At 40.3% G+C, this 72089-nt stretch overlaps 1 protein-coding gene across 15 annotated transcripts; it reads left to right on the top strand.

The window, feature by feature from the left end:
* Positions 1-52181: 52181 nt before the first annotated feature.
* Igsf1 (immunoglobulin superfamily, member 1) lies at positions 52182-67619 on the top strand. Of its 15 annotated transcripts, none has more exons than XM_063279962.1 (21): positions 52182-52256; positions 52385-52446; positions 54794-54931; positions 55080-55106; positions 55454-55735; positions 56043-56330; positions 58161-58445; positions 58680-58973; positions 59487-59738; positions 60027-60153; positions 61948-62018; positions 62116-62148; positions 62533-62823; positions 63036-63314; positions 63898-64185; positions 64942-65229; positions 65408-65695; positions 65892-66179; positions 66310-66588; positions 66935-67058; positions 67208-67619. In XM_063279962.1, the coding sequence occupies exons 3-21, from the start codon at positions 54892-54894 to the stop codon at positions 67341-67343; spliced, it is 3960 nt and encodes a 1319-aa protein (XP_063136032.1). In that variant the 5' UTR covers positions 52182-52256; positions 52385-52446; positions 54794-54891; the 3' UTR covers positions 67344-67619. The 15 variants fall into 15 exon arrangements, with proteins under 15 accessions (XP_063136032.1, XP_063136029.1, XP_063136030.1 ...); XM_063279959.1 differs by having other exon boundaries at positions 59460-59738; XM_063279960.1 differs by having other exon boundaries at positions 55451-55735.
* The last annotated feature ends 4470 nt before the right edge of the window (positions 67620-72089 follow it).

Raw genomic sequence — 72089 nt, 5'->3', positions numbered from 1 at the left:
AGGAAGAAGACGTGGTGAGAGAAAACATTACTGACCTTCATGGACATAGGACACTATAAGACAAATAACCTGTGTCCTTCTACAAGCAGGGAAAGAAAAGTGGGCAAATTATCCTTTGTAAAGGCCAGGAAGGAAAGCAGTGTGCTGACACTTTCATTTTCTCCCTTAAGATTCATACTGAAATTTTATCTACAGAGCTGTATGAAAATAAATGTGTTATTTTAAGGCACTAAGTTTATGGTAATTTATTATAACCACAGTAGAAAAACTAATCTATTCTTGTGTCTTACTTGTTAATTATTTCTCTGGTAGAGAAAGCTTTCTCTTACTACTTTTAATCCACTTATATTTTTCAACCCCAGCCAACACGTAATGAAGTTTCTGAATTGCTAAACTACCTTGTAAGGGTTTGTGTGGAATTCTGTTGTTCTTTATCTTTGAATTTTTATCGGGACACACCAAATAAACACAATTATCAAGCCAACAGTTTCCCTCTTCACTTCATTAAATAAATTGATATTATATTTATAAAAGTTAGATATATTTGTCATACTCTTCATTCCATCCCAGATTCTGATGACATACTAGATTATTTTGATGTTTATTCAGTAAGACGTTCTCTGTGATATATGGTACTATGGGTTTTGAAAGATATGTTTTCATATTTCTCTAGCATGGTGCTACATGAAACATTTCCATCACTTAAAAATATAAGTTTATAATCTGTTTGTAATCCTTTCCCTCCCTGGTCAAACTCCTAGAAACCAAAGATAAGTCTTCTTCATGTTGCTTTTGCTTTGCCAAAATGCATGTAAGACTAATCCCCATTGTTGTAAAAAGCAATTATCTCTTCTTTTTGACTAGAAAATAATACCCCACAATCTCTAGATCCATTTACCTGTTGAATGATATCTAGATTGCTTCCAGTTTGGAGAAGTAGAAAAACTGTTTTAACCCTTACTAGAGAGTTTATGTGTACATATAAGTTTTAAATTCACTTAAGTAGGGTATGTAGCAATGAGCAAGTTGAGTCATCTCACAATTCTATGCTCAATTTTATAAGAAGCAAGCAAACTGTTTTCTGAGTTGGCCGTGCAACTTCTCTATGCTTACATTTTTTTAGAGTTATATTATTGAAGTTGTATGAGATTCTTTGATATTCTGTGTAGCAGTCTTATCAGATATTAATTTTAAAAATATTTTCTCCTAGTATAAGGTTTTTGTATTTCAATAATGTCTCCTTGTGAGCAAGAGTGAGCAAGAGATTTAGTGTTTGATGGAATGTTTATCAGTTTTATATTGCGACTTTTTTTTTCTGTGCCTTGTACACAAACCTCTCATCTACAGGTTTATGAAAAATATTTTCACATGTTTTCCTTTAAACTGTATTGTTTAACCTTTATGTTTATATCTATAGCCCATCTTGAATCAAATCTATATATCTTATGATAAAAGGTTTGAGAATTATTACTTTTATAAGTGGAATTTTCATGTTTACTGTCGCAAAAAGGTTAAGATTCTTATTTATCCTCATGGTTATGCAATTATTCTAGAACCATCTGTAAAAGGAGATCAAAAAGCAAGCAAAACAAAATCAAAATATTTCTCTTTCCTTGTAGAATTGCTTTTGTTTTCTCAGGTTTATTTCTGAATTTCTATTTTTAATAGTATATGTCATTACTTGGGGGAATATAACAGTCTTGACCTTAATATTAATTTTTATATCAACTAAAGTACTTTCTTCAATGATGTTCTTTTTCAATATTGCTTTAATTTCTCCCATTCTTTTTGAATGTTCTGTGTTTTTCAGAAATCAGTTTGTCAAATTCTATAAAACAATATGCTTATATTTGACTGCAATTGTAAGATACATTTGAAACAACAAATAAATTTGGAAAAATATTTTTTCTTCTCCTTCCTAAACCATAAACATAGTGTATTTGCCTCATTTATTTATTGTTTTGTTAGATATTTTTCATGAGAATATATATACTGGCCTTGCTTATTCTTGTTAAATTTATTCTTGATTAACTATTTGAGGCTATTATATGTAGGATTCCTTTTGAAATTCATTTTTCAAACTCTGTATGTCATAGATTACAATGTGGTTTATATTGATAGGCTAAGAGTGTTGTCCTACAGCATTCATAAAACAAAATAGAGACTGCAGCATCAACCACATCCACATACATAAACTATTTTCCTCTTAATTAGCATATACCAATAATTGTTTGTGAAAGTTTTATATATGTATATTGTGTGCTTTGTATTAACCAATTTCTCTGTTTTGTACTCACTCCCCTTGCTTTTGTTCCATTCTGTCTCCCCAAAAAGTCTCACATCTACTTATTTTCAGCTTTATTATATTTATTTCTATTTTCTGGTTATTTATTTGCATTTCAAATGGTATCCCCCTTTCCAGTTTCTTCTGCACAAATCCCTTATCCCATCCTCCCTCCCCTTTGCCTCTATGACAGTGTTCCTCTACACACCCACCCACTCCCACCTCACCACCCTAGCTAGCATTCACCTTACGCTGGGGCATCAAGCCTTCACAGGACCAAGGGCCTTCCCTCTCATTGATGCCCTGTAAGGCAATCCACTGCTACATATGCAGCTCGAACCATGTGTCCCTCGAGCCATATGTACTCTTTGGTTGGTTATTTAGGCCTTGGGAGCTCTGGGGCTTCTCGTTGGTTGATATTACTGTTCTTCCTCTGGGTTTGCAAACCCTTTCAGCTCCTACAGTCCTTCTCCTAAATCTTCTATTGAGGTCCCTGAGTCCAGTCTGATGGTTGGATGTAAGCAGCCTCATCTGTATTGGTTAGGCTCTGGTAAGAGCCTCGCAGGGGTTAGCTATACCAGGCTCCTCTCAGCATGCACTTCTTTTTTTTTTTTTTCTTCCTTATTAACTTGAGTATTTCTTATATACATTTCGAGTGTTATTCCCTTTCCCGGTTTCCGGGCAAACATCCCCCTCCCCCCTCCCCTTCCTTATGGGTGTTCCCCTCCCAACCCTCCCCCCATTACTGCCCTCCCCCCAACAGTCTAGTTCACTGGGGGTTCAGTCTTAGCAGGACCCAGGGCTTCCCCTTCCACTGGTGCTCTTACTAGGCTATTCATTGCTACCTATGGGGTCAGAGTCCAGGGTCAGTCCATGTATAGTCTTTAGGTAGTGGCTTAGTCCCTGGAAGCTCTGGTTGCTTGGCATTGTTGTATTTTTGGGGTCTCGAGCCCCTTCAAGCTCTTCCAGTTCTTTCTCTGATTCCTTCAATAGGGGACCTATTCTCAGTTCAGTGGTTTGCTGCTGGCATTCGCCTCTGTATTTGCTGTATTCTGGCTGTGTCTCTCAGGAGCGATCTACATCCGGCTCCTGTCGGTCTGCACTTCTTTGCTTCATCCATCTTGTCTAATTGGGTGGCTGTATATGTATGGGCCACATGTGGGGCAGGCTCTGAATGGGTGTTCCTTCAGTCTCTGTTTTAATCTTTGACTCTCCCTTCCCTGCCAAGGGTATTCTTTTTCCTCATTTAAAGAAGGAGTGAAGCATTCACATTTTGATCATCCGTCTTGAGTTTCGTTTGTTCTAGGGATCTAGGGTAATTCAAGCATTTGGGCTAATAGCCACTTATCAATGAGTGCATACCATGTATGTCTTTCTGTGATTGGGTTAGCTCACTCAGGATGATATTTTCCAGTTCCAACCATTTGCCTACGAATTTCATAAACTCGTTGTTTTTGATAGCTGAGTAATATTCCATTTTGTAGATGTACCACATTTTCTGTATCCATTCCTCTGTTGAAGGGCATCTGGGTTCTTTCCATTTTCTGGCTATTATAAATAAGGCTGCGATGAACATTATTTACATTTCAGATGTTATCCCCTTTCCTAGTTTCCCTCCATAAACACCCTATGACAGCCTCCCTCCTCCTTCTTCTCTGAGGGTTTTCCTGGTCCCTGACCATCCAGCCCTTCTTGCCTCCCTGCCCTGACATTCCCATGCATTAGGGGCTCAAGCCTTGGCAGGACCAAGGGCATCTCTTCCCATTGGTGCCCAACAAGGACATCCAATGCTACATATGCAACTAGAACCATGGTTCTATCCATGTATACACTTTGGTTGATGGCTTAGTCCCTAGAAGCTCTGGTTGGTTGATACTGTTGTTCTTATGGGAAGCTACTTCAATCCATTCTCTAACTCCTCCATTGAGGACTCCATTCTCATTTCAATGGTTGGCTGCTAGCATTCACCTCTGTATTTGTCATGCTCTGGCAGAGCCTCTCTGGAGACAGCTATATTAGGCTCCTGTCAGCATGCACTTCTTGGCATCAGCAGTATTGTCAGGGTTTGATGTCTATGTATATGGGCTGAATTCTCAGGTAGATCAGGATCTGAATGGCCATTCCTTCAGTGTCTGCTCCAAACTTTGTCTCCACATCTCCTGCTATGAATATTTTTGTTCCCCCTTCTAAGAATGACTGAAGCATCTGCACTTTGGTCTTTCTTCTTGAGCTTCATGTGGTCTGTGGATAGTATCTTGGGTAATTTGAGCTTTTGGACTAATATCAATTGATAAATGGATTACCTCACCCAGGATGCTATTTTCTACTTCCACCAATTTGCCTATGAATTTCTTGAAGTCATTGTTTTTAACAGCTGAGTAGAACTCCATTGTGTAAATGTACCACATTTTCTGTATCCATTCCTCTGTTGAAGGACATCTGGGTACTTTCCAGCTTCTGGCTATTATAAATAAGGCTGCTATGTACATAGTGGAGCATGTATCCTTGTTATTTGTTGGAGCATATTTTGGGTATATGCCTAGGAGTGGTATAGCAGGGTCCTCAGGTAGTACTATGTTCAATTTTCTGAGGAACCCCCAGACTGATTTCCAGAAAGCTTGTACCAGTTTGCAATCCCACCAACATGGAGAAGTGTTCCTCTTTCTCCACATCCTCACCAGTATCTATTGCCACCTGAGGGGTTTTTGTTTATCTTAGTCATTCTGATTGGTGTGAAATGGAATCTCAGGGTTGTTTTGATTTGCATTTCCTTGATACTAAGGCTGTTGAACATTTCTTTAGGTGCTTCTCAGCCATTCGATATTCTTCAATTGAGAATTCCTACTTGATCATGGTGAATGATTGTTTTGATGTGCTCTTGGATTCGGTTTGCCAGAATTTTATTGAGTATTTTTGCGTCGATATTCATAAGGGAAATTGGTCTGAAGTTCTCTTTCTTTGTTGGGTCTTTGTGTGGTTTGGGTATAAGAGTAATTGTGGCTTCATAGAAGGAATTCGGTAGTGCTCCATCTGTTTCAATTTTGTGGAATAGTTTGGATAGTATTGGTATGAGGTCTTCTATGAAGGTCTGATAGAATTCTGCACTAAACCCATCTGGCCCTGGGCTCTTTTTGGTTGGGAGACCTTTAATGACTGCTTCTATTTCCTTAGGAGTCATGGGGTTGTTTAACTGAACCTGGTATCTGTCTAGGAAATTGTCCATTTCCTGCAGATTTTCAAGTTTTGTTGAATATAGGCTTTTATTGTTTAGCTCTGTCCTGCAGACAGGGTTATTTGGTTCTCTGGCGTCTAACTTCTTGAGCTCCTTGTATATATTGGTTATTAATCCTCGATCTGTTGTAGGATTGGTAAAGATCATTTTCCAATCTGTTGGTTGCCATTTTGTCCTAATAACAGTGACCTTTGCCTTATAAAAGTTTTGCAATTTTATGAAGTCCCATTTCTTGATTTTTGATCTTAGAGCATAAGCCATTTGTGTTCTTTTCATGAAAATTTTCCCAGTGCCCATGTGTTTGAGGCTCTTCCCCCCTTTTTCTTCTATTAGTTTGAATGTATCTTGTTTGATGTGGAGGTCCTTGATCCACTTGGTGTCGAGCTTTATACAAGGCAATAAGAATTGATTGATTTTCATTCTTCTACGTGATGACCTCCAGTTGAACAAGCAACATTTGTTGAAAATGCTGTCTTTTTTCCACTGGATGGTTTTCACTCATTTGTCAAAGATTAAGTGACCATAAGTGTGTGGGTTCATTTCTGGGTCTTCAATTCTATTCCGCTGATCAACCTGCCTGTCTCTGTACCAATAACATATAGTTTTTATCACTATTTCTCTGTAATACTGCTTGAGGTCAGGGATGGTGATTCCCCCAGAAGTTCTTTTACTGTTGAGGATAGTTTTCACTATGCTGTGTTTTTTTTTTCCAAATGAATTTGCAAATTGCTCTTTCTAGCTCTATAAAGAACTGAGTTAGAATTTTGATGGTGATTACATTGAATCTGTAGATTGCTTTTGGCAAATTAGCCATTTTTACTATATTAATCCTGCCAAACCATGAGTATGGGAGGCCTTTACATCTTCTGAGAACTTCTTCAATTTCTTTCTTCAAATACTTGAAGATCTTGTCATATAAATCTTTCACTTGCATGGTTAGAGGTATTTCATTTCATTTGTGACTATTGTGAAGGGTGTTGTTTCCATAATTTCTTTCTCAGCTTGCCCATTGTTTGAGTAGAGGAAGGCTACTGATTTGTTTGAGTTAATTTTATATCCATTCATTTTGCTGAAGTTATTTAGCAGGCTTAGGAGTTGTCTGGTAAAAAGAGAGAGAATTTCTAACATTAAAGACATAATAGAAGAAATGGATACCTTGGTCAAAGAAAGGGTTAATTTAGAAAAATCTGAAACAGAACATCCAGAAATCTGGGAAACCATAAAACGACTAAACTTAAGAACATGTATGAGTATAGCAGAGTATGAGTATAGCAGAATGTCTTTGGGAATCATTTCACTGACTTTTGGTGGCTAGAGGCAGGTGAGGGGGCAGTGTTGTTAGTTTCTAGACAGGTTATCTTCTGATTCTATACCTTGATGTTCTTGTGGAACTCCTAACTATAGAAGAAGGCATGTCTCTGATTCTTTTGCCTGCTCTTGGGACACATTTTTTCCTCCTTCTGAGTTGCCTTGGCCAGCTTTAATATGAGGATATGTTCCTAGTGTTATTCTAACCTTTTATGCACCATTTATTGACTATTCCTGGGAGGCATCTTCTTTTCTGAAGGAAAACATGAAAAGTGGATCTGGAGGAGACAGGACATAAGAGATGGACTGAAAACAGTAGATGGAAGAGAAACGGAAAACTGTGGTTGTGATGTAATATATGAGAGAATATATAAATAGATAAATAAGATAGAAAGAAAGGAAAAAAGAAAGAAAGAAAGAGAAGAATCCCAGCTCAGAGGCCCAGAAAATATTTTCAACAAAAACATAGAAGAAAAATTTTTTCTAACCAAAAGAAGGAGAAATATACAAAAAATTAGATTGGAGCATATGATCAAAAGTTATTATGTTCCAGTGGCACATAACTATCAAATATAGAAGTAAAGCAATTCCAATGACATTATGTTATACTTATTATTAGTGTCTTCATTAGCCACCATCAGTGAGGCTTCCTTCTGTAGCAGATGAGAACAAGACCTTGGAACACTCACCTACTAATGGGATGTCTCTATCAAATCCCTTCCCTCAGGACTCAAGTAACACTGAGGGATCGAAGGTACAAAGAGTATAAGGGCCAGAGGGGAAGGAAGACACTGAAGAAACAAGGCCCTCTAAATCAAATGCTCATGTGAACTTATAGAGACTGAAGCAGCATGGATATGGGTATGCATGAATCTGCACCAGATGGAGTCCTAGATATGAAAGGAGAAGTATACAAATGCCCCCATTCCTAACACAGAAGCTATCTGCAATTGATAGCTTGCAAAGGAAAAATATTTGGTTTCGTCAAAGGAGCCTCACTGAGAAAACAAACTACTCAAGTATAGGCTGAATGTCCAATAGTAGATGTAAGCAGAAAACAAATTCAACATCATTGGAGGTTCCTTGTCCTATGTCATGTTTGGGCTGTTAAAACATCTATCTTTTTTTAATTTCATTTTACTTTAATATATCTATACATATATATGAAATTATATATGCATATACATATATAATACTAATATATGCACACAAATAGACACTCTCTTTTTACTCAGATCCTTTGTGTGTATATTATGGCTTCCATATAAGTGTTACAGGATTCCTACATGAGTCTCTACATGTAGATCTGCTTCTTGTGTGCTTTCTTGGTCTGTTTTTCTTCTATTTGTTTTGTTTTATTCTGAGGAAATAGTGCTTGGTATATTTTATTCTATTTTTATTAGTATTCCTTAGAAGACTGTTTGTTTTCTAATGATAGAAAGTGTAAATGTGGATGAGAGGGGAGATAGGGATAAACTGAAAGAAATAGAGGGAAAACTGTAATCAGGATATATGGTGTTAGGGAAGAGAGCAATTTCAATAAAAGGAAAAATAAAAAGTGGCTCATTCAGCAGATGCTGGCGAGGATGTGGAGAAAGAGGAACACTCCTCCATTGTTGGTGGGATTGCAGACTGGTAAAACCATTCTGGAAATCAGTCTGGAGGTTCCTCAGAAAATTGGACATTGAACTGCCTGAGGATCCAGCTATACCTCTCTTGGGCATATACCCAAAAGATGCCTCAACATATAAAAGAGACACGTGCTCCACTATGTTCATCGCAGCCTTATTTATAATAGCCAGAAGCTGGAAAGAACCCAGATGCCCTTCAACAGAGGAATGGATACAGAAAATGTGGTACATCTACACAATGGAATATTACTCAGCTATCAAAAACAACGAGTTTATGAAATTCGTAGGCAAATGGTTGGAACTGGAAAATATCATCCTGAGTGAGCTAACCCAATCACAGAAAGACATACATGGTATGCACTCATTGATAAGTGGCTATTAGCCCAAATGCTTGAATTACCCTAGATCCCTAGAACAAACGAAACTCAAGACGGATGATCAAAATGTGAATGCTTCACTCCTTCTTTAAATGAGGAAAAAGAATACCCTTGGCAGGGAAGGGAGAGGCAAAGATTAAAACAGAGACTGAAGGAACACCCATTCAGAGCCTTCCCCACACGTGGCCCATACATATACAGCCACTCAATTGGACAAGATGGATGAAGCAAAGAAGTGCAGACCGACAGGAGCCGGATGTAATCGCTCCTGAGAGACACAGCCAGAATACAGCAAATACAGAGGCGAATGCCAGCAGCAAACCACTGAACTGAGAATAGGTCCCCTGTTGAAGGAATCAGAGAAAGAACTGGAAGAGCTTGAAGGGGCTCGAGACCCCAAAAGTACAACAATGCCAAGCAACCAGAGCTTCCAGGGACTAAGCCACTACCTAAAGACTATACATGGACTGACCCTGGACTCTGACCCCATAGGTAGCAATGAATATCCTAGTAAGAGCACCAGTGGAAGGGGAAGCCCTGGGTCCTGCTAAGACTGAACCCCCAGTGAACTAGTCTATGGGGGGAGGGCGGCAATGGGGGGAGGGTTGGGAGGGGAACACCCATAAGGAAGGGGAGGGGGGAGGGGGATGTTTGCCCGGAAACCGGGAAAGGGAATAACACTCGAAATGTATATAAGAAATACTCAAGTTAATAAAAAAAAAGAAAGAAAGAAACCAAAAAAAAAAAAAAAAAGAAAAAGAAAAAGAAAAGAAAAGCCCACCGAGTTCTGCGTCCGGGATGTCCCACTCAAAAAAAAAAAAAGTGGCTCATTGGGTAAAAGTGCTTGCCACCCAGCCTGATGCCAGGAGTTGATCCCTGAGACCCATAATGGGAAAGAAGAGAATTGACCCTTGTAAGTTGTCTTCTAAACTCTGCATGAACGTCATAGCAGAGATATGTCTTTACCCTTCCAAATAAATAAACAAATAAAATTTAAACTCATCAACACTAGCAATGGGAGATGAAAGTAAGTATGACAGATGGCAGGAAAAAGGAGCCGAATGGAAATGAAGCTGTTTTGAGTCAATGTTAGTATCTTGATCTTGATTCAGGAACTGTGTTTTGTTTTTTGCTTGTTTGTTGTTTTGTTTTGTTTTTTAGCATTGAAGCTTCAACAAAGTGTTCAACAGTATCTTATAATTATTTCAATTTTGTACCAATTTTCTTTCATCTCAGAATTTTAATAAAATGTTATTCTGTATAGTTATCTTGTATTCTCTGACAGTGTTAAGATTTCCTATCAGTTTCTTGTGGAATTTTATAGACTTGTTATAATTCTCTATGTAAACAATTCTATCATCCACAGATAGAAACAGTTGTGCATCTTGTTTTCCAATTTTTATGCCTTACATATTTTATCATGCCTTAGTGCAAGCTCAAGGACCCCCAGTAGACTGTTCAAGAGCACATATCTTTGTCTTATTCTCAGAACCAGTGGCAATGTGTGTGTTTTACCAGTGACAACTAGCAATATGTTCATTATAGGTGGCTTTTATTGACTAAAAAAGAGTTCCTTTCTCTTCCTAATTATAATTCATCTTGGCATTAACAATTATGTGCCAGCTTCATAAAGCTAGTTAAATATATGCCCTCAACTATAGGAAAGAAATAAGGACCATTCTTCAGTGTTTTCATATGATTTACAGTGAAACCACTGGGACATTGAATTTCTCTAAAAAAGGTTTTTGATAACTTGATATTTTAAAATAAAAGATGTAAAAGAAGAAGAAGGAGGATTGTGAAGAGGAAAGGAACAAGTAGGAGTGAGAGGGAGACAAGAGAGGAATGGGAAATAAACATGATAATAATAAATTTCATATGTATAAAATGCCATGACAAAACCCATTGTGGATAAGTAACATATGTCACTAAAAGTGTAAAATATACTGAGGCATTTAATTAATATTTAATTTCAAATTAAAGTACAATTACATAATTCCCTCCTCCCTCCTTTCTTCTTTCAACCCTTCCCATGCCTGTCCTTTCTTTTTGCTTTTTGATTTTTTATATAGATAAATGTTTTACTTTCATGTATGTATATGTGCCACATGTGTGCCTGGTACCTTGGATCCACTAGAGTTGGAGTTATGAATGGTTACGAGCTACCATTGGTGTGCTTGGAATCAAACCTGGATCCTCTCCAAAAGTAACAAGTTCTGGGAATCACTGAAACATCTCTCCTTAAGTCTCTATTCCTGGGTTTTATATATATATATATATATATATATATATATATATATATATATATATATATATATATAAAACCTGTTGGCTCTTCTGAATGTTATTTGTATGTATACAATTTCAACTCTGACTACTTGTCACTAGATAACCAATTAGGGGACATACACCTGGGGCATATGAGTATATGTATATTGGTCATTTGTTTATTTTCTTTAGTGAAAACGTCTATTTAAATCTTTGTCCAAAATTTTATTAATTGTATTCTTAATATTATTACAATAGTTCATATAATCTAGACTAAAATGTTTCAGTAAATACATGATTTGCATATATTTTCCTCCTGGCCACATTTGTCCTTGGATTTTATTAATGATGTTCAAATGTTGTTCATTTTGATGAACTACAACTTAAAATTTTCTTCAATTTTAGATCGTGCCTTTGGTGTTGTAGCTAAGGAATTATTTCCTTAACCAGATAATGTGAAGATTTTGTTTTATATTTTGCTAGGGAGAATTTTGTGTGTTTTACCTTTTAAATTTAAGTTTAGTGAGCACTTTAGAGTTACTATTGACATATAAACCATGGTATGGTGGATCAAGCTTGAATTTACAGCACTCAAAAGACTAAGGCAGGAGAATTGACTTGAGTTCAAGTCCAAAGTCACGTACATAGTAAATCCAAAAAAAAAAAAACCCTCTTTCTGATACTGTGTATAATATAAAAGAAGTGTAACGAGGAGAGTTTTAAAAATATTGTTTATATTTGATTTTTGTTTGCATTTGAATGTATAATTTTCCCAGAATCAATTTTGGAAAGGCCTGTAATTTTCCTCATCAAATTGTCTTGGATTCTGTTGAAACAATAAACAAGGATTGTTTTCTGAATATTCAACTTGTTTCCACTGAGTTGCAGGCCTCTCCTTATGACAATAACAAACCTTTGATGACTGGCTAAATAGTACATGATATCACATCGTGTAACTGGGCCAACCTTGCTCTTTAGCAAAATCCCATTGGATATCTTAGGTCCTTTTATTTTCTTACAAATTTTTTACTTATTTTTTCTTATTTTTACTGTCAATTGAACAAGTTTTACCAAAAAGCCTCTTGGAAATTTAATAAAAATTATTTTTAATATTTTTTACTTAGTGTGTGGGAGGGATGTTACATGTGTGAGTGCAGAGACCAACACAGGCCAGAAGAATTCTGTCCCCTGGAGATGGAGCTACAGGAGGTTGCGACCTTCCTGACATGGGTACTAGGAACTGAGAATTTGGTCTTGTGAACAAGCATTATGTTTTGTTACATTTTTATTTATCGCTCCAGATGTCATTTATAAAAATTCTATTAAAAACAAAAGTTCCCAATATTTCAAGAAAGTCATAAACATTATTACACATGATATGATTTTTACAGGGACATTTTCAGCACAAGTATATAATCTATTTTGACAGTGTTCTTACCAATATCCTGTATCCCCCTCTCTAGCCCTCATTAATAGCATTTGTTACTCTGAAAAGTTTTACAATGTATTTCTCTTTACACGCACGCACACACACACACACACACACACACACACAGTTTATTTATCTGTGTAAAATCTAGGATTCATAGATGACAGAAAACAATTAATATTTGTGTTAATTTGCTTGAAATTGTTATCCCTGGTTGCATCTAATCTACCTTCATTGTTTATGTCTGAAACACAGTTCACCAAGTTTATGTGCTGCCCTTTCTTTATCCATTCCTCTCGGACTGGTTCTGTAACTTGGCAGTTGTAAGGAGTGCTGCAGCAAGGCTTGAGTCACAAGTGCCACTGAGATATGCCATGATATGAAATGATCTGACTTGGAGTCTTACGGGTACATACACCAGAGTGGCTAAGTGATGTGTTACATCTATTTTTAGATTTCGTTTCTTGAAGCCCCACCATACTGATTTTCCATAGTGACTCTACCAGATGACTTTTCTACCTGCAGTATTTAAGGATCACCTTTTCTCCACAGTTTTTGTTGTTGTTCTTGTTTTATTTTGGGAGGCGGGTTTCTATACTGACTTCAGCTGTCATTCTATCAACTAGGCTGGCCCAGAACTCATAGAGATATGCATGCAAACCTCTGCATCCCAAGTCCTGGCTTCTTCTCTAAAGCTTTGCCATCATTTTATTTATTTATTTATTTATACTCTAAACCATTGCCAACATTTTCTGTTTGTCTGTCTGTCTATCTATCTATCTATTTATCTATCTATATATCACTAAGATGTTTTTCCCTGATAAGGAATTTTCAGTCCATTCACAGTATCTGAATTGTCTTATTCTCATAATAAGCATTAAGAAACATACTTTAGTGATTATGAAAGGAAGGATAAAAATAAGCACAATTATGCAGTAATATAAGAAAGAAAAAATACACATGACTTGAGTTCTCAAAAACGATGGAACAATGGGAATAAAATTATTCAGGTCTTATTGGTCAAGAACATGTTTTGCAATTAGTGACATATACTTTTAACTAGAGATCCAGGAATGCTTAGAGAATACCAAGCAAGTTAAATGCCAAGTGAACACTCACACAACCCCCAGAATATTGAGTTTGCAAAAATCAAACACAAAGAACAAATCAAGTGAGGACAGGAAGAAAGAACAAAAGTCCTCAAGGTGGCAAGACTGAATGTGGACTTGTCAGAAAACAGGAAAACAAGAGTGTGACATAAAAACTTTTAAATCTTCACAGAAACCGAACCAACATAGAATTTTGTATCCAGTGGGAAACTATTCCACTGATGTAAATGATGACAGTCAGGACTGGCTTTGATTGGAATTTCAAGATTCCAGATTGGTTTCCATATAAACAAGGGCAAACCCTCTATTCCTTAAGATGCTAAAATTCCAGAGAAAAGACTATGACTAGAGATGTTTTCAGTTTTCTGGATTCCTGTTTGAGTTTGATTCCTAGCATCTAAAAATCATTTACTCTTTTGTTCTTATTTCTTTGGGTGTTCAATTTTTATTCAAACAGGCCGCGTTCTGTTAAGTTCTGATATTCTGCCAAGAACTTTTACACTGAGGCTCTATATTAGTCTGTCCATGCTACCATAACAACAATAACACAGCTCTCAGGCTGGAAATTTCAAGATCAAGATACTAGTGTGTTTGGTGGGGCTCTTTCTGGAGCTTACAGGCAGCTGTCTTCTTGTGTGTTCTTCCCTAGTAGGCAGGGAATGAGATCTCCTGTAGCTCTTCTTATAAGGACACTAATCTTATTGGATCAGGGCCTGTCCATATGACCTCATTCAACCTTAATTGCTGCCAAGAAGTCCTATTTCCAAATACAGTTACAGGGAAGCTTAGAGATTCACCATACAAACTTCAGTGAGACACAGTCAGTCAACAGCAAATTTCAAGGTAAATATAGAAAAAGAATTGCTGTTAAATGTACAAATTTTATCCATCAGATAGAAAAGGGCATGTTGGCTTTTGTGGAAAGTGATATCCTGTGTTAATCTTTACTCTAAAGTTTTATCACATAGTTGGGAAGAGAGAGGACTTGAGCTGTACTTTGAAGACTTCACTTGGTTCCTACAGGTCATAGTTAATTCTGAGCTTGATGTCAGTAGTCATCTATCAATACGCATATGAAATTAGTATATGAGAAAATTTTTCTTACCCTATGTTGTATCTACAGAAATAGAATATCAAAATGAAGGAAGTGATAATCTTGCTTTTCTTTGTTCTTACTAGATCACACCTGGAATATTTTCCTTTTATTTTTTTGTGTATACATAAATACATGAAATTTATAAATATTCTAGGACCCACACCATACAAAGTAAAGATCTGTAGAGAATGCAAAATTATATTACATATTGAATGCAAAGAAACTGCTGAGAGTTGACCCAGACAATAAAAATAAATAAAAGTCCTATAATCTCTTACCTTAATCAGGTAATAATGATACACAGAATATTTCACTTTTGGAAGTATAATCAGATTAATTGTAAAGGAGAACAGTAGGTCAGAACTTTCTGAAGATGGGATTAGTTGTAATAAGATTTCTGTCAGACAAGAACAGAACACTTGCTAGGTAACATGGAGAGATGCTCTAGAAAGAATTCTGGCATTAGTTGGAGACCAGACTAGGAAAACTTACAGTGATCTGCCACTTTGTGGAGTCTTGCCTCATCCACAATATACTGTATTGACAGTTATTACATATATATTAAATATGTCTATTGTATTTCATGGGAAACTTTCTTCTAGTTAGATAAAATGAGGCAGGACTTTACACTTACATGACTTGTTTTTTGTTTGCACTGGAAATATTCTTTGTTACTGATCATCTTCAAAAGTGAGTCTAATTCATAGCAATACTCAACTGGCTAATAAGCAATTTTTGAGAAACTATTCTATGTTTAACACTAGATAAAACCTCTAGATTGCTAAAAAAAAAAGGGTACCAAAATGGAATCCTTCTCTCATCTTCCCTGTCGCATATAAAAGACACCATCTCACACCAGACCTGGTCCTCTGGTTCTCCAGCCCCCCATTTCAATGTTCTGTGAGCTTTAGATGTAGGAGTCACAAAAGTTGCACTACAGGTATATCAGCAGAAGTTGGGTACCTCATGGGTACTTTTGCATTTTGACCACCAAGTGGGAAATTTTTGCAAGGCCTAACACTAGTTGAAGAGCTCCAGGCAATTGATGGCTGAGAGAGAGAAGGAATGTTCTATAGGAATGGGTTCCAAACAGGTGATCCAATCCCAAGTGGTCAGTTCTAAACACACCAACAAAGCACCATTAAATAGACTGGTCAGATTGTATTTCTACATACATATATACATGTATACACACATAGATAGATAGATAGATAGATAGATAGATAGATAGATAGATAGATAGACAGATCGAAAGAAAGTGGACAGCTGAGTAGTATTCCATTGTGTATATGTATGACATTTTCATTATCCATTCATCAGTTGAAGGATGTTTGGGTAATCTCCATTCCTTAGCTATTATGAAAAGAATATGTGGCAAAATAAAAACATTTCAGACCAGCAGTCTATGGAATTGGATAGTAAATGTTCTGAGCTCTTGGGGAGGAAATGGGGAGTAAATATAATCAAAACAGAAACTATGAAACTGGGAAAAAGAGTAACATTTGAAATGTAAATAAGAAATACACAATTAAATAAAAGTGGAAAAAAGAAATTCTCAAAATAATAAAAATATATTATTAAAATAAATAAGATGTGAAAAAGAAGTATTTCTGTCCTCAAGGACTCCCATTTCTCTTAGGGAGCCTATACAAAAACTAAAGTTGGGGAACTTGACATAGCTATATTATTTCACATAAGGGAAGTTGATTGGACAAGTACAGTCAAGTGCCCAAAGGCTAAACCATTGTGTTTTGTTCCTAAACTTTATTCATCACCTTCCCTTTCTTGTGTCTCTATTTCAATGAACTATGCCTTAGATTCCTCAAGCAAAATCTTGAAAATCATCTGTGATAACACCTTATTCCTTCCACAAAAGGAATTTCCTTTAAAATTTCTTATACTCAAATCTATTTATTGGTGCTTTCTTGTCTTAAAAGTCAATTTCACATTCCTTGATATGGTTCTGAAAGCACTTGATAATCTGCCCAAAGCCTTTCTATCCCATATCATTCATTGACTGCTACTTTTATGCTTTATGTGTGTGACATTCTTAAAATGTTTTGAATCTCTCATTTTCTTCCAATATTTTTGTTCATCTGCATAGCCTTCCATATAATTGTTCGTTCAAGGTGATATTTTTTCCTTTTTCTGGAGTCATAACACACCTTACAAATTCATTTGTATTAATTCTTTAATCTCTTTTTGAAGTCGAGTCTTTATACCACTCTAGATCTACCTTCAGACTATTCTACATCCCATAACTGTTGCCCTCCCATCACCAGAAGTATGTTCCACCCTATCCCCACCACCACCACCCCACCAGACCTCTCCAGTCGCTGAGGCCTCCAGTCTCTTGAGAATTAGATGCATCTACTCTGGCTGAACCAGAACAGGCAGTCCTCTGCTGTATCTGTGTCAGGGACCTTATATCAACTTGTGTATGCGGCCTGGTTGGGGATCCAGTGTCCAACAGATCTTGGGGGTCTAGGTTAGTTGAAACTGCTGATCCTCCAAAAGGGTCACCCTCCTCCTCAGCTTCCTCCAGCTTTTCCCTAATTCAACCACAGGGGTCAACAGCTTCTATCCATTGGTTGGATGTACATATCTGATTCTGATTCTTTCCGCCGCTTGTTGGGCCTTTCTGAGGACAGACATGATCAGTACCTGTCTGTAAGCACACCATAGCATCAGTAATAGTTTCAGGCCTTGGAGCATCCCCCAGAACTAGATCCCTCTTTCTGTCAGTCACTGGACCTGTTTTTCCTCAGTCTCTTCTCCATTTTTGTTCCTGCAGTTCTTTCAGACAGGAACAATACTGAATTTTTAACTGTGGGTTGGCAACTACATCGCTCTACTTGATGCCCTGTCTTTTGACTGGAGGTGAACTCTAAAAGCTCTTTCTCCCCACTATAGGACATTTTATTTAAGGTGTCTCCCTTTGAGTCCTGAAAGTCACCTCTCAGGTCCCTGGTACATTCTAGACGGTCCCCCTCACCTCCTACCTGCTGAGGTTGCCTGTTTCCATTCTTTCTGCTGGCACTCAGGGCTGTCCTGTTATCCCCACCCAATACCTGATCATATTCCCCTCTTCTCCTCCCTGTCCCATTTCCCACCCAGATCCCTCATCCTTTCCCTCCTGTGATTGCTTTCTTTTCCTTTGCATATGGGATTGGGGCATCCAAATGCTTACTTCTGCTTGTTAGCTTTCTTCTATTTTTTTTCATCTTTATTAAATTGGGTATTTCTTATTTACATTTCTAATGTTACTCCCTTTCCCGGATTCCAGGCCAACATCCTCCTAGCCAATCCCCCTCCCCTTCTATATGGCTGTTCCCCTCCCCATCCTACCCCTATTACCTTTGTCCCCGCAAGAATCCCAATCACTGGGAGTACAGCCTTGGCAGGACCAAGGGCTTCCCCTTCCACTGGTCCCCTTACTAGGTTATTCATTGCTACCTATGGAGTTGGAGCCCAGGGTCAGTACATGTATAGTCTTTGGGTAGTGGCTTAGTCCCTGGAAGTTCTGGTTGGTTGGCATTGTTGTTCATATGGGGATCTCGAGCCCCTTCAGCTCTTTCAGTCTTTTCTTTGATTCCTTCAACGGGGGTACCATTCTCAGTTCAGTGGTTTGCTGCTGGCATTCGCCTCTGTATTTGCTGTATTCTGGCTGTGTCTCTCAGGAGAGATCTATATCCAGCTCCTGTCGGCCTGTTCTTCTTCGCTTCACCCATCTTACCTAGTTTGGTGGCTGTATATATATGGGCCACATGTGGGGCAGGCTCTGGATGGGCGATCCTTCAGCCTCTGTTCTAAACTTTGCCTCCCTATTCCCTCCTAAGGGTATTCTTGTTTCTATTTAAAGAAGGAGTGAAGCATCCGCATTTTGGTCATCCTTCTTGAGTTTCATGTGTTCTGTGCATCTACAGTAATTTGAGTATTTGGCCTAATATCCATTTATCAATGAGTGCATACCATGTGTGTTTTTCTGTAATTGGGTTACCTCACTCAGGATGATATTTTCCATTTCCATCCATTGGCCTATGAATTTCATAAAGTCATTGTTTTTGATAGCTGAATAATATTCCACTGTGTAGATGTACCACATTTTCTGTATCCATTCCTCTGTTGAAGGGCATCTGGGTTCTTTCCAGCTTCTGGCTATTATAAATAAGGCTGCGATGAACATAGTGGAGCACGTGTCTTTTTTATATGTTGCGGCATCTTTTGGGTATATGCCCAAGAGAGGTATAGCTGGATCCTCAGGCAGTTCAATGTCCAATTTTCTGAGGATCCTCCAGACTGATTTCCAGAATGGTTGTACCAGTCTGCAATCCCACCAACAATGGAGGAGTGTTCCTCTTTCTCCACATCCTCGCCAGCATTTGCTGTCACCTGAGTTTTTGATCTTAGCCATTCTCACTGGCGTGAGGTGAAATCTCAGGGTTGTTTTGATTTGCATTTCCCTTATGACTAAAGATGTTGAACATTTCTTTAGGTGTTTCTCAGCCATTCGGCATTCCTCAGCTGTGAATTCTTTGTTTAGCTCTGAACCCCATTTTTAATAGGGTTATTTGTCTCCCTGAGGTCTAACTTCTTGAGTTCTTTGTATATTTTGGATGTAAGGCCTCTATCTGTTGTAGGATTGGTAAAGATCTTTTACCAATCTGTTGGTTGCCGTTTTGTCCTAACCACAGTGCCCTTTGCCTTACAGAAGCTTTGCAGTTTTATGAGATCCCATTTGTCGATTCTTCATCTTAGAGCATAGGCCATTGGTGTTTTGTTCAGGAAATTTTTTCCAGTGCCCATGTGTTCAAGATGCTTCCCCACCTTTTCTTCTATTAGTTTGAGTGTATCTGGTTTGATGTGGAGGTCCTTGATCCACTTGGACTTAAGCTTTGTACAGGGTGTTAAGCATGGATCGATCTGCATTCTTCTATACGTTGACCTCCAGTTGAACCAGCACCATTTGCTGAAAATGCTACCTTTTTTCCATTGGATAGTCTCAGCTCCTTTGTCAAAAATCAAGTAACCATAGGTGTGTGGGTTCATTTCTGGGTCTTCAATTCTATTCCACTGGTCTATCATCCTGTCTCCGTACCAATACCACAGAGTTTTTATCACTATTGCTCTGTAATACTGCTTGAGTTCAAGGATAGTGATTCCCTGGAAGTCCTTTTATTGTTGAGGATAGTTTTAGCAATCCTGGGTTTTTTGTTACTCCAGATGAATTTGCAAAGTGTTCTGTGAAGAATTGGATTAGAATTTTGATGGGGATTGCATTGAATATGTAGATTGCTTTTGGTAAAATGGCCATTTTTACTATATTAATCCTGCCAATCCATGAGCATGGGAGATCTTTCCATCTTCTGAGAGATTCTTCAATTTCATTCTTCAGAGGCTTGAAGTTCTTATCATACAGATCTTTCATTTGCTTGGTTAAAGTCACACCGAGGTATTTTATGTTATTTGGAACTATTACAATGGATGTCATTTACTTAATTTCTGTCTCAGCTTGTTTCTCTTTTGCGTAGAGGAAGGCTACTGATTTATTTGTGTTAATTTTGTACACAGCCACTTTGCTGAAGGTGTTTATCATGTTTAGTAGTTCTTTTGAGATCACTTAAATATAAATTAATATCATCTGCAAATACTGATATTTTGACTTCTCCCTTCCCAATCTGTATCCCTTTGATCTCCATTTGTTGTCCCATTGCTCTGGATAGGACTTCGAGAACTATATCGAATAAGTAGGGAGAGAATGGTCAGCCTTGTCTAGTCCCTGATTTTAGTGGGATTGCTTCAAGTTTCTCTCCCTTTAGTTTAATGTTAGCTACTGGTTTGCTGTATACGGCTTTTACTATGCTTAGGTATGGGCCTTGAATTCCTGTTCTTTCCAGGACTTTTTATTATGAAGAGGTGTTGAATTTTGTCAAATTCTTTCTCAGCATCAAATGAAATGATCATATGGATTTTATCGTTCAGTTTGTTTATATAGCAGATTACATCGATGGTTTTCTGTATATTAAATCATCCCTGCATCCCTGGAGTGAAGCCTACATGATCATGATGGATGATTGTTTTGATGTGCTCTTAGATTCTGTTTGCAAGAATTTTATTGAGTATTTTTGCATCGATATTATTAAGGAAATTGGTCTGAAGTTCTCTTTTTTTGGTGGGTCTTGGTGTGGTTTAGATATAAGAGTAATGGTGGCTTCATAGAAAGACTTCGGTAGCCCTCCATCTCTTTCAATTTTGTGGAATAGTTTGGATAGTTTTGGTTTGAGGTCTTCTATGATTCTGCACTGAACTCATATGTCCCTGAGCTCCTTTTGGCTTAAGAGACCTTTAATGACTGCTTCTATTTCTTTAGGAGTTATGGGGTTGTTTAAATGGTTTATCTGTTCCTGGTTTAACTTCGGTACCTGATATCTGTCTAGGAAATTGTCCATTTCCTCCAGATTTTCAAGTTTTGTTGAATATAGACTTTTGTAGTAAGATCTAATGATTTTTTTATTAACTTGAGTATTTCTTATTTACATTTCAAGTGTTATTCCCTTTCCTGGTTTCCAGGCAAACATCCTCCTAATCCCTCCCCATCCTCCCCCCATTGCCGCCCTCCCCCCAACAATCTAGTTCACGGGGGTTCAGTCTTAGCAGGACCCAGGGCTTCCCCTTCCACTGGTGCTCTTACTAGGATATTCATTGCTACCTATGAGGTCAGAGTCCAGGGTCAGTCCATGTATAGTCTTTAGGTAGTGGCTTAGTCCCTGGAAGCTCTAGTTGCTTGGCATTGTTGTTCATAAGGGGTATCGAGCCCCTTCGAGCTCCTCCAGTTCTTTCTCTGATTCCTTCAACGGGGGTCCTATTCTCAGTTCAGTGGATTGCTGCTGGCATTCGCCTCTGTATTTGCTGTATTCTGGCTGTGTCTCTCAGGAGCGATCTACATACGGCTCCTGTCGGCCTGCACTTCTTTGCTTCATCCATCTTGTCTAATTGGATGGCTATATATGTATGGGCCACATGTGGGGCAGGCTCTGAATGGGTGTTCCTTCTGTGTCTGTTTTAATCTTTGCCTCCCTATTCCCTGCCAAGGGTATTCTTGTTCCCCTTTAAAAGAAGGAGTGAAGCATTCACATTTTGATCATCCGTCTTGAGTTTCATTTGTTCTAGGCATCTAGGGTAATTCAAGCATTTGGGCTAATAGCCACTTATCAATGAGTGCATACCATGTGTGTTTTTCTGTGATTGGGTTACTTCACTCAGGATGATATTTTCCAGTTCCAACGATTTGCCTATGAATTTCATAAGTCATTGTTTTTGATAGCTGAGTAACATTCCATTGTGTAGATGTACCACATTTTCTGTATCCATTCCTCTGTTGAAGGGCATCTGGGTTCTTTCCAGCTTCTGGCTATTATAAATAAGGCTGCTATGAACATAGTGGAGCACGTGTCTTTTTTATATGTTGCGGCATCTTTTGGGTATATGCCCAAGAGAGGTATAGCTGGATCCTCAGGCAGTTCAATGTCCAATTTTCTGAGGAACCTCCAGACTGATTTCCAGAATGGTTGTACCAGTCTGCAATCCCACCAACAATGGAGGAGTGTTACTCTTTCTCCACATCCTCGCCAGAATTTGCTGTCTCCTGAGTTTTTGATCTTAGCCATTCTCACTGGCGTGAAGTGAAATCTCAGGGTTGTTTTGATTTGCATTTCCCTTATGACTAAAGATGTTGAACATTTCTTTAGGTGTTTCTCAGCCATATGGCATTCCTCAGCTGTGAATTCTTTGTTTAGCTCTGAACCCCATTTTTTAATAGGTTATTTGTCTCCCTGCGGTCTAACTTCTTGAGTTCTTTGTATATTTTGGATGTAAGGCCTCTATCTGTTGTAGGATTGGTAAAGATCTTTTCCCAATCTGTTGGTTGCCGTTTTGTCCTAACCACAGTGCCCTTTGCCTTACAGAAGCTTTGCAGTTTTATGAGATCCCATTTGTCGATTCTTGATCTTAGAGCATAAGCCATTGGTGTTTTGTTCAGGAAATTTTTTCCAGTGCCCACGTGTTCCAGATGCTTCCCTAGTTTTTCTTCTATTAGTTTGAGTGTGTCTGGTTTGATGTGGAGGTCCTTGATCCACTTGGACTTAAGCTTTGTACAGGGTGTTAAGCATGGATCGATCTGCATTCTTCTATACGTTGACCTCCAGTTGAACAGCACCATTTGCTGAAAATGCTGTCTTTTTTCCATTTGATAGTTTTGGCTCCTTTGTCAAAAATCAAGTGCCCACAGGTGTGTGGGTTCATTTCTGGGTCTTCAATTCTGTTACATTCCTTTATCTGTCTGTCTGTGTTCCAATACCATGCAGTTTTTATCACTATTGCTCTGTAATACTGCTTGAGTTCAGGGATAGTGATTCCCCCTGAAGTCCTCTTATTGTTGAGGATAGTTTTAGCTATCCTGGGTTTTTTGTTATTCCAGATGAATTTGCAAAGTGTCCTGTCTAACTCTTTGAAGAATTGGATTGGTATTTTGATGGGGATTGCATTGAATCTGTAGATCGCTTTTGGTAAAATGGCCATTTTTAATAGATTAATCCTGCCAATCCATGAGCATGGGAGATCTTTCCATCTTCTGACGTCTTCTTCAATTTCTTTCTTCAGAGTCTTGAAGTTTTTATTGCACAGATCTTTTACTTGCTTGGTTAAAGTCACACCGAGGTACTTTATATTATTTGGGTCTATTATGAAGGGTGTCGTTTCCCTAATTTCTTTCTCGGCTTGTTTCTCTTTTGTGTAGAGGAAGGCTACTGATTTATTTGAGTTAATTTCATACCCAGCCACTTTGCTGAAGTTGTTTATCAGCTTTAGTAGTTCTCTGGTGGAACTTTTGGGATCACTGAAATAAACTATCATATCATCTGCAAATAGTGATATTTTGACTTCTTCTTTTCCGATCTGTATCCCCTTGACCTCCTTTGGTGTCTGATTGCTCTGGCTAGGACTTCAAGAATTATATTGAATAAGTAGGGAGAGAGTGGGCAACCTTGTCTAGTCCCTGATTTTAGTGGGATTGCTTCAAGTTTCTCTCCATTTAGTTTAATGTTAGCAACTGGTTTGCTGTATATGGCTTTTACTATGTTTAGGTATGGGCCTTGAATTCCTATTCTTTCCAGGACTTTTATCATGAAGGGGTGTTGAATTTTGTCAAATTCTTTCTCAGCATCTAATGAAATGATCATGTGGTTCTGTTCTTTCAGTTTGTTTATATAATGGATCACGTTGATGGTTTTCCATATATTAAACCATCCCTGCATGCCTGGGATGAAGCCTACTTGATCATGGTGGATGATTGTTTTGATGTGCTCTTGGATTCGGTTTGCCAGAATTCTATTGAGTATTTTTGCATCGATATTCATAAGGGAAATTGGTCTGAAGTTCTCTTTCTTTGTTGTGTCTTTGTGTGGTTTAGGTTTAAGAGTAATTGTGGCTTCATAGAAGGAATTCGGTAGTGCTCCATCTGTTTCAATTTTGTGGAATAGTTTGGATAATATTGGTATGAGGTCTTCTATGAAGGTCTGATAGAATTCTGCACTAAACCCGTCTGGACCTGGGCTCTTTTTGGTTCGGAGACCTTTAATGACTGCTTCTATTTCCTTAGTAGTTATGGGGTTGTTTAACTGGTTTATCTGTTCCTGATTTAACTTCGGTACCTGGTATCTGTCTAGGAAATGTCCATTTCCTGCAGATTTTCAAGCTCTGTTGAATATAGGCTTTTATAGTGAGATCTGATGATTTTTTGAATTTCCTCTGAATCTGTAGTTATGTCTCCCTTTTCATTTCTCATTTTGTTAATTTGGACACACTCTCTGTGTCCTCTCATTAGTCTGGCTAAGGGTTTATTCATCTTGTTGATTTTCTCAAAGAACCAACTTTTGGTTCTGTTGATTCTTTCTATGGTTCTTTTTGTTTCTACTTGGTTGATTTCAGCTCTGAGTTTGATTACTTCCTGCCTCCTACTCCTCCTGGGTGTATTTGCTTCTTTTTGTTCTAGAGCTTTTAGGTGTGCTGTCAAGCTTGTGACATATGCTCTTTCCTGTTTCTTTTTGCAGGCACTCAGAGCTATGAGTTTTCCTCTTAGCAGAGCTTTCATTGTGTCCCATAAGTTTGGGTATGTTGTACCTTCATTTTCATTAAATTCTAAAGAGTCTTTAATTTCTTTCTTTATTTCTTCCTTGACCAGGTTATCATTGAGTAGAGCATTGTTCAATTTCCACGTATATGTGGGCGTTCTTCCCTTATTGTTATTGAAGACCAGCTTTAGGCAATGGTGGTCTGATAGCACGCATGGGATTATTTCTATCTTTCTGTACCTGTTGTGGCCCGTTTTTTGACCAATTATATGGTCAATTTTGGAGAAAGTACCATGAGGAGCTGAGAAGAAGGTATATCCTTTTGCTTTAGGATAGAATGTTCTATAAATATCCGTTAAGTCCATTTGGCTCATGACTTCTCTTAGTCTGTCTACATCTCTGTTTAATTTCTGTTTCCATGATCTGTCCATTGATGAGAGTGGGGTGTTGAAATCTCCCACTATTATTGTGTGAGGTGCAATGTGTGTTTTGAGCTTTAGTAAGGTTTCTTTTACGTATGTAGGTGCCCTTGTATTTGGGGCATAGATATTTAGGATTGAGAGTTCATCTTGGTGGATTTTTCCTTTGATGAATATGTAGTGTCCTTCCTTATCTTTTTTGATGACATTTAGTTGAAAATTGATTTTATTTGATATTAGAATGTCTACTCCATCTTGCTTCTTCTGACCATTTGCTTGGAAAGTTGTTTTCCAGCCTTTCACTCTGAGGTAGTGTCTGTCTTTGTCTCTGAGGTGTGTTTCCTGTAGGCAGCAGAATGCAGGGTCCTCCTTGCGTATCCAGTTTGTTAATCTATGTCTTTGTATTGGGGAGTTGAGGCCATTGATGTTGATAGATATTAAGGAATAGTGATTATTGCTTCCTGTTATATTCATATTTGGATGTGAGGTTATGTTTGTGTGCTTTTCTTCTCTTTGTTTTGTTCCCAAGACGATTAGTTTCTTGCTTCTTCTAGGTTGTAGCTTGCCTGCTTATGTTGGGCTTTAACATTTATTATCCTTTGTACTGCTGGATTTGTAGAAAGATATTGTGTAAATTTGGTTTTGTCATGGAATATCTTGGTTTCTCCATCTATGTTAATTGAGAGTTTTGTAGGATACAGTAACCTGGGCTGGCATTTGTTTTCTCTTAGGGTCTGTATAACATCTGTCCAGGATCTTCTGCCTTTCATAGTCTCTGGGAAAAATCTGGTGTGATTCTGATAGGTCTGCCTTTATATGTTACTTAACCTTTTTCCCTTACTGCTTTTAATATTCTTTCTTTATTTTGTGCGTTTGGTGTTTTGACTATTATGTGACGGGAGGAGTTTCTTTTCTGGTCCAGTCTATTTGGGGTTCTGTAGGCTTCTTGTATGTTTATGGGCATCTCTGTCTTTAAGTTAGGGACGTTTTCTTCTGTGATTTTGTTGAAGATATTTACTGTTCCTTTGAATTGTGAGTCTTCACTCTCTTCTATACCTATTATCCTCAGGTTTCATCTTCTCATTGTGTCCTGGATTTTCTGTGTGTTTTGGGCCAATAGCTTTCTCCATTTTACATTATCTTTGACAGTTGCGTCGATGATCTCGATAGAATTTTCTGCTCCTGAGATTCTCTAGTCTATCTCTTGTATTCTGTTAGTGATGCTTTTATCTACAACTCCTTGTCTCTTCCTTTGGTTTTCTATACCCAGGGTTGTCTCCCTTTGAGCTTTCTTTTTTCTATTTCCATTTTCAATTCCTTTACCTGTTTGATTGTGTTTTTCTCTAATTCTTTCCAAGGGCTTCTTTCTAAGGGCTTCTACTTGTTTACTTGTGTTTTCCTACATTTCTCTAAGGGAGTTCTTTATGTCTTTCTTAAACTCCTCCATCATCATCATCAAATGTGATTTTAAATCTAGATCTTGCTTTTCTGGTATGTTTCAATATTCAGTGTTTGCTTTGGTAGGAGAATTGGGCTCTGATGATGCCAAGTAGTCTTGGTTTCTGTTGCTTGGGTTCCTGTGCTTGTCTCTGTTGTTCCCTTCTTCTGCTATTTCTGACAGTGACTTGACTGTCCTTTAGACCTGTGTGTCAGGAGTGCTGTAGACCTGTTTTCCTGTTTGCTTTCAGCCAGTTATTGGAACAGAGTGTTCTGCTTTCAGGCGTGTAGTCGTTCCTGTCCACTGACTTTCAGCTGTTCATGTGGGTGTATTTCCTGAGTCCACCAGGCAGGTCACTAGGCTTAGAAAAGTTGGTCGTACCTCTGGTCTGGGGCCTGAAGTCGCTCCTCAAGGTTAGGTTTCAGCTCTCCGTGAAGTCAACAACCACAAGGACCTGCTCCTACTTCTGGGTCCTTGTTCACAGAGGGCCCTGATGGCGCTGGGTGTTTTCCTCAAGAGTCAGAAATGTGGGCAGAGAGTAGTCTCCTCTGGTTTCCCAGGCATGTCTGCCCCTCTGAAGTCTAGCTCTCCTTCCAGGGTATTTGGGTGCAGGGATATTTCACTGGGTCCGTTCAGATCTGGGTGCAGTCTGGACTGCAGGCCTCCTGTAGCTTGACTGCCTCTTTCTTCCTGTGCCCAGAGGCCCTATACTGTTTCCTCTTGGGCCAGGGATTTGGACAAAGGTGGGCAGAAGTGGCAGTCTCTCCTGCCCTCCAGTCTCAGGATTGCCCACACTTCTGGGTGATGAGCTCTCTTTCCCACGAAGTTTGGGAGCAGGGAGCTGTGGGTCAGGATCAGTGAGGTTCGGTCGCCAGCTAGAAACCAGAACTGTCCAGTCCCAGAGGAATTTTGCCTTTGTGTGTCCTGAGTCCACCAGGCATGTCACTTGGATCAGAAAAGTTGGTCTTACCTCTGGTCTCGGGCCTGAAGTCCCTCCTTGGGGCTAGGTTTCAGCTCTCCGTGAGGGCAGCAACCACACTTTTTAGCCTTCTTAAGTTAGGTGGATTGTATCCTGGGAATTCTGTACCTTTGCCTAATATCCACTTATTAGTGAGAGATGTATGTCCTTTTGCGTCTAAGTTACCTCACTTAGGATTATATTTTCTAGTTCTATCCATTTGCAAGCAAAGCTCATGATATTCTTGTTCTCATTCTCAATAGCTGAGTAGTATTCCATTGGGTAAATGAACCACATTTTCTGTATCCATTCTACTGTTGTGGGTTATCTGGGTTGTTTCCAGCCTCAGGCTAACACAAACAAGGCTGCTATGAACATAGTGGAACATGTACTCCTGTGACATGGTGGGGCATCTTTCAGGTACATTTCTAAGAATGGTAAAGATGGGTCTTCAGGTAGATCTATTTCCAATACTCTGAGGAACCTCCAGATTGATTTCCAGAGTGGTTTTACTAGTTTGCAATCCCACCAACAATGGAGAAATGTTCCTCTTTTTCCACATCCTCACCAACATGTGCTGTCACCTGAGTTTTTGGATATTAACCATTCTGATTGGTGTAAAGTGAAAGCTTAGGGTTGTTTTGATTTGCATTTCCATGATGACTAAGGACTTTGAACATTTCTTTAATTGCCTCTTAGCCATTCCAGATTCCTCTGTTGTGAATTCTCTGTTTAGTTCCATACCCCAATTTGATTGGGTTGTTTGGTTTCTTGGTGATTAGCTTCTTGACTTCTTTGTATATGTTGGATATTAGCCTTGTATTGGATGTGGACACCTTAAAGATTTTAATCTCCATGGTATTTCTCTGGAGAAATCACTACCAGCCATTCATTCTACACATCCTTAGCCTGATTTCCTTCAAATGTTAGTCCAATAGCTTGTAACTGTACCTACCCTCATCATATGACCTTTTCTGATGCCCCTTTCTTCACATCAATTGCCTGCTTATTGTCTGTTTGATGTATAAAGATAGCAATTTTGACAATCTTGCTCATATGTATTCAGTCATCAGTGCCTCACTTGGCATATAGTAGGTGTACAATAAATATTTGTTAGATGAATGAAGGTAAGGCATGCCAGAAGATATGAGAAAATCAGTTTCAGTGTGGGTGAACAGAAATAAATTGGGTATGTCCCTGCTAGAAGACTGGATAAGAGAGAAGGGCTTGCTGAATGAGGTGAGTGGAGCTGACTAATTGTAATGTATAGGGGGTTTGTAAGAATGCTGGCAGTTAAAGACTGAGTATGAAGGACCTAGAATGCCAGTGTGATTAATTTTAATGTGACACACAAGGCAATTAGAAATTCTGTGAATGCACAAGCATCTTTAAATCTGTGCTCCAGGCCCTGGATATCTTATTTTCAAATAGTGCTCCTTTCAGAGTACAAGGCTGAAAGGAACAAGGGCAGCATTCCTCTTAGTAGGTTGAGTTTGGACAATTTGGGGGTTGTTTACTTTTTGTGAACACAATCGAGATATGAATTAGAATTCACCAGTTGTAAGCATGCAGTTCTGCAAGTGTTCCTCTGTGGGACATGCAACCTTCTTCACAGTGTACATAAAGAACATTTATTTGCATTCAAAGTCCCTCATTACTCTTTGCCTATTTACTGTATCCACAACCTTAGCCCATAGCTCTCACCAATCTGTCCTCCACATGAATGGTTCACTTAAGAGAACATCACATAGGTGAAAATTGTTCAATGTACAGCTTTTGGTGTTTGCCTTCTTTCACCCAGCAAAGTATTTTTTAAGATGATGTGATTCTCTATTTGTTTTCTTCCTATGTTACATACAATTTGCATTATAATAAAAAGGTAAGCAACATGTAACTTATGAAATTGGCCTGATGATACAATTAACAATTCTGGAAATGCTTTATGAACCTCATAGAAAACAGTGACAGTAACTATTTTTATTTTTACAAAGTAATGATTTCACCTTACCATTTTATTGTATTCTGATCTTATTCACTCTATAGTAACTCTTCATGTCCCCACCACTGTTCTGTTTTCTACTCATACAGACCCCTCTGCTCTCCTGTCATATGTATGCATATATAGTTAGATATGGATTGTGCATATAAATGAAAATGTGACATTTCTTTCTTCTCCCTATATGCACTCTTTTATTCCTTCCCCTTCCTCTTTCCAAATAGCTCTCCCTCTGCTTTACACTTCACATATTTTGGAGATTCTTTGGTATCAAATGTGTCAACAGTCCACATTTCTACTCCCTTTTACTTTTTGTACTGAATAGTGTTCTGTAGTTTGGAAGCAACACAAGTTGGCCATTCACTGGTTGACAGGCCTTTGGGTTATTTCCAGTTCGAGTCTATTATGAATAAAGTTACTGTGACCATTTAAGTAGTAGTGATGGTGTGCTTGTTTGGCCCCTCAACCCAGAGCAAAGGTACCTGGCAAGACATGAATGGGTCCTGGGAGAGACTGTTGGACTAAGAACACATCAAGACTCCCTCTCTTCTCCCCCTCCTTAGAGGTTGTTTCATCAGCACTGCTGATGTTATTTCAGTCACAATTTGAAACGAAAACATTTGATTTCTCACAGCTTTGAAGATTTTTCTAAGTGCAGGTGCATTATAGCCTTTCAATTATTAGCATCATCTCTCTCACCTGCCTATGTTCTTATTTTCCTCCTTAAATTTATTTTGATGTGTCTCCGTCTTCCTTTTAGTTCCTGTATGTTTATTTCCTTTATTCCTCTCTGTCTTTCTTTTTCTTTTACCCCATCCTTTCTAGTTTCTCTGCACATTCTGCTTTCCTTTCATTTGTTATGTTCTAGCACAGAAATTTACATTTACAGAATGTTTAAATGAAAGATGTGGCAAATTTGCATGAACTGTTACCATAAGCCTTTTTTTATTCTAACAATGGATTCGATTTACTTGTTTTAACGGAGAGGATACTAAGCATTCAGCTACCTTTCTGTTCCACAAGATGACATCGGTCAATTACACCTAATTTCCTATAGTGATTCTGAGAATTTCAGCTGGATGGGCTGCAATGTTTCTCTTTCAAGTGCACAGTTGTTGCTTCCTGGGCTTCACACTGCTGCCAATCCTTCCTGCCCCCATTAAAACTCCCATGTTTGGACAAATTAGAGTCATTAGTATTTCAGCCCCCTGAAACATGTTCAATCATTCAGATGCTGGTGCTCTGTGTTCAAACTTTTGTATTAATAAACTCCCTTTTTCTTTTCCTTGTTAAGTGGGAACCTGATATTTAAGCATCCTAGACTAGTGTTACAGGTGCAGTATCAGTCCACCCATAAGGAGCTGTGCTCAGAATCCCCTGTCTAAAGCCATTGAGCATTAAGGGGTCTAAGGAAATTCATTTTAAAGCTTTATTAGATTTGCTTCTTTTGTACTTAGACCATTTCTCACAAGGCTTCAAGGCTTATGGATCTTTGCTGGTTAATTCATATTCTGTTTTCTTTCCCAGGGACCTGAAACTGCAATGTGAAGTAAGGTGGGTATGGTGGTAGGGTTGGGGGGTGCATATGAGGTGGGAGAGGGGGTTTCTGGGAATCAGTCTTGTTGGCCACATGTGAAGAGGCACAAGAACAAGAGTGAAATGAAACGGGGTTGGGGAAGGTAATCATGGTGTTTAGGGCATGCAACAAAATAATAGCAGCATAAAAAAGCCCAACTAGAATATCACTGTTTTGGGTCAATTGCTTTAGAGAGGAAAGAGGAGTCAACTGGCAAGAGAAGATTCGGGGTTGCAGGGAAACAGATATGTTGGCAAAGTTGAACTTAAAGGCAACTTTCTGTTTTCTTTTCCTCCCTGAAAATTCTTGTTTCCAGCTGACTCTGCCCAGGTTTCTCAGCATGCTTTCCAGATGCATTAGCAACCTGCTGTTTCCCTTCTGGATGCATGGGTAGCTTGTGGCTGCTCCCCAGCTCCCCTCCCCCACACCATGCTGCTATTTCATGGACTGCTTCAAGTACAAGACTGCCAAGCACAGAGCTGTGCTGTGCTATCACTCCCTTGTTTCCGACTCTATATTTTTACTGATGCAGATGAAGATGGATTTAGTTTTCTGTGCAGCCACACAACACACAACTGAGTAATACGGTTCTCCCAGTCCCCAAAAAGCATTAAATCTTTTTTACTCATATTGCTGCCTACCCTTATCTCATTCGCTTCTTGGACATCTGGTTGTTTTTGACTCAAATACAGGATTTTCACATTCATGCTCCATATTTATGAACATTGAACATGATTTTTGGCTTATTAGGCTTATTTCTGATGTTATTTCTTATTTGTGATGAAAACTGTCATAATTTTGTAATCAAGTAAATGTCCCAATTTTATTTTGTTTTCCTACTGAAAATTTGGCGGTTTTTTTCTTCTTCTTAGAATGAAGGTGCAGATAATTCAGCATTCAAGGGCATGTCTATTTTCATAATCCATCTTTGAAATGTAAATGTTCCTCAAATCCAACCTGTTGACAAATTATGGATTGGAATTATTTGCTTTGCTCTCTGTGTTCACTTGTTGTGGAAAAACAATAGCATGTGCTTAAGCTCTCCTCAGCCTCCTAAACCGGTACAGTGCTACAAAATTAGCCATAGTGTCTCAATACTGTCCACGGAACAACATCATAAATCAAACCTCTTCATTTTTGCATCCACATATCTAACTAAATGTTGAAACAGTACCAAACAAACATGATATTGTTGTATTAGTAAGATTTACTAAAAGTACTTTAGGAAAATGTTTATGTTGTCTTTATGTTTATGAGCACTTTCTGTACTTTTAACCTTGGAAAAGGTACAAATTATTTTGAGCCAAAATTAAAATTATATTAAATGAACCAAGTCTAACATTATTACCTTGTGAAAACACAAGTCTTTGAAAAAAATATCTATTGGTGTTTTCCACTTGAGTGATTATGAGCTGATGACATCAAGTTACAAGGAGATGGATTTATGAAATCACAGGATATTCTTCTTATTTTAAGCAAAAAACATGTAGACTGATAGCTTTTGTTTCTTTCCCCAAACTCTATGGAAACACAAATTCAAACCAAACTTTCCCAGATACAGGATACATAAGCAGTGAATCTATAGTTCTTTGCATTTGTTCCTAGTCCTTTATAAGGACTAAAAATACTATTTAATAGCATTGTTCAGAATTATTGTAAGTTGTTAAGTCTATTACACATTATCATAGCTATATTATATTTGGCCTATCAGAATGCAGTACAAAGCCACCATTACCTAGGAACAGATTGTTTTTATGCAGTGAGCTGGATTCAAAAAATGAGAGAGAGAGAGAAAGAGAGAGAGAGAGAGAGAGAGAGAGAGAGAGAGGAAGAAAGAAAGAAAGAGAGAGAGAGAGAGAGAGAGAGAGAAAGAAAGAGGAAAAAAGAATCATCATAGGTTTCATGAACTCAGGTTCTACTTTATAGCATTGTGGTGTAGGCAAGTGAACCAGAGGAGACCTAGGAATATTTTGATGGAAAAAAAACAATGGTACTATACATGGATGAAAGATTATAATAAAAATAATAACAGTCATCGGATCTGACCTAATGGAAATTGAACAGTAGAACTAAAAGCAATTTTCGTAAACCTCCATAAGTATCTTCTACTTCTTTTGGTTCCCATGGCAATCTTTCTGCTTCATAAAAGGCTCACCATTTGAATTAATTCTCCCAAATGATTCCAACTACTCTCTCCATGTCATTCTCCAAAAGCCCTGTAACAATGACATGTTTACCAAAACATCCAAGTCAACTTACCTAACCAGCTAGTTACCTCAGTAAAAATGGAAAAATAACGTTAAGACTTGACCATTAAGATGGTATTAAGAGCCTACACAGAAATTAGCTCTCAGTATAACTTTGTGTTTAATGCAATCACTTGTGCAAACTGAAAATTATCAATCTTTTGATAAGATCGGCAACCATAGGAAAGATGGAAAATCAATAAAAATAAATGTACAGGAAAATAGAAAATTTTACTGCAGTGATAGACTATGAACTATTGGTATATGGTACATAATATAGGTATGTATAAATATATATGTACACACATTCATATGCACTACAAACTGATATTAATTTGTGAGATTTGCTTTACTAGTTGTTTTTTTAAATTTTAAATAAATTCATAAAGAAAATGTCGTAAGATTATTATAAAATAAAATATTCCAAATAATTTATCTTAAACACTTAAATGCTCAGTATCTCTTCTCTCACATATGTCTGGGAGGGGGGCATAACACACATTCTTTTTCATAGTTTGAGAGTTATGTCCGTGAATATAATGTGTTCTGATTAAACCCACATCTTACTTCCTCCCCTCTGACTCTTTCCATACCATATCACCACCTTTCTCTCGAAGCTTCATGTCTTCCTTTTGAACCCACTGAATCTACTAAGGGTTAACGAGTATGCATGGGTGTAAGGCCATCCACTGAAAAATGGCCAGCCTATCAGGGGCCAGGTCTGAAGAAGAAAACTGACTTTCTTTCCGACAGCAGCTATCAATGTCAATATCTCCTCACCTATGAGATATATCTTTGAGTCATTTAAAAGTAAATTGAAAATACACTATGTCACCCATAAATACTAAAAAAAGTGTACTTTATAACAACAAATAATTCTGATTTTTATAATTCTTCCCTAAAATATGACCCACCTCAAATAATTTTCCAATGTACATTCTTAACAATGTTCATATATTTAAAATATGACCCATCTTTTGTTTAACAGTGCTTTGTTAAACTAGAAATGTTTTCTCAGAGTTCAGGAATACAGAGACAGGTATCACTATTAATTACCCATCATATAAAAAATAAACATGACCATTCTGTGGGATTTTTTTGAAGTTTGTATCTAGGACACCTTTCCGGCGATATTACCACCTCTTAAGATATTACAACATTTTTCAACTAGGCCATAAAATAGTTTTTTTTAACATCAGCATGTAATCATTCAATTTTTACAAAAGAAAAATACATTTCTTGGGTTGGACTTAAAATACAGGGACAGTTTCGTCCCTCATCTTGCACTCACTCCATCTTGCTCTTTTTCACGCCCTTCCAAATTTCTGATGTAGTGGTGTCTGGCTTTATCATCTGTTCCTCATTTCATATTTATTCATTTATTGACTTAAAGCAACAGATGCTGAAACACAACACAGGCTTGGGAATTAGGAGGCCCAGAGTAGACTATAACCCTTTCTCTGGCTAATTAGTGTGATCTTGGGCAATTTGCTTACCTTCTATGAACATATCTTTACTCATGTATAGGGAAAGAAAAGAACAAACTCGATACTAACTGTGATCAAATGGTCTTTGTTACTTTTCCACTGCTGTGTGATGTGATACCATGCCTAAGGTAACTTATAAAGGAAGCAGCTCCAGAAATTTAGCTTCCATGACTATCATAGAGGGGGGCACGTTGCTGGCTAGGGCAGTAGCTGAGAGCTCATATCTCCAGATGTGGGTTAAGCAGAGTGCTCACTGAGAATGGCTTTTAAAAACACAAGTCGCTAGTTTTTCTTCTATTAGTTTGAGTGTGTCTGGTTTGATGTGGAGGTCCTTGATCCACTTGGACTTAAGCTTTGTACAGGGTGATAAGCATGGATCGATCTGCATTCTTCTACATGTTGACTTCCAGTTGAACCAGCACCATTTGCTGAAAATGCTCTTTTTTCCATTTGATGGTTTTGGCTCCTTTGTCAAAAATCAAGTGACCATAGGTGTGTGGGTTCATTTCTGGGTCTTCAATTCTATTCCATTGGTCTATCTGTCTGTCTCTGTACCAATACCAAGCAGTTTTTATCACTACTGTTCTGTAATACTGCTTGAGTTCAGGGATAGTGATTCCCCCTGAAGTCCTTTTATTGTTGAGGATAGCTTTAGCTATCCTGGGTTTTTTGTTATTCCAGATGAATTTGCAAATTGTTCTGTCTAACTCTTTGAAGAATTGGATTGGTATTTTGATGGGGATTGCATTGAATCTGTAGATTGCTTTTGGTAAAATGGCCATTTTTACTATATTAATCCTGCCAATCCATGAGCATGGGAGATCTTTCCATCTTCTGAGGTCTTCTTCAATTTCCTTCTTCAGTGTCTTGTAGTTCTTATTGTACAGATCTTTTACTTGCTTGGTTAAAGTCACACCGAGGTACTTCATCTGGAACACATGGGCACTGGAAAAAATTTCCTAAACAAAACACCAATGGCTTACGCTCTAAGATCAAGAATCGACAAATGGGATCTCATAAAACTACAAAGCTTCTGTAAGGCAAAGGACACGATGGTTAGGACAAAACGGCAACCAACAGATTGGGAAAAGATCTTTACCAATCCTACAACAGATAGAGGCCTTATATCCAAAATATACAAAGAACTCAAGAAGTTAGACCGCAGGCAAACAAATAACCCTATTAAAAAATGGGGTTCAGAGCTAAACAAAGAATTCACAGCTGAGGAATGCCGAATGGCTGAGAAACACCTAAAGAAGTGTTCAACATCTTTAGTCATAAGGGAAATGCAAATCAAAACAACCCTGAGATTTCACCTCACACCAGTGAGAATGGCTAAGATCAAAAACTCAGGTGACAGCAGATGCTGGCGAGGATGTGGAGGAAGAGGAACACTCCTCCATTGTTGGTGGGATTGCAAACTGGTACAACCATTCTTGAAATCAGTCTGGAGAATCCTCAGAAAATTGGACATTGAACTGCCTGAGGATCCAGCTATACCTCTCTTGGGCATATACCCAAAAGATGCCCCAACATATAAAAAAGACACGTGCTCCACTATGTTCATTGCAGCCTTATTTATAATAGCCAGAAGCTGGAAAGAACCCAGATGCCCTTCAACAGAGGAATGGATACAGAAAATGTGGTACATCTACACAATGGAATATTACTCAGCTATCAAAAACAACGACTTTATGAAATTCGTAGGCAAATGGTTGGAACTGGAAAATATCGTCCTGAGTGAGCTAACCCAATCACAGAAAGACATACATGGTATGCACTCATTGATAAGTGGCTATTAGCCCAAATGCTTGAATTACCCTAGATGCCTAGAGCAAATGAAACTCAAGATGGATGATCAAAATGTGAATGCTTCACTCCTTCTTTAAAAGGGGAACAAGAATACCCTTGGCAGGGAAGAGAGAGGCAAAGATTAAAACAGAGACTGAAGGAACACCCATTCAGAGTCTGCCCCACATGTGGCCCATACATATATAGCCACCCAATCAGACAAGATGGATGAAGCAAAGAAGTGCAGACCGACAGGAGCCGGATGTAGATCTCTCCTGAGAGACACAGCCAGAATACAGCAAATACAGAGGTGAATGCCAGCAGCAAACCACTGAACTGAGAACGGGACCCCCGTTGAAGGAATCAGAGTAAGAACTGGAAGAGCTTGAAGGGGCTCGAGACTCCATATGTACAACAATGCCAATCAACCAGAGCTTCCAGGGCCTAAGCCCCTACCCAAAGACTATACATGGACTGACCCTGGACTCTGACCTCATAGGTAGCAATGAATATCCTAGTAAGAGCACCAGTGGAAGGGGAAGCCCTGGGTCCTGCTAAGATTGAACCCCCAGTGAACTAGACTGGTGGGGGGAGGGCGGCAATGGGGGGAGGGTTGGGAGGGGAACACCCATAAGGAAGGGGAGGGGGGAGGGGGATGTTTGCCCGGATACCGGGAAAGGGAATAACACTTGAAATGTATATAAGAAATACTCAAGTTAATAAAATATATATATATATATATATATATATATATATATATATATATATATATAAACTCAAGTCGCCCCCCCAGTCACATACCTCCTCCAACAAGGTCATAGCTGCTCATCATTCTCAAACAGTTCCACCAACTGGGGACTAAGTATTTAAACATATGAGCCTATGGGGGCCATTTCCATTCAGTCAGTTTTCAAACTGCTTTACCACATATAATCATGAGGAAGGTAACTGAAAATGTTTGTAAAATGCTTAACAATAAGGGTCTGGCAAATGTTAAGCTTTTAGTAAAACTTACCTTAGCACTATTTGTGTATTAGGTAGAGAAAACACATAAATGGATCGCCCTCCTTTTCATTGTATTTACAGCAGCCAGCTTAATGAAATATACTCCTGATCTCAGGTCATAAGTAATATAAAACTTTCTGTGATTCCCCTCATCTGGGAAGACGTTTATTGACATTTACTAAACTCCCATGGTCGGTTTACTTTACTTTTCTTATCAAATATTAGTACACTGTACTTTGTGTTTTTATTTGTTTAAATGCTTTGACTCAGTTCCAGATGTGCAGTGCCATTTATTAATCTTTTATTTGCCAATATGTTCATGGGCGGGATTTATACCTATTTGCGCTCCCTTTCTTGTGTTCACTCTTGATTGCATTCCATTAAACATCTGAAGGTTTCTTATTTGTGGTGGCTCAATAAAGTTTGATTAAATGAATGAGCAGCAGTCAAGCAATTTAAATCCAATAAAGCACATATTATTAAGAATGTCATATTTTTCAAAGCAATAAAATTTAAACTCTATTTTAGTTGACTTACAATTCATAAGAATAAATACCCACTTCATTTGGAGCCTGTGCTAAGTTTCACTTGGTAACTTTTTTGGCGCCATCTTCCAGCTATTTCAAGTGGGATTCTTTCATGGTGTACATATTTTTAAAATATTGTCATGCTGTGCCCAGGATAGTTACAGAACTTCCACAGCAAATGCTCCTTGTTGAAATCCAGGGTTATTAATAATGACAAGTCATTTGGATACTTTAATTAGTGCCCAGTGCTATTTCCATTAGTTAATATGTATTTTTAACATCATGGCGTCTAAAGACAATCACAGTGTACATTGCCTTGCCACTACAACTTCTCCACTTGCTTGTGTCACCGTAAGTTTTGGGGGAACGTGTTTTAAAAGTAACAAGGAAATTTTCTGTAGATAAAGGTCACATAGCTAATCAAAAGACAGTTTAATGCCTTGAACAAAACTTTTTCTCTATTATTCTTAAAACATGTCGTTGGAAGTCCATGTTTCCCCCTTACACATTTCCCTTTCTTGTCTACTGGATTTGTAAGAAAGGAATTCAAGAAAAGGAATAGTGATAGAGCCACTCTGAAGTCTATTCAGAGTCATACATACCCAAACAATTCTTGGTCATTTTTAAATCGTATAAACTCACCAAATTGACATCAGTTACAGCAAGTTAGTTCTAATTTTTTTATTAATGGAACAGAGTATCTTTATATATATATATATATATATATATATATATATATATATATATATATTAAAACACTAGAGGATACATCTAACAGAAAAATAAGGTAAATAAGTTCTGTTTGCTCAATATCTACAAGCAGCAAACCTCTCTAAGCTCTGAAAACTATTTTTAATTGTTTTGAATGTAGAGGTACCTAACACTTGTTCTAATTTTTATTACCCCATCAGGTAGGTGCCCAGACAAATTTTCCATAACAATTCTGAGTATTTCTGAGAATTCATATGAGAATTTGATGAAATCACCTTTTGCATTTGCATTTACAGGAATTAAATTTGTTTTCCTTCTCCCTACACACTGTTTGCCCTCTAAAGTGTGCTCCTAAGCACCCCAGTAAAAGTTATCGGCTTGGATACATTGCCACATTAAACCCTGACTTTTGAATTACCAGACCTCTGCAAAAGATGAGCATTTTCATTCATGCTCCAGCTCCAGTTTTTGTTTGCCTTTGAAACAGAAACCTGAACTATGAGAGGCTTGAATTAGTGGGACAGGTGGACTGTCAGCTTAGAAAGTGGCCTCTGGGCCCTGTCCCTAAGGATCTGTGACAAGGATAGCATAACTAATGCCGGCACCAGTATTAGGAGCTAGAAGAAGACATTTTGTCCTTGAAAAGAAACCCTGCTCATGGTCTAGATTATGACCTGGCTATTCAATTTGACAGAATCATAAAATTTTACTTAAAAATGCTATACTCCTTAATGGCTTAACTTTAGCCTGTATCCCCAGTCTCTGTTTCCAAGCACTCTCTATCTATAACACATGCCACTGTACTTTCCAATGATGTAAATTACATGGTAGATTGTCAGGGAGACACGAAGTGGGTAAGGAAGATGTTTTAGAATAGGGAACTTATAGATGCCGTCCTCATGGCCAGCGATAGGATTGCTTGAGTCTGGGAGATTTTAATGAAGTGTCTTAAATGCAGCCAATCAGAATTAAATGCTTTCTCCTGTCTGCTCTCAGTGTGTCCTGTCTGAACCTGTCAAAGGTTACCATCCTCTACATTCTATTGTCCTTTGCAGTATCTCTGTGTACAAGCCTTGTGACTTTTCTTCTGCTGTCCTGGATGACTGTATCAGGACCTCATACCTACTGACTACACATTGTTCCACTGAGCAACATCCCAGCCCTGGTATGTAATTTTGAACATTGCATTTATTTCCTCATCTTTCTAAAATTTATGGGCATGATCAAGCTGAATAGTATGATTTTTTTTCTCATAAAGATCATGCTCCTGTGGGTGTCCATTGCATATCCATTCAAGTTTTGCCCTCCTCATCACTATTCTGACTATACCCTTCACCAAAAGAAATTCCACTATGAAGAGGTAGATAAGGCATGATTAGGTCGTAGCAAACAGAGTTATATATTCGGACTTAGCTCATAGTTATTGAATACTCATTTTACTGATGAGGAGATGGAGACTCAAATAACTTTCAGTAGCTTGCCAAATGTCACACGACTGCATAGTTAGTAAGCAGTTCTGCCAGGGTTGAAATTCAAATCCTCTGACACAAAGTCAAAATCCCTTTCAACAAATGCTGGAACATTTGGATGAGCTCTGCTCACTATAATTCTAATGCTCCTAGTTCTTTCATTGAAATATTCTGTGCCTTTTAGTCTGGCAAAAGCTGAATATTATGAATATATAAGACTCATTGCATGAGCATATTTGTTTCTATGTCTATTAATCTGTGTGACTATATTATTTTTCTATCTTACTGTATTTGTGCTTTCATGTATTTTAGTGCATTTATATTTTGTGAGTGTGCTAATACTTTTTACTTGAGTATTTATGTATTTTTTAATCTTCCATAGAGGGTTCTGAAGTTCTGACCCCTGATGCTATTTGAAGGAGCATAAATGTTGATTATGTCTTAATTTTCTACAAGATTTCCAAGGGTTGTAGCTTAAAATGGGTCTTGCATTTCAATTGAAAACCCTCAACTCTTGAGCTTCTAGTGTGTACTGAAGGCACAGCTATGTGAAACAACAAATTGCTAAACTTCCACTTAATAAAAGCCTAAGCTGGAGAGAGAGACCCAACCGCCTGGTCAGGTGGGCACTCCTGAGGCTGCAGAGCGGAAGAGACCACCAAAACTGCCCACCCCTGCCCACATCCCTGGCCCAAAAGGAAACTGTATAAGGCCTCTGGGCTCCCGTGGGGGAGGGCCCAGGAGCGGCAGGACCCCTGCCTGAGACACCAGCGGAACCTGAAGGAAACAGACCAGATAAACAGTTCTCTGTACCCAAATCCCGTGGGAGGGAGAGCTAAACCTTCAGAGAGGCAGACAAGCCTGGGAAACCAGAAGAGACTGCTCTCTGCACACACATCTCGGACGCCAGAGGAAAACACCAAAGGCCATCTGGAACCCTGGTGCACTGAAGCTCCCGGAAGGGGCGGCGCATATCTTCCTGGTTGCTGCCGCTGCAGAGAGCCCTTGGGCAGCACCCCACGAGCGAACTTGAGCCTCGAGACCACAGGTAAGAACAACTTTTCTGCTGCAAGAAAGCTGCCTGGTGAACTCAAGACACAGGCCCATAGGAACAGCTGAAGACCTGTAGAGAGGAAAAACCACACACCCGAAAGCAGAACACTCTGTCCCCATAACTGACTGAAAGAGAGGAAAACAGGTCTACAGCACTCCTGACACACAGGCTTATAGGACAGTCTAGCCACTGTCAGAAATAGCAGAACAAAGTAACACTAGAGATAATCTGATGGCGAGAGGCAAGCGCAGGAACCCAAGCAACAGAAACCAAGACTACATGGCATCATCGGAGCCCAATTCTCCCACCAAAACAAACATGGAATATCCAAACACACCAGAAAAGCAAGATCTAGTCTCAAGATCATATTTGATCATGATGCTGGAGGACTTCAAGAAAGACGTGAAGAACTCCCTTAAGGAAACACAGGAAAACATTAATAAACAAGTAGAAGCCTACAGAGAGGAATCGCAAAAATCCCTGAAAGAATTCCAGGAAAACACAATCAAACAGTTGAAGGAATTAAAAACGGAAATAGAAGCAATCAAGAAAGAACACATGGAAACAACCCTGGATATAGAAAACCAAAAGAAGAGACAAGGAGCTGTAGATACAAGCTTCACCAACAGAATACAAGAGATGGAAGTCAGAATCTCAGGAGCAGCAGATTCCATAGAAATCATTGACTCAACTGTCAAAGATAATGTAAAGTGGAAAAAGCTACTGGTCCAAAACATACAGGAAATCCAGGACTCAAAGAGAAGATCAAAACCTAAGGATAATAGGTATAGAAGAGAGTGAAGACTCCCAGCTCGAAGGACCAGTAAATATCTTCAACAAAATCATAGAAGAAAACTTCCCTAACCTAAAAAAAGAGATACCCATAGACATACAAGAAGCCTACAGAACTCCAAATAGATTGGACCAGAAAAGAAACACCTCCCGTCACATAATTGTCAAAACACCAAACGCACAAAATAAAGAAAGAATATTAAAAGCAGTAAGGGAAAAAGGTCAAGTAACATATAAAGGCAGACCTATCAGAATCACACCAGACTTCTCGCCAGAAACTATGAAGGCCAGAAGATTCTGGACTGATGTCATACAGACCCTAAGAGAACACAAATGCCAGCCCTGGTTACTGTATCCTGCAAAACTCTCAATTAACATAGATGGAGAAACCAAGATATTCCATGACAAAACCAAAATTACACAATATCTTTCTACAAATCCAGCACTACAAAGGATAATAAATGGTAAAGCCCAACATAAGGAGGCAAGCTATACCCTAGCAAAGTGGCTGGGTATAAAATTAACTCAAATAAATCAGTTGCCTTCCTCTATACAAAAGAGAAACAAGCCGAGAAAGAAATTAGGGAAACGACACCCTTCATAATAGACCCAGATAATATAAAGTACCTCGGTGTGACTTTAACCTAGCAAGTAAAAGATCTGTACAATAAGAACTTCAAGACACTGAGGAAAGAAATTGAAGAAGACCTCAGAAGATGGAAAGATCTCCCATGCTCATGGATTGGCAGGATTAATATAGTAAAAATGGCCATTTTACCAAAAGCAATCTACAGATTCAATGCAATCCCCATCAAAATACCAATCCAATTCTTCCAAGAGTTAGACAGAACAATTTGCAAATTCATCTGGAATAACAAAAAACCCAGGATAGCTAAAGCTATCCTCAACAACAAAAGGACTTCAGGGGGAATCACTATCCCTGAACTCAAGTAGTATTACAGAGCAATAGTGATAAAAACTGCATGGTATTGGTACAGAGACAGACAGATAGACCAATGGAATAGAATTGAAGACCCAGAAATGAACCCACACACCTGTGGGCACTTGATTTTTGACAAAGGAGCCAAAACCATCCAATGGAAAAAAGATAGCTTTTTCAGCAAATGGTGCTGGTTCAACTGGAGGGCAACATGTAGAAGAATGCAGATCGATCCATGCTTATCACCCTGTACAAAGCTTAAGTCCAAGTGGATCAAGGACCTCCACATCAAACCAGACACACTCAAACTAATAGAAGAAAAACTAGGGAAGCATCTGGAACATATGGACACTGGAAAAAATTTCCTGAACAAAACACCAATGGCTTACGCTCTAAGATCAAGAATCGACAAATGGGATCTCATAAAACTGCAAAGCTTCTGTAAGGCAAAGGTCACTGTGGTTAGGACAAAACGGCAACCAACAGATTGGGAAAAGATCTTTACCAATCCTACAACAGATAGAGGCCTTATATCCAAAATATACAAAGAACTCAAGAAGTTAGACCGCAGGCAAACAAATAACCCTATTAAAAAATGGGGTTCAGAGCTAAACAAAGAATTCACAGCTGAGGAATGCCGAATGGCTGAGAAACACCTAAAGAAATGTTCAACATCTTTAGTCATAAGGGAAATGCAAATCAAAACAACCCTGAGATTTCACCTCACACCAGTGAGAATGGCTAAGATCAAAAACTCAGGTGACAGCAGATGCTGGCGAGGATGTGGAGAAAGAGGAACACTCCTCCATTGTTGGTGGGATTGCAGACTGGTAAAACCATTCTGGAAATCAGTCTGGAGGTTCCTCAGAAAATTGGACATTGAACTGCCTGAGGATCCAGCTATACATCTCTTGGGCATATACCCAAAAGATGCCTCAACATATAAAAGAGACACGTGCTCCAGTATGTTCATCGCAGCCTTATTTATAATAGCCAGAAACTGGAAAGAACCCAGATGCCCTTCAACAGAGGAATGGATACAGAAAATGTGGTACATCTACACAATGGAATATTACTCAGCTATCAAAAACAACGACTTTATGAAATTCGTAGGCAAATGGTTGGAACTGGAAAATATCATCCTGAGTGAGCTAACCCAATCACAGAAAGACATACATGGTATGCACTCATTGATAAGTGGCTATTAGCCCAAATGCTTGAATTACCCTAGATCCCTAGAACAAACGAAACTCAAGACGGATGATCAAAATGTGAATGCTTCACTCCTTCTTTAAATGAGGAAAAAGAATACCCTTGGCAGGGAAGGGAGAGGCAAAGATTAAAACAGAGACTGAAGGAACACCCATTCAGAGCCTGCCCCACATGTGGCCCATACATATACAGCCACCCAATTAGACAAGATGGATGAAGCAAAGAAGTGCAGACTGACAGTAGCCAGATGTAGATCGCTCCTGAGAGACACAGCCAGAATGCAGCAAATACAGAGGCGAATGCCAGCAGCAAACCACTGAACTGAGAATAGGACCCCCGTTGAAGGAATCAGAGAAAGAACTGGAAGAGCTTGAAGGGGCTCGAGACCCCATATGTACAACAATGCCAAGCAACTAGAGCTTCCAGGGACTAAGCCACTACCTAAAGACTATACATGGACTGACCCTGGACTCTGACCTCATAGGTAGCAATGAATATCCTAGTAAGATCACCAGTGGAAGGGGAAGCCCTGGGTCCTGCTAAGTCTGAACCCCCAGTGAACTAGACTGTGGGGGGGAGGGCGGCAATGGGGGGAGGGTTGGGAGGGGAACACCCATAAGGAAGGGGAGTGGGGAGGGTGATGTTTGCCCGGAAACCGGGAAAGGGAATAACACTCGAAATGTATATAAGAAATACTCAAGTTAATAAAAAAAAAGCAAAAAAATAAAAAAATAAAAGCCTAAGCTACAGTGGGGGAGGGGTGCAAGCAAACTAAATATAAAAGGGAGTGGGAGCACTTTTATGCTGAGATAGGACATTGGACCTCAGCGGGTTCTAGAGCCATGGCTTTCACAGAGAAGCATCGAACACAATTTAATTGAAGAGTCAGCATTTAGAAAACTGATACTTATCACCCCAACAGAATGCAGCGGGCCAGTGGATATTCTCAAAAGCTAACAGGAAAGTCCATCAAATAAGACAGCAAGACACCGATGGATGGGAACATCATCAAAGTTACCCAAGAGAGGAAAATTGCCTCAAAGTAGCACAGATGAGACAACCGGTAGAAAGAGGACAAATTGAAGATCAGTTTAAACTGGGAATATTAAGGGAACTATTATTAAAACATTCCCAAACTGAACACAATCATTACTTATACATTTGAAACGAAAAGTCTAAGGCATTTGACTGCTCAATTATTAAACTTGAAACAAAAGAAAATTATCCAACTTAGGTGTGAAACCCCAAGTGAACCATCTAGCCAAGTGTTCAATTTGAAGATGCAAGAAATGTCTGAGACAGTCAAGATGACTTGAAGGCATTTTCCAGTAAAAATCCCAAGCCACTGGCTTTTCTGAAGGCAGCTCATACTCAAGGATAAGGTTCATCAGAAACTAAATTCACCTAGAAAGCACCATGTCTTAATAGAATTTTAGATATTGTTGCTATGGTAATTTACATCTTCATCTTATTTAGGGTGATTGGGACATATAAAGTAAAATGTATGATTGCACTGATTGGCTATTATTTTGCATATGCGCCTACCTTACATAAGTGTATAGATATGTATAATTGTGTATAACATATACTGCATAGGAACAGAAAAAATTAAAAATGAAGGGATAGAAAATGAAAATGAAAAGGATGAGTTATAATATAGTAATATAATCCAGAGTGGGTGACATAAGACATTATAGATCAAAAATGAACAATTTTATCATGGGTTTAAATGAAATTCACAGATTCATTTTACAGAACATATTTTCTTACATTCTGTCAAGGTAACATGAACATTTTAGAAAATTTCTTCACTTTTGAGCCTCACACACAGTGACATACACATGTAATAGTAGCACTTGAGAAAGATCTTGAGTTCAAGACCAGGTTGAGGAACATAGTAAGATGTGGGAGGGAAGAAAGAATGAAAAAAGAAGGAGGAAAGAGAAGGGGAGGAGGAAGGAAAGGAAGAAGAGAGAAATTGGTTGTAAGAACTGAACATTGAATGGTTGCCTGTAAAGGGATATTTTCACAAACAGAATGTAAAAGGTAAGCCTTATCTCAAAGGTATATTTAGATTGTTAATTTCTGTTGCTCTTACAATTTAGTCCTCTCTGTTTAACTTCAGTTATATAATTGGCTAATCATAGAATAAGTAGGATAAAGGAACCTAATTACCAACTTCTACACTTCCCTCTGGACAAGTGATTACAAGCAAATAGAGAAACACAGTTGCCCATTTCTCAGTGGCATTTCCTTCTCACTCTTTCCACCCCCCACCTCCCCCCCACCCCCACCCCCACCCCCCCACTCCTGGCCAAATTCCTGTAATCTTGATACACTGGAGGTAAGGCTGACTCTGGAGTAGCAAAGGGCTTCCTTGGCAACAGCACTTCCAAGCATCCTGCCTGCCTGTGTCAGACATAAACTTCTAGAATACATTTTGTCTGGCTGTTCACAGTGGGGTGGCCTCTGTCCTCTAAATCTAACTTCATCAAATCGAGGAAAGATGGCTATGAAAACACTTCCAGCCCCACTCTTAGAACTCTCCTGTATTTTATGTCTGTCTTTGCATCTATATGTTCCAGCACTGATGCACTCAGATGCTCATTGTTCCTCAACTGCATATAAAGGCATTGGATAATGCCAGAAGTTTACGTTTTCAAGGAGTGGTAGATGGATCAAGCAGAACCTGATGACCTTGGGAGACTGGGGTATAATCAAATATCATTTGTTTCTATGTACCATTAACTCCTCAGTCAGTGTCACCCAGGCACTCATACCTTAATGCACTTACTTGGTATTAGCATGCACTACCCAGATATCCGATCATGCAAGTTTCTATCTAATACTATATAGCTTGCAATCATGTTTTGGGTTAAATAAATTTTAGTTTGGGGCCATTGCTTTTATTTTATTTATTCTAGAAGGTTTCCTGCACAGTCCTGGAAACACCCTCAGTTACATCTTCCTCTACTGACTTTTAATAATTGGACACAGTGAATATGCTGAAATATGAATTCTGTTAGTTTACCCCCAACACCTCTATGCAGTTCTCCCTCCACACCTACAAAGCCTAACTCAGTATCTGGTCTTAACTGATGGAGAATACTCTTCCTGCTTAGGCATCCTTGCTCTTCCAAAATCCCCACCGGATGGCCTCATCTACATTACACTTTCTCTCCACAGCAGAAAATGATGGCAGTTCTATCTGAGGGGTCCTGAGCAGGATGGCTAAATATATCTTCATCCTTAGAATGTGAGTGAATAGTTTCTCGGGTGGCTTACCATTACAATGAAGCACAACTGGTAGAGGAAAGCACAATGTTCCTAACTCCTGGAAGTTTGTAAAAAACTACCAGTATTGGGGGGTGGGGTGGAGTTGGGGGTGGGGAAGTTCTTGTTTGAAAGTGAAATTTACTATCCTAAAATTATACCTGGAAGAGGCCGATTTTGTAATAAATATTTAGAAAGTGTTCACAGGGTGTAATGGGATGGGACAGGATGGGGTCTCTGATTTGCAAGAGTTGCAATTTCTGTGCTTAAAATCATCTGGCCATGACACACTTAAAGTTATTGCTACCGGGCCACTCAGTGCAGTGTGAAGATAAGATGTTCCTGTGTGTTGGCAAGCCTAAGTGTATCCCCAGGAAGTGATATTTTGTCCTGTGTGTCTCTCCTATTTGGGACAGGGCATGAAAGACCAGTTTGTTCAAATGAAACAAACAGCAACAAAAAAGACACCATCAGCTTATCAAAACCTTGATTATGTGTAATCCCTGCCAAGTCAGCCTATGATTCTTCATGACTATGTTTTTGCTCCTTAAAGCTCATCTACAGTGTCTTGTCCGCCCCTCAGTACTGCTGTAGGAAATAGTTTCTGTTCTTTGTCCTAGCCTGACAGCCTTTGTAGCTCAGGAACTCTCAAATCAACCTCTGCACATTATACCCCTTACTTTAATATATTTAAAATGTGTTCAGTGCAGTCTTGTGTTTTGAAGATAACTTAGAATCTCTAGGAATCCCTAAGAGAGGACTCTGAAGAAATTTTTCAATAAAATAAATTTATTATAATTCAAAATGATGCAAAAATGCAAATGCTGTGTAATAACCAACTGATATTTTCTTTTAAAAAATAGTTACCTACATTACATTCTGACCACAGTTTCTACCTCACCTCCACCCAGTCTGTGCCCTACCTCCTCTCTACCCCAGATCTTTCTCATTTCCCCTCAGAAAAGGAATATCAATCCAACATAGCATAACAATTGGCCATAAGACAAGGAACAAACCCACATATCAAGGCTCAAAAACATGATCCAGCAGATGGAAAAGGGTCCCCAAAGCAGGCCAAGTGTCAGAGGTACTCCCTACTCCCACTATTACCAGATGCACAAGAGCACCAAGATGTATACAGACCTCTTCTCTAGACCCATTCTCAAGGTCTGGAAGTGAGGAGTATGGGTCAAAAATACTTTTGATTTTCACTACTTTTGAGAAGACGGTAGGAGCTCTCATGCCAGCCTACCAGATCTATATAATACAAAAAGCAAAAAAAAAAAGTGCCTAGGCATTAGCCACAAGATTAGTTGTTCTCAAAATAAGGAACAAAGAGTTATTTAACAATTGCTAAATCTCAGAGTAACAGAGTAATAAATCAAGAGAAAAACCTCTGAGCTTCTTGGAGGAAAAAGAGACAGAGGGTGTGAGAGAGGGAAAGGAAAAAGTGTGTGTGTGTGTGTGTGTGTGTGTGTGTGTGTGTGTGTGTTTCACAGCCACAGATCCTGATGGAAGGGGACTAGCAGAATCAATATTCAGATAACTCCATCTCATTGGAGCTCTACCCTCCCACCCCTTAGACCCTGTTGGCTCCTCCTGATAGCTTTGTAATGCTTGGCCACGAGGTTTCTTCAAGGGGGAAGGGGGAGACTGCTAGAGAATGCTTCTCTTTCTGCAGGCTACAGGGCTCAAAACCTACTAGGTAGCCTAGAGACGGAGTTTCTGGCATCTCAATTGCAGCCATAGTCTGAATGAGGGGCTTCTATGAAGCCTGAATAATAAGCGTTTTCAAGACTCCGTAGTGTCCCAATGCAAAAAGGCTAGATTGAGTGGTATTTTCATCTATGCAGTTCTAGGACCTTCTCAGGCTTCCACAGCCAGATGGGGCAATACTGGGCTCTAGATTCAGGTCCAAGACTACAAGCTTCTACTCAGAAGCTTGCAGAGAGCTAGGGAACAACAAATTACTTTCTTCCCACATTAATAACAGTGCATCCGATTAGTGACTTTATAAGTTATTCAAAACTTTCCCATCTGTGTATTTTTTTTAAAGTTCCAGTTTAGTTTCTTTTTGTCATTCTAATTATCCAATGCAAAGGTGACATAAAATGATGGAACTATAAGACTTTTGAGAATATGGGACGCTGTATACCATCTGCCTGCCTAGCTTTGATTCTAGCTTAATTACTGAACTTTAGGCAGTTCACTTAATACCTGTGTTTTCAGTTTTCTAGTCTGTAAAATGGGGTCAGTAATGATGGATACTTCCTTATGTAACTATGAGGGTTAAATAAGTTAAAAGTGACTACAGTGTCTGGTACTATCATAGCATTTGAAGAAACTGTATGGTAGAAGTAGGTGGGTTGGCCAAGGCTTTTAATTCCTGCCTTTGAAAACAGAGGGGTGCAGATCACTATGAATTCCAAGCCAAAATAGTCTACACAGTGGGTTCCAAATCAGCCAATCATCATTGTCTCCAAAAAATATTGCTACAGCACTTCCAGTTTCACAGATTGTGATGTTCATTACCATGCTCCAAACACCTTACTTACCTAATTTTGTCTCTTCAACATGTTCAAAACTCTTGCTCTGTCTTTTCTGCAACCAGTCTCAACTGAGTCCCTAGTTGAGACACAGACTAACAGCAACCTGCTTGCACTTCTCACAGCAGCACTGCCATGGTCTCTGATTCTCAACACTCCTCTGTCATTTCCTACTCATACCTTATCATGAGTTATGCTTAGACTACAGACTCTTGAAGAGCTTGAAGATCTCCTTGTATCTTCCGACTCCAGAATAATGTCTGCCACAAAGAACTACTACTTAGCAAGCATTTGTAGAATTAAAGGCTCCTTGTTATGTCCCAGTCCCTAGGTAGTGGTTGACAGGGGCAATTTCTATTCATTCCTACATAAAACTTTGTGCAAGTTCATTTATTATTTCCACCTTTCAAACAAGAAAAATGATGCCAAGAGGTTAAATAATTTGCCCAGAAATGCATGTTTATACGGCTAATTATTCCACAGTAATTTGCAGCTTGAAATGCTGAGTAAGATCTAAGAATGCCAGAATTTTGCAACTGTTATCACGGACTACATTAAGCTATGATATTACAATGCTTCATTTAAAGCATAGTGTCTGGTTTCCCATAGTTTCTTTTGTGAAGAAATTGATTTTCATTAGATAATTCAAGATATCTTATGAAGGTAAAACACACGTAAAGGAAACTTGAGCTATTTCTTATAAATTGTTCCATGAGCCCAGTGGATGTCATACTTTATTTCATCACATATTATATGTGCGCTATAGTTGGTGTCTCACCCCAAAAGTATCATTTCAAAAAAAAAAATCTTCATGAGACCAGAGGGCTGACTCAGTCGGGGAGGGGGGAGGTTTTTTTTTTTTGCATAAAAATCTTTAGTTGAGTTCAGTCCCCAGAAGCCAGGTTAAAAACTGTATGGGTGGTGTACATTTGTAATCCCAGTACTTCTACAGTGTGATGGGGGACAGAGCTAGGAGAATCATCCAGAAGGTTGAAGATCAGCTGGCCTAGAATAAGCTGATGGGAACAAGAGTGGCCCTGCTTCAACACTTGGGAGGTTGCTAACTGACCCCTGAATGACTCCCACCTCCACACATGTGCTGTGACACATGCCACGCCCTGGCTGCTCTCCGGCTCTGCTGCTCACACAATAAGCAAAATAAAACTTGAGAAATATTTTGTAGTCAGCAAAATTTTCAAAACATTGCTCTCTGTCTTCAAAAACATACTTCCCTAAGGCAGTTAAGGAGGGATTTACAGATTAACAGCAGCACGTGGAAGCAGCAGTAGCTACAGATAGCTTTTGTTGAGAACTTAGTGTGGGTCAGGCCTCTGATACTTGGAGATTTACTCTTAGCCGCTAAAGCTCTGCAAAGTAGGCTCTGCGATCTTATTTAAAAGCGGGCCTCAGAATTTTACTGACTTGCTAGGGGTCACATAGCAAGAACATAAACTGAAATCTAAAAGTCCATGTCTTTAAAACCTGGTCTTTTATCCCAAACTAGACTTTAAAGACTGTCCAAGTTCCTGACTGTCCGCAAGTGTTGGTTTCCTCAACAGTAAAATCGAGAGAATGAACTGTTATCTTGCAGGGTTACTCTGAAGGTTAGAAATGCCCAGTGCCAAAGTGCACACAATAGGCATTTCAACTATTGTGTTGAAACATTGATGAGTGCATGGGGGCATTTAATGAGCAGAGGGAGACCCGAGATCGCTTTAAAGGCATTGGGGAGCTAAAAAGTTGGATCTACATACAGCTTCAGCTGTCTTAGGAGCTGGCCCTTTCCCTTCCAGGATACAGTGACCGAATGAAGCTCTGAGCGACAGGCAGGGGGCAGGGGCCTGACTCCAGCTCGGGCAACCTCTGCAGGGAGTAGGGAGAGAGGCGGGGAACTGGGAGGGGCGTTCCAATCCTAGTCGACAGAGGACTGCAGGTGCTAGGCAGAGTTGGTGTAGGTGGGTTCCGGAGCCCAGCAAGGGAGGGGAGGAGGCTGGGGCGGGACGGGAGGCGGGTGGGGGAGAGAGGGAGGCGGGGCTCGGGGCCAGAGAGGCTGTCCTTAGACAGCTCTTCCCATGCCGGGCAGTTTGCTGCATCTGGAGGAGCTCTCTGGAGAATCTCCAACCTCAGAGCGGGCCTTCTTCTACCGTAAGTACCTACAAATGAGCGCATAGTCCAGTGGCTGAAGATTAATTACTGGCTACAAAATCCTAAACAAAACCCCGAAAGACCCCCCTGCTGTGATTAATCGCCGTAAATCAAACTGCTCCCCACTCTTTCCCCCCACCTCCTTCATCCCTGCCTCTCTCCTTCTTTCCCCCGATCCGAGCTCCGCCTCAATGAGAACCTCTGGGCAATGTGGATATCCCCCCTTTCCTTTCTCAGTCTTCCCTCCAAACCCTAAGCAACGCTTGTACCCAGCACCCCGCGGAGCCCAACCCTTTTGATTGCTGGAGCCCTTAAAGCTACGAAAGGGGCTAGCCTTTAGATATTTTGTACATATCACTCTCGAAAGCACTGCGGCGCTGCCTAATAGTGGGGAAAGTGCTTGGGGTAGAGTACAAGGGGACCGTTAAAAAAAATAGCCTCAACTGCCTAAGTTGGGGGTGGGGTGAAAGGGCAAAATGGGCGTGGCCAGATTTGAACCTCAAAGGTTGTTCCCAAGTTCCCTGAGCATAAAATTCATCATCTTGGATGAAATGATATGGTACAATTCTGTTTTGTTTTGTTTTGTTTTGTTTTAATAATTGAGGAGTGGTCAGCCATGCTGAGAAATTCAGCTTTTCTGACCCCACTCCAGTTACCAAGAAACAAGACCCAGATGTCCATGTGGTAAGGCTGGATCAGGCTGGATCATGCTGGATCCTCAGAGGGCATTCCCTGGGTACAATCCCAGGTTGAACTCTTTCCTTGGCAAAGAATCTAGCTTCCCCCAATAGATCCTGGCCCCGTGCCCCAAGGGGAAACAGCAACAGGGTGGTGTCCAAGCTTTGACCTGGCATCGAGAAAATTGGGGACAAGGGGTTCTAGGGATTGGGATGGGAAGAGTTTCATTATGGTCTTATGCCAAATTATAACCCTTTCTGAAAAATGAGACAAAATACACCTGTTTACAAGAAACGGACACAGCATGCTGGGCACTATACACTCATTTCCATGATCGAAAATAATAATACCAGAAACACATTAACAGATAAAGAAAAGTTCAGAGACTGTAAATTAAGCACCCTTCAACACAAAAACATGAAAATCAGGGCCCAGCTCTTCTTGAATCTTCGCAGTGTCAACCTGTTATGTACCGCCCAGGCGTTTTGAAAACGAATCTTTCTACTTCTCCATTTCACTCACTGTTAGCCTGTTAGCGTTAGACCATGTTAGAGGCTGCTGGTCTGCGATAAGTTTAGAAAAAGTCATTCTCTTTTCCTCTTGTGGGAGCTGCATCTACCTCACCCTACTGAGGTAAGATCAAATAGCTGAAGGCAGACGGCAGACGGCAGACGGGATTTTGTACTATGAGTAGAGGTCTCAGGGAGGAGAATTCTCCCAAGTTTGTGCTGTGAGGATACACCTTCCCTAGGTGGAGAGGGGAGAGAAGAAAGACGATCCACCTCATGTATATGGAATACATATGGTTGGGAATGACTCCTGGAAAAATGGAAAAACCTCTCTGAAATCAAATATCTCTTCTCTGTTCCTTCAAATTCGAACAGTTCCACTTTCTCCAGGGGTAGTGAAAAAAGCTGCTTAGAAGCTAAGGGCAAGTTCTAAGAGGGATCTAATTCATACTTTCATTAACTATGTGGAAGCAGCTGGATTAACTAACACATACTCAAGATAGGGTATTAAGCTTTGGAGGTAAGGGATAAGGGTGCATTGTAAGCACTCCTTACAAGGGAAAGTCTTTATGATGAAGTAGGAGGTATGACAGGGAATGAGGAAGGGATCAGGAGAGATACTGGCTCTGGCTATTTGAGTGTCAGCCTTGGACAGAAAAAGAAACGTTAATTTTTATTTAGTATTTTCACTTTCAGCAAATTTTGTATCCTCCCTAAACGCCATTTGCCCCAGCCACAAAATGGCAGCAGTGGTAATGTGGTAATAATGTCTTTTTATTAAGCTGTTGGGTGCCTCAGATGCGTGTGTGAGCGCATGCTTGCACATGCTGTGTGTGACTAGTACAGCAGTGCACATGTCTAATTAAAAATCTCAAAAGGTGCGTCCACTTCCCCCACTCAGTAGGATTTCTTTAGGCTCGTTTAAGGTCACCTTCTGTGCCTTAGAAATCTCAGGGACAAATAAACATTTCAACAAAAATAATGTCTTGGATCCCAGGGAAAGATCTTGAGTAGAGAGCCTGGGAAGGGAAGAAAAGTGACAGACAAGTGGCCTTATTAACAAGCTAGTGGAATGTAAGGTTGTCATGAGTAATGCAGAGATCACACCGCAACTTGAAAGAGCAGAACTAGACCCTGGGCAAGAAAATGTCTTCTTTTAGATTCTACTACCTTTTAAGAAGAAGCAAAGCCTTCAAGACTTGAAATACACATCCTGCACCAGAGGGCCCATAGGCCGGGACAGGCTAGAGTGACAGCCATGATGCTTCGGACCTTCACTCTTTTGCTCCTTTGCATTTGTAAGTACAAGGAAGGGATGAGAAGCAACAACAATGATCCTCTTAGAGAGGCTGTTGTGAGCAGACTCCTGGGGGACTTGGGGAGTTTGTTGAGGTTGGAGGGGGGCAATGTTGAAAAGTAGACTTTCCCTTACCATTCTCTTTTCAGGGCTCAATCGGGGTATGACTTCAATGGGTAAGTGTCTTCCAGTCTGGAATTCTAAGGTACTGGCCTGTCTGTATAGCTTTGAGCTACCCAAGAAAAGCTACTTGGGAATCAAATCATCTTCCATTATGACTTGATTTCCTGAGAAATATGCAGAGCGTTCTCCTGCTTTAGAAGGAAGCCTATACCCCTGCTCAGTTGGATACCTGGAACAAATGCCCCTGGTACTCCTCTCCCAAACCCATCCAGGAACAGACACTCCCACTTCCACAAGAAGGCAGAAGTCAGCCTCTGGGCGGGTTAGAGTTAATTTTAAGGTGTGTTGTGGGGTGGAGAGGGCTGAGTGCTAATATCTTTCTGATTTTGGGGAATAGCAGCAGTGGAGTCTCAACCAGAGCTATGGATAGAGTCCAACTACCCCCAGGCCCCTTGGGAGAACATCACACTTTGGTGCAAAAGCCCCTCTCGGGTATCCAGCAAGTTCCTGCTGCTGAAGGATAACACACAGATGACCTGGATTCATCCTCCTTACAAGACCTTCCAAGTTTCATTCTTCATAGGTGCCCTTACTGAGTCCAATACAGGTCTTTATCGATGCTGCTACTGGAATGAGAAAGGCTGGTCGAAGCCCAGTAAAATTCTAGAGCTAGAAGCACCAGGTGAGATGGCAAGACTAAATACTCAAGAATATTCTCCTACTCTTAGCACTTAAAATCACCATCCCAGGGAAGGTTTTGTTGAAGTGATTCATTTACCTCAAATGTATGCATATATGTGCGTCACAGATAACAAATAAGTGCCTACTCCTTAACAGACAATGCATGTAGAGGACGCAGCTCTGGAAGGGTGGGGCAAGGAAAAGTTGTTCAGGGAAGGCTCATCTAAAGCCTATCTCACCTCTCCTGCTATCTAGGCAGCACCTCCCATTCTCTAACTCATATCAGTTCATTCTGTTTTATTTTCCAGGCCAACTCCCTAAACCTATCTTCTGGATCCAGGCAGAGACCCCCCCTTTTCCTGGATGCAATGTTAATATTCTCTGCCATGGATGGCTTCAGGATTTGGTATTTATGCTGTTTAAAGAGGGATACACAGAGCCCATAGATTACCAAGTCCCAACTGGGACAATGGCCATCTTCTCCATTGACAACTTGGCACCTGAGAATGAAGGCATTTACATCTGCCGCACCCATATCCAGATGCTCCCCACTCTGTGGTCAGAGCCCAGCAACCCCCTAAAGTTGGTGGTAGCAGGTGGGTGTGCCCATGGCTGCTGGCATCTGACAATTGTTATCCCAGGGATCATGGCTGGTTGAGCAAAAGTTTGTCATATTACTTGCCTTAGCCAGTTTCTAGGCCCTTCAAAGTCAATGAGGTAGAGTTTTTTGACATTTTCCTGAGCTACAAATTAGAATCATACATGCTTTAAAGCAGATAATCCTTTCGCTTGCTCGTGAGCCTCCCCAGCTGCTCAGCAACTTCATCTTATCATGGTTTTACTGTCCTGTACTTGTTGATCACCATTCATTCATTCATCCCATATTTATTGAGCACCTAATATGTGCCAGGCATTGCCAGTACAGTCTTAAAATTGACTTATTAAAAGGTTCAGTGTATTTTCAATGGTTTATTTAAGAATGCAAAACAGACTGAATCACTGTGCCCATTGATGTAAAACAATCAAAAGAAATAAGAAAAAAGGCAACAGATTCCTTCACCCCATATCACTAGAGCCAGTAAAGGCAGCACCAAGCTCTAAACACAGAAGACAACCCCCCAAAGGTCCAACTCCTAGAAAAACACACTCCAGCTTCAACTCCTCCATCCCATGCCCTGGATGATTCCAAACAAAGTTGTCTACATTTATGTAGTTTCTACTGCAAGCAAAATAGATCTAGGGAAATTGTGATGCTGCAGAAAGTACCCCTGATTTCTAGTTCCACCCGTGACACTGCTTCCCTGTGTGATGTTGAACAAGTCATGTCACTTCTCTGTACTTTTGTTTTCCCCATTCTAACACAGGATAACAGTACCTGTCCAATCTTTTGTACAATGTCACTCTGTGATTCAATTTCATGATCTGAAAAATTGCTATGAGAGTAATGCCTACCTCACAGGGTTGTTGTGAGGATTTGCCTAAATAACATGTATAGTGCCTGGCACATAAGTTCTCAATAAATGGTAGTTAATAATTTTATTAGTATAGCTTTTTCTTGAGGATCAAAATACAAAGGACGGTTTACCCTGTGTATATGGATGCTTGTGGTACACACACCCTTTCACCATAGTTCCCCACTAACACACATTTCAGCAATTAACGTTAACCAGGGTTTCCACTTCTCTGTTAATTTTAGGATGGTAGGAATTTTATATTATTGACACTCAACAGAACTAGACTGCCATGTTTCGTGACACATCCAAAAAGCTCCCATGAGTATAGGACAGAGCTGAGCCTTCCATAATAGATGAGCTATATAGCTGGGATTTGAGTTGGGATAAAATGGAGTCATGTGAAGCTAAAGTTTAATAGTACAGCCATATTAGAAAAACAATCCATAGAAATAAGGGTGGACCCCATTACCGGATTTCATTGGCTTACTGAGTTATTACCCAAATCTCCCTATTGACCTCCTCCAACTTCATGCTGCAAATGTTGGAAGTAGGCTCCTAAAGCAAGACTAATGTGTTCATATGCTCTTATCAATATTTCAGTGAAAGTTATGCTCTACAAGATGGAATCAAAGTCATTTTTAGAGGTGTAGATTTTCTGTCTGTGGGAGGAACTATATTTGTCATTTTAGAGACCTGAAGATACAGGGAATCGTGGATGTAGACAGTCCTCTGAGGCAAGCACCTATACCTGGATGAGCTCACAGTGGAGTTAGTAGAGTAGGATGGAGGGAGGGGGCTATAAGAGAACTTACCCCTGATTCTATACATGAAGAGGCATAAATCTAAGGCAAGAGAAGGAAGGAAGCCTACATCCCAATTACTGTTTTTGTCCAAAGAAACTAGGAGAATAAACACAGATAAGAAAAAAAAAAACTAGCCAAACTGTATCTTAAGGGTCTCTTCCCTTTCTAGGTCTCTACCCCAAACCAACTCTGACAGCCCATCCTGGGCCCATCCTGGCACCAGGAGAAAGCCTGAGTCTCAGGTGCCAAGGGCCAATATATGGAATGACGTTTGCTTTAATGAGGTTGGAAGACTTGAAGAAACCATATTACTACAAGAAGCCAATAAAAAATGAGGCATATTTCTACTTCCAGGCTCTGAAGACACAGGATACAGGGCACTACCTCTGTTTTTACTATGATGGGTCATACAGGGGCTCACTGCTTAGTGATATCCTGAAAATCTGGGTGACTGGTAAGACATGGGTATGCTATGGAATAGGTTATAAAGCTTCTTCTGACTCCCTCTCCCATCCTTTACTCAATCACTCAGCCAGGGCTAGTGGTGGTGGTCAGGAACAGAATTTGTGGACCACACTGGGGGATTTGCAAAGTTCAAACTAGAAGACAGAGGAAGGAGATAGCCCTAAGTATTAGAAGCAGTAGAGAGTTTTACCATTGGCTATTTGTATTTTGGGTTTCATCCTAGACACTTTTCCCAAGACCTGGCTACTTGTTCAGCCCAGCCCTGTGATTCAAATGGGTCAAAACGTGAGCCTGAGATGTGGAGGACTGATGGATGGAGTGGGTCTTGCACTCCATAAGAAGGGAGAAGAAAAGCCCCTTCAGTTTCTGGATGCCACCAGCAACACTGGCAACAATTCATTCTTCCTAAAGAATGTGACCTACAGGGATGCTGGCATCTATAGCTGCCACTATTATCTTACCTGGAAGACTTCCATTAAGATGGCGACATACAACACTGTGGAGCTGATTGTTGTAGGCAAGTGATCCTAACTGGCTTTAATTTTACTGTTACATATTTGCTTTTATCATTATTAGAGTGCTCTAATGAGGGAGGTTTTAGTGGCTCCTGCACTTTCCTAGAGGTACAAGCTAATGAGAAAACACTAGGAATATGGCGTAGGACTTTATTTCCTTCAGGAACCTTCTCTCTCGTGAGATTGACCTTAAGTCTTATCTCTCAGCATGACACAGCCCCACTGTGAGTCATGAAAAAATTAAAATTAATTTCCTTCAAGCCAGGGAGTGTTAACAGGTATGAGCTCTTCCAGATTGAAATTAAGAGGCAGTAGTCTTTAGAGAACCATGGAGAGGGGAAAAGAACTCTAAACACACAAAGTCTGAAGTCACTGACCAAATGTAAGTGAAAAGAGAGAATCCCAAATGGGGAGCTGTGAATCATTTGGCCTGGCAGAGGGTGCTGACTCAGTGTCATTTCTAACTGTGGTCTCTGGATTGGTTTCAGATAAGCCCCCCAAACCCTCCCTTTCAGCTTGGCCCAGTTCCGTGTTCAAAGTAGGAAAGACCATCACCCTTCAGTGCCGAGTATCTCATCCAGTTCTTGAATTTTCTTTGGAATGGGAAGAAACAACAACATTCCAAAAATTCTCAGTAGACGGAGACTTCATCATCACTAACATTGAAGGGCAAGGCACGGGTACCTACAGTTGCAGCTATCGTATTGAGTCACACGCTAACATCTGGTCACATCGCAGTGAGCCTCTCAAGTTGGTGGGGCCAGCAGGTGAGAAGATAACTTCCCATACGAGTATACTCGATATCCTGGGATTCTAAAACAATGCCCAGAAATATATGGGAAAGGGAGTAAGGGGTTGGAAATCAGGACCCGTGAACCTAGGCATGCTTTCCTTGGGTGTGCTACAATAACTCAAAGGAGTGGCCAGAATATTTTGAAGACTCCTTCCTATTCTCCAAGAACAGATGCTTGCTCTGTGACCGGCTCCCCTCCCCCACCATGACATTATCTGTCTGACCTCATCCCATCAAGGTTTCTGCTTCTGATCTCCTCTAGTCACAGGCTTCCTCCCCTGGAATTCCATTCTGAATGAAGCTATCAGGGTGTCCTTAACGGTGCAGTTTCTTTCCTTGCTGTTGCTAGTGCTGTGGCTACAATGGAAGTGTCGGAGACTGAGACTCAGGTAACTGTCTTTGCTCAGCTGTTGTTGCCCCGGCTAGCTGACTGTGTGCAGAATGGGTCAGTCTCCAGTTATAGTAAGCATAAGGACGCATTCTTAGGTTTCTCCTCAGCATCTAGACTTACAAGTCAAGGCATGCTCATTCCATCTGTTTTTCACCTCACGGAAGGGTCATTACCCAAGTGGAGTCATGTATAGGTTTCTGGGGCTAGAAGAATAATCAGAAGCATGTTCCCTAACCACTACACCTCCTACAGTGCCCTCATTTCCTCTTAAACAGCTTTGTCCACAAGACATTACAGATATCTTCCCTATTGATATGGTGTGAACATGCTTATAAGAAGCCGTGCTGTTTTATCTTCTGGCTTGCTAGCTAATTCCAATCCTATTTTTTCAACATTACCCCTCACATTCAAGGGCTAGAGGGAATATTTTAGTCCACTCTAGGTTCCTTACAAACAAGTTTTTCTGTTACTCTTGATTCCTGCTGTCTGTGCAGAGCACACTTAGGGTAGAGTTTTAAGCTAGTTAGGCATTTGATAAGACAATAAATGGAATCAGAGGATCAGATTGTTTCCTCTAGCCAGAAAATACAGCCCACACGATCCTACTGCCATTTCTTTACATTCTCCTTTGGACCATTGATTTCTGTTCCTAATCCCCATGGTTTTCTAAGGTTATCCAGTTGGCAATGAAAAGAGAAATGACCGTTCTTAATTGAGTAGAAATCTTACTTTGCCTACTTCCTTCCACCCCCAGCTTCTGGATATACCTCTCTGTCACCTTTGTGTGTCTGGGAAAGATAATACACAAGGAAAGATCACTGTGACTCTGTGTGTCTGTGTTTTCCAATAGGATCTGAGGGATAGTGTGCCAAGGCAACAAGTGGTTTCTGGGAGAAAAAAAAAACATCCTTGGAGTTTTCAAACAGTGTTCCAGGAGGTCAATTTTTATGCCCTTAGATCTGCCCTAAATTTCATATGCTTTAGGCTAAGCTCCTAGTGGGATTATCCTACTCCAAGAATCAAGCATCAAGGAATAAGACCAGAATCTAGATTTCATAGAAAGCAACTTGAAAAGTTGTTTTCCTGACCAGAAAAAGGCTGAGGATAGTCACTGTTTCCTAAGGCAAACAAAATTGTCAGTTGAATTTTGGCTTTATACCTCCTCATTGTCCAGGAGGCAGAGCCCAGCAACAGGGCTACAGATTTGTAGTCACAATCTATGTAGTGGAGGGATCACCCGCTCTCTGACAAGCTAGCTCAGGACTGACAGGCAGTCTTCTGGTAATTCATCAAGGCTACCTAGGGAACCCTTCCATAACAAAGGCAGGTGAGACAGGTCAGTCTGAAGACCAATACTACCATAGGGACAACTACTTCCAAACTTAAACTTGATGACTGAGAAACACTCAAGGTTGCTCTTTCCACCCCAACATGCAACCGCCGGGAGCTGCTGAGCTTCAGGGGTTCTGAGAACTGGAGATACAAAAGCACTTTCCCACCTGACATCTCATTTGCAGCAGCAACCTTATCAAGAGCCATGGAAAGCTAATATATAATACAAACTGGGGGTGGGGGGCAGACATGAGGGGCATACAGTGCAAGGGGTTTGTAGGCAGCTAGGCCCTCAAGAAGAAGTCATCAGTGTCAGAAAAGATTATGTCCCATTATCCTGGTTATACCCAATCCCTATTGGGTAGAGAATAAGCCAATGACATAAATTGCCGCCCCCTTCTCTCCGCCCTCCCCCTAATCCCAGCAACTCCTCTCATCTTTTTTTTTCTGGTCTCACTAGAGAAGCCTGGTTGTTGGGAACAGCTCAAGGGGTTGCCATGCTCGTCATACTCATAGCTCTTCTTTGCTGTGGTGAGTACAAAGGTGGAACAGGGGTCTGGGCAGCAGGCTGGGGCAGGGTCAGTCTTGGTGAACAGGGAGCGGAACCTGACAAGGGTTTCTTTTGCAGGGCTGTGCAATGGGGCATTGACAGAGGAGATTGGTGAGTTTTTTCCTGCTCCAGACTGGGACATTCCTCTCTGGAGATCCGAAATAACTACAGAGTGTCAGTGTCAGTGCCCAGGGAGTGACTGGTTGGGAGGGAAGGACAGCCAGGAAGGGGCACTTGTTAAAGCTACTGGCAACGTTCAGTCTCCAACTTTGTCTTTCTGCCTGTAAAAATTTCCTTCAGGCTCCTGCACTTTTGTGAGGCTCAGCTGAGACAGCAGCTCCCTTTCCCCAGAACCTGGAGAAAGAAGCAAAATAGGAAATAAAGGCTTCTGATTGAAGGGGAGGGGGCGTGTGATCTGGGTAGGGGCTTTAAGAGAAAGGAAAGGAGGGAGGAGGAATACCAAGAGAATGGCTTTATTAACTTTGCTGTTTCTAGAAATCATCATGCCAACCCCTAAACCTGAACTGTGGGCAGAGACGAACTTCCCTCAGGCCCCGTGGAAGAACGTAACCCTCTGGTGCAGAAGCCCTTCTGGCTCAACTAAGGAGTTTGTGCTACTAAAGGACGGGACTGGGTGGATTGCAACTCGCCCGGCCTCAGAGCAGGTCCGGGCTGCCTTCCCCCTTGGCGCCCTGACCCAAAGCCACACCGGGAGTTACCATTGCCATTCATGGGAGGAGATGGCTGTGTCGGAGCCTAGTGAAGCACTTGAACTAGTGGGGACAGGTAAGAGAAAGCTGAGGGTCCTCCCGGAGTGCCCCTGGAACTCCTGTGCTGCTGAGAGTAGATGGTGGGGGAGGGGTGAGGGAAAAAGTAAGAGGAAACAGACTGAGGAACTCAGGGATACATTTCGGTTTGTTTGTAGAGAAAGTAACTGAGCGTCCCATCCTCGGCACTTCCAAACTTTTGATCCCTCGCCATCACGCTTTGTTTTCTAGACATCCTTCCCAAACCTGTCATTTCGGCTTCCCTTCCAATCCGGGGCCAGGAACTGCAGATCCGATGTAAAGGATGGCTGGAAGGCTTGGGGTTTGCTCTGTATAAGATGGGAGAGCAGGAACCTGTCCAGCAACTCGGTGCTGTTGGGAGAGAAGCCTTCTTTACAATTCAAAGAATGGAGGATAAAGAGGAGGGCAATTACAGCTGCCGCACACATACTGAAAAGCAGCCCTTCAAGTGGTCTGAGCCCAGTGCTCCCCTGGAGCTTGTCATAAAAGGTAGAGCTGAAGAGAGTGTGTGGAGGAGGAGGGGCGGGAAAGTTCGTGATAGACACTCCTATGTCCACCACAAACTTTGCTGCTGGTACTAGGAGCCTGTGTCCAATCTTAGAGCCAGGCAGGCGTGGCTCTGGGAGTGCCAGGGCCTCTGGCTGCACGATATTAATAGCATAATTGTTATTAATAGCTTGAGTTTGTGGAGGGTGATTTAATTTTCTGATTATTTCCCCATCGATTATCTCCTTTAATTATAGAGGGAATCTTGAAGTGAGGTGAAGCAGCTACCATTTTCTTCTTTTACCCCGATGGGCAAATTAAGGCTCCAAACTATGAGTCACAAAGAAAGTTTAGTCTTTCAATATACTCCTTTGCCTAGTCAGTGACAGTGAGGATTTCTCTGGAGGCAATGAGGGAGAGGAGTGAGGGATCCCTCTAAAAACAAACAAATAAACAAACAAAATCATCAATGCATATATGTCTGAATGAAACACGTATATCAGACTGCTTCCTAAAACCATTGTTTGTTGTATTTGCTTCTTATTTTTTTGATTTGGGTTTGTAATGTTTTCTTTTTCTTTTCTAGAACTGTACCCCAAGCCTTTCTTCAAGACATGGGCTAGCCCCGTGGTCACTCCTGGTTCTAGAGTGACTTTCAATTGCTCCACCTCCCGGGAACACATGAGTTTTATTCTTTACAAGGATGGCAATGAAATTGCATCCAGTGACCCAGTCTGGGGAAACCCAGGAACCAGCACAGCACACTTTCTGATCATTTCAGTGGGCATTGGTGATGGAGGAAACTATAGCTGCCGTTATTATGACTTTTCCATCTGGTCTGAGCCCAGCGACCCCGTGGAGCTTATTGTGACAGGTTAGGGAAGGGAAGTCTTCATGGGGGGAATACTGACCCAAGAGAGTGGAAGGACTGCCAGTAAGAGGAAAGGACACTCTAAAGGACACTGAGAATGTTCTTAGGACAGTGTTTGGCATATGGCAATAAACTGTCCATGTAGGACAGCTGCTCATGTTACTATCGTCACAAGAAAAAAAAAAAAAACAACAACAAAGGAGTGGGGCAGGCCAGTAATTTACTTCTGAAGAAAGAGGTGAGGAAGATAGGGGTGTTCAATCCAAGAACAAAACTCAAGTTGCCTTTTGGAGCTAATCCTTTTAGGGTTGGCCTTGAGCTTTGGGTTGAATATCTGCCTTTTCCTAAGCTGTCAGGGATTGGTGGCTGGATAGCCCTCAGAGAATAGGAGAAAACCTTGAAATGTCAGGTACATGTTATACAGCCATGACAAATGATCATATCAAAGGGTGTTTAATGTCATAGGAAAGGATTCACAATATAAACATATCAGATGCTTTATCCCTTCATGCACTGGGGTCTCAATTACATAAATACCCTCAGCTCAGGGACATAGTCGTGTGTTAAAATATAAGAGGAAAACTAGGTAAGGAATAGTTATATTTGAGTTGGTAAAATTATGTTTTCTTCATTAGTTTTTTATTGCATTTTCTAATTTTCTGCAATAAACATATATCATCTCCTATAACAAAATTATAAAAGCTATTTGCAAAGTGTGGGGAGCAGTCTTCTCTTATATTATAATCTTTTTCATTTTAGAATTCTACCCCAAACCCACTCTCCTGGCACAGCCAGGCCCTGTGGTGCTTCCTGGGAAGAATGTGACCCTGCGCTGTCAAGGAATTTTCCAGGGCATGAGGTTTGCCCTCTTACAGGAGGGTGCTCATGCTCCCTTACAGTTTCAGAGTGCCTCGGGGACCTCCGTTGACTTCCTCCTCCACACTGTTGGAGCAGAGGACTTTGGGAACTACAGCTGTGTCTACTATGAGACAACCATGTCCAACAGGGGCTCATATCTTAGTACCCCCCTTATGATCTGGGTGACTGGTAAGGACAGACAAAACATGGGGCTGGGATATGGTCGATTGAGCAGGGTCTGTGGGGGTTAATGTCTCCTAAAACTGTAGGGCAAATTATGGAGGGGGTTCAAAGCAAAGCACTTATCATGGAGGACAGCTAACAAGGTTGTATACTCATATCTCACCCATCTTTGTTCTCTGTCTAGACACATTCCCCAGACCATGGTTGTCTGCTGAGCCTAGTTCTGTGGTCACCATGGGGCAGAATGTTACTCTATGGTGCCAAGGACCAGTCCATGGAGTTGGGTACATTCTGCACAAAGAAGGAGAAGCCACTTCAATGCAGCTTTGGGATTCCACTAGCAATGAAGGGGCATTCCCTATCATCAATATATCTGGTGCTAGCATAGGACGTTATAGCTGCTGTTACCACCCTGACTGGATGAGCCCTATCAAGATACAGCCTAGCAACACTCTGGAACTCATAGTCACTGGTAAGGGGATGAAACAATGGAATGGGTGTTGTAGTGTAGATATGATTAGATTCACTGGTTCATGGAAGATATTTTTTAAGAACTCATATAGAGGCAAACAGTAGTCTCACCTCTTTATTTATGAGATAATAGGGGAGGTCATGGAGGAATAAACTTTAAAATGGCTGACCTCTGACCAGCAGTTAATTTCTTGTAGGTTTACTCCCTAAGCCCAGCCTGTTAGTCCAGCCTGGTCCCATGGTAGTCCCCGGAGAAAACATGACTTTTCAATGTCAAGGAGAACTGCCAGATTCGACATTTGTCCTGTTGAAGGAGGGGACACAACAGCCCATAGAACAACAGAGGCCAAGTGGGTACAGAGCTGACTTCTGGATGCCAGTGGTGAGGGATCAAGATTCTGGTGTTTACAGCTGTGTTTATTATCTGGATTCTGCTCCCCTTGTGGCTTCTAATCACAGCAACTCTCTAGAGATCTGGGTGACCGGTAGGTTCTGAAACCCAAGAAAGCCTTTAGATTCTGTAGTTTTTAGGCGTTCTAGAGGTTACAAATAGTACAAGAATTGGTGGACTTTAAGGTCACTTCTTTTAACTCTGTATTCTCGGTTTGGTTACAGATAAGCCCCCTAAACCCTCTCTGTCAGCGTGGCCCAGCACTGTGTTCAAACTAGGAAAGGATATCACCCTTCAGTGCCGAGGACCCCTGCCAGGAGTTGAATTCGTGCTAGAACACGATGGAGAAGAGGCCCCCCAACAGTTCTCAGAGGATGGAGATTTTGTTATCGGCAACATGGAAGGGAAAGGCATTGGAAACTACAGTTGCAGCTATCGGCTGCAGGCTTACCCTGACATCTGGTCAGAGCCCAGCGACTCCCTGGAGCTGGTTGGAGCCGCAGGTGAGTGGGTAATGCTTCCAGGAACGTTCCTGTTTTCATGCTACTGGGATCTCAAGAACAGTCTCCACAGAGATAAAGCAAAATAGGAGACAGCAAGGGTGTGGAGTTGGAGCCCTCAAGTATATCATACCTCTTATAAAGATGAGGAGAAAAATCAGACGTCGTGTTCACTTAGAGGTACTGAGTGACCCAGCCTATTCTCCTTGCACCTTGACTGGTCATTTCTTCCACAGCTCAATGCATGGCTTGCATGCGGCTCTGGGGAGGCAAGAGCGAGAGGACAACATAATATTTAGAGAAACACTGATGTGCGAAGCTACAATTCTGATTTTTTGATATACCACAGGGCCTGTTGCTCAAGAGTGCACTGTGGGTAACATTGTCCGAAGTACCCTGATTGTGGTGGTTGTGGTAGCCTTGGGGATAGTGCTAGCCATAGAGTGGAAGAAGTGGCCTCGACTTCGGACTAGGTAAATACTCACTCAGCTCAGCTCAGTTCCAGAAATGGAGTGCTGCTGGAAAAGCCATGATCCAGTTACTTTTCTGGCCTCTGAGTCCTGCTCTACAATTTGTTATCAAGACCCTTTCCCATTAGTTTTGTATCTTTTCCTTTGTACAGGGGCTCTGAGACAGATGGGAGAGACCAGACCATAGTCCTTGAAGAGTGTAACCAAGATGGAGAACCCGGCACTGCCACCAATTCTCCTTCATCTGCTTTGCAGGGTGTCTCAGTGGAACAAACAGTCCCAATATAATTACCCTCTCCTTTACAAGAGCTTTCCTCTTCTGTCTTTTACCTGCAGAGACCTGAGAATCCCACTTGTTTACCCTGGAATTCCACAGCATTTACTGCTTCTTGACCTCTAACCACCTGAGTTGGGTCAAGAGGGTTCTGGGAGTGACAAGTTCTACCAGGTCAAGCTGTTTCCTTTATCTCTATAACTCCTCACCATACTGATTTACTGGTGCATGCGATTCTGTTTAAAATGTCTTCTTCTGAATAAAGAGACTATTCACTATTTAACTGCAAACCAGACCATGGTAGTGGTCTTTTATTTTTGTTTGTTCTATTTTGCACTACGCTAGCAGAAATGATAAAGGAAACTTAGTACAGAAAGCAGTTCAAGGATTGGGTGCAGGAGGAGGGCAGGAGGACTTCCAAATAGCAGTTCACCGCTTAGTTTAAGTTATGGACACTGAACATGATGCCCTTCTGCCCTTTCATCCTGTCCCTGAATGACAAGGTTCTGTTCAAGTTAAACATGAGGAGAACAAACATTGAAGACACACTATTTTTTTACTCTGTTACTTGTAGGCCCATATATATAAGAACTCTTATACAGAGGTCTGGCCCTATATAGAACTTTTAAACTGGCCAAGTATGTCTTGTGACACTTATCAGCAACCACAATAATAATTGTGAATAATTAATACAAATTGATATTTCATTCCCTGTAAAGAAAGTTCAGTCTCTCCAAAGATCTGATCTCTAGTAGTGCAATCGCTGGAAGTAAGCAAGCAGTTATCAGGTTTGGTGTTTATCAGGGGATCTTTGAATGTCCATTCCTAGGACTCAAATTGGAATTGTCTCTTACTTTTAGTGGTTGATCCTTTTCCTGCATCAAAACCCACTTTGCTTCATGGATGGGAATTTAACATATATTAGACATGTTTGATGGGGTGGGGGGATTACCTACTTCCTTGTTTAAGACCTCAGAAGAATTGAGCTCTGGGTCCTACAGGAGGTTATGAGCCCTTCACACACCAAAAGAACCCTAAAGGAACCCTAAAGTTCCTTGCCTCCCAGTACTGTGAAATAACAAATACTGTTCCATAGAACAATATACAAGGGTTGAGCACACAGTGAATTATTTAACCTGGGGTACAATAAAGTTTATAAAGTAACTCTTATATCCTTACATTAGGAAGCTTATCTATCCTAGAAGTTAATGAAAAAGAATGCATCCCATTTCCCTTAATCCTGAAGAATGAAACACACTGTGTATTATAGGCTAATTTGTATTAAGCTCTGTGGAATGTAGAAGTACAAAGTCCCACTCTGATTTCCATTTGATGAGATTCTATTAGTTGCTTGTACTAATTTCTTATAGTGTTTCTAAAAATTGCATTTGAAAAGTGCCTTTGCATTTGAATCCAGCCAAACCTAATTGTTGCTTTGTGCTGAACATTACTCTCTGCCCTCAAACTCTACATCCTTAACCCTCAGTCTAGCGGTGCCTTTTGAACACTGGAAATAGGCCAGTCCTCAGTCCTTGGTTTTAGGATAAAAAAGTCCTTTGATGGTGCCCAGTTATGTTTTCTGTTCTTTGGGTGTTTCAAAGTATTTGTTGTCAAGGTTAGTGACAGAGCTGTGCAAGTTATCAAGGGATCATTTGATTGTTCCAACTGTACACACACACACACACACACACACAGAGAGAGAGAGAGAGAGAGAGAGAGAGAGAGAGAGAGAGAGAGAGAGAGAGAGAAACAGAGAGAGAGAGAGAGAGAGAGAAAACAGAGAGAAACAGAGAAACAGAGGAAAATATTTGAGAGAGACCCAGGGACTGAAAGTTAGAGTAGGCTCCACATTTGAAAAGCAGGGCCTGAAAAAGACAAACATGCCAGACTCTTGTGAAATGTACACATTGAGCCTGGGGTCTCCTGTGTCACCAAGGTTCAAAGAGAGGTACTCACATGCCGTCAGGAAAAAGTCTGAGAAACAAACTGTGAGAAATATTGTGACACTGGACTCTCAGTTGGCTTTCCTAAAACACTCATACACACTATTCTTTGACTCAGAGAACTCAGTTCTGCAAGTATTAGAAGGGAGGGAATACTTGTCAGTTAACTGTGAGATACTTAAAAGACAAAGATTCGCTCTGGAATTTAACTCTGCTACTCCCTGTCAAAGCTATGTCAATGAATTAAATATCTATTTATAATGCAGAAGGTGTAACAACTATCTCAATGAATTAAATATCTACTTATAATGGCAATGTAGCTTGTTTCTGACAATTCTCCTTGTGGTCTGTTTTCTTTTGTTATTTTTTTTCAACCTGGTTGCCATGGGAATCAGTCCCTTTACCCCTGGCTGGCCTCTAATCATCACCAGCATCAGGTAATTTCTGGGAAGTGGAATCGCAATTAGGGAATGAACCTTTACAGGAGAATTTATCTTTTTAAAAAGAAAACCCAAATGCCTCTGCAGAGTTGGAGAAAATAGATGCAAATCCCTGTTGATCATTGAGTTCCTACACTTTTGTCTCCACCATCCCAGAGGTATGAAGATAGTCTCATACAGGATCTCTTCTCTATAGCCACACTGATGTGTAGACATGAAATCTATTCTAGCCCCACCCAAAGGGAGCTCATCCCAACATGAGACAGCTTGAGAATTTCCACTTGGTGCATGGACTTTCTGACTGTGTGTATCCCTTTCGTGCTTACTGGTCCTAACTCAGACTAAATCCACAAAACAGTCCTTCAAAGTTTGGAAAATGGGAGAAGTCCAAGTCCAAACAATCTCCATCAACAGTGGTATCAGTGTTCAATCATCCATTCAGAAATATGTTTATGCTAGCAGTTCCCAATTATCTAGCCTCCAGATACGGCAGAGTTTTATGTCTATCTCAGTTCTGCCAGACTCAAGTAGAGCATCACTTTAAAACATTCAATTTACCTGTGTGTTCTACAAATACATATTGACTATTTTATATATGTATCCCACTGTCATAGGCACTGGATACGTTTTTGAGTGAAATATATATTCCTTGCCCATCTGGTATGGGAAGCAAATAGTAAGTATCATCAGTAGTAAGTTATATGAAATATTACATAGTAATCAGTTCGGTGTTGAAAAGCTAATCAACGAACAGAAACTTCAAGATTTATTGTCCTTGAAAATCACTGCAATGCTTGAAAGATGACTGAGAAGAACTCAGTAAGAAGGTGATATTTGGGTTATGGTTTAAAGAACACAAAATAACAGTAAGAAGAAATATCTAGGCAACATGTATTCCACTCAGTGGAAAACATGGGTGCAGTAGCCCCAAGACGGAAGTAATGCCTTGTTTTTTCAAGTTGTGAGTGAGCTCCTGTGGCTAGGGCAGAGTAAGGAGGAGCATAAAAGCAGATACTAGTCTGAGAGGCAATGAGAATGCAGCCAAGAAAGATGTTGGGGGTCTCTATAAGGACTTTGACTTGTACTCTGAGTGAACTATGAAGCCACTGGAGTTATATTTAAATGAGACCCTCCAGGCTTTTCTGGTGAGGGAACCAGGATGGAAACAAAGAGATCTCTAAAGAGGCTATTGTAGTGATCCAGAAAGAGGGGCAGCATTAAGCTAGGATAGCAGCAGAGAAGCAGTGAGAAATAGCCAGATTATTGATTTTTTTCTGTGGAGAGGCCCAACAGGAGTTGCTGGTAAGCTGGGTGGAGGGTGTGTTCTGTAAACATTTCTTTTACAGGATAGATATGTTTCACACGCTGCCTCACAGTGCTTCTCTCCCTAGATCCTTTTTATCACATCCTCAAGAAAGACATTTCTGATCCTTCCAAACCAGAACACTGCTTTAGGACAGATTGTCTTTGTGTTTTTCATGGTCCATTCAGAAACACTGTCAATAGGGCATGGTCTCTTGTGTTTACTGCAGTCCAAGGAGCACAAGAGCCAGGGAACGCTGAAGTGATTATGTTCTGGGATCTCTCTTCTCATCATTACCAGCACCTAACATTACATTAACAACATGAGTAGGCAGATCAAACTGTTAGCTCATACAAAATCTGTTGTCAACAAACTTCACATGGCTTATTTTTCACACAAGCTCTCGACAGCTCAGTTATTTCTTGTTCCTTACTCATGCACACGACATAGTTGGCAATTGGGTTTTAACTAAAATCTTAAGAGTTGATATTTACTCCTGTTATGTTTTGATTTCTGAGTTCCAGCTTATGAAACACACATAGTATCTCTTAGTGAGTCTCTTTCGAGAAATCTACAGATCGAGACTTACCTAACCATAACAGCTACTTAGTATAAAGCTATTTGCTATCATCTCTGGTCACATGTAACCATGAAGCAGAGCCACTAAGTTAAATATTTTAGCAAGTCAGCTCCTAACCAAGAGCAGATCTGGAAATTGAATTCAATTTTGTCTTTGATGAGATCTGGGATTATCTAGGAAAAGCATCTCTGTTGACATGAGGATGTTTCCAGTGACCGTTAACTGAGGAGTGAAAACTCACCCTGAATGTGGGTGACACCATCTCATGGGTTATTCTTCCCAAATGAAATAAAAAGGATAAAAGGAAAAAGAGAGATGAACAGTGACATTCCTCTTTCTCTGTCTCTTGGTTTACTGAAGCTTTGAGAACTGAGGATATGTCTTACCATCACCATGGACACCACCATGCCTTCCCTCCCATGATGAACTGTACCCTAAAACCAGTTCTTCCTTCCTTGAGTTGCTTCTGGCCAGGTAGTTTGTCACATTCATGA

This window comes from Rattus norvegicus, chromosome X (assembly GCF_036323735.1).
Source record: "Rattus norvegicus strain BN/NHsdMcwi chromosome X, GRCr8, whole genome shotgun sequence".
NCBI classification, from domain to species: domain Eukaryota; kingdom Metazoa; phylum Chordata; class Mammalia; order Rodentia; family Muridae; genus Rattus; species Rattus norvegicus.
This window is presented reverse-complemented; position numbering and strand designations above follow the sequence as displayed.

Excerpts from the sequence above, each read along its gene's own strand:
- Igsf1 (XM_006257557.4), top strand. The coding sequence starts at position 54,892 with ATGATGCTTCGGACCTTCACTCTTTTGCTCCTTTGCATTT. Across the intron at positions 60,154-61,947 it reads TGTCGGAGACTGAGACTCAG|AGAAGCCTGGTTGTTGGGAA; the intron begins GTAACTGTCTTT and ends TGGTCTCACTAG. Across the intron at positions 62,824-63,035 it reads ACTTGAACTAGTGGGGACAG|ACATCCTTCCCAAACCTGTC; the intron begins GTAAGAGAAAGC and ends TTTGTTTTCTAG.